Source organism: Eptesicus fuscus, chromosome 25, assembly GCF_027574615.1.
Source record: "Eptesicus fuscus isolate TK198812 chromosome 25, DD_ASM_mEF_20220401, whole genome shotgun sequence".
Lineage (NCBI taxonomy): Eukaryota > Metazoa > Chordata > Mammalia > Chiroptera > Vespertilionidae > Eptesicus > Eptesicus fuscus.
The window spans coordinates 4,144,228-4,205,175 of NC_072497.1; the positions used below are offsets into that span (position 1 = coordinate 4,144,228).

Sequence of the window (60,948 nt, forward strand, 5' to 3'; positions counted from 1 at the left end):
AAACAGCCTGGTACTGGCACAAGAACAGACATATAGATCAATGGAATAGAATAGAGAACCCAGATATCGACCCAAACCACTATGCTCAATTAATATTTGACAAAGGAGGCATGAACATACAATGGAGTCAAGACAGTCTCTTCAATAAATGATGTTGGGAAAATTGGACGGATACATGCAAAAAAATGAAACTAGACCACCAAGTTACGCCATTCACAAAAATAAACTCAAACTGGATAAAGGACTTAAACATAAGACAGGAAACCATAAAAATACTAGAGGAATCCACAGGCAGAGAAATCTCAGACATACGCCAAAGAAATTTCTTCACCGATACCGCTCCTAGGGCAATGGAAACTAAAGAGAAAATAAAACAAATGGGACTACATCAAAATAAAAAGCTTTCACTCAGCAAAAGAAACCATCAACAAAATAACAAGAAAGCCCACTGTATGGGAGAACATATTTGCAAATGTTATCACTGATAAAGGTTTAATCTCCAACATCTACAGGGAACTTATACAACTTAATAAAAGGAAGATAAATGATCCAATAAAATAAAAAAAATGGGCAACGCGCCTAAATAGAATATTTTCAAAAGAAGACAGAGGAAGGCCCAGAGACATATGAAAACATGCTCAAAGTCACTAATCACTTGAGAGATGCAAATCAAAACGACAGTGCGGTACCATCTCACACCTGTCAGAATGGCTATCATCAACAAATCAACAAACAACAAGTGCTGGCGAGGATGCGGAGAAAAAGGAACCCTCGTGCACTGCTGGTGGGAATGCAGACTGGTGCAGCCACTGTGGAGAACAGTATGGAGTTTCCTCAAAAAACTGAAAATGGAACTCCCATTTGACCCAGTAATCCCACTTCTAGGAATATATCCCAAGAAACTAGAAACACCAGTCAGAACGGATATATGCACCCCTATGTTCATAGCAGCACAATTCACCATAGCTAAGATTTCGAAACAGTCTAAATGCTCATCAGCAGATGACTGGATTAGAAAACTATGGTCCATCTATACAATGGAATACTACACTGCTATAATAAAGAAGGAATTCTTACCATTTGCAGCAGCATGGATGGACCTGGAGAGCATTATGTTAAGAGAAATAAGCCAGGCAATGAAAGAAAAATACCACATGATCTCAATCATTTATGGAAAATAAAGAACATTATAAACTGATGAACAAAAAGATAGATACAGAGGCAGTAAAGCACCGAACAGACTGTCAAATTACAGCGGGAAGGCTGGGGAGTGTTGAGGAGGGGGGGAAAGAGATCAACCAAAGGACTTGTATGCATGCATAGAAGCACAACCAATGGACACAGACACTGGGGCGGTCGGATGAGGGCATGCGACGGGGTAGGGGAGGCCGGGGGAAGGTCAATGGGGGAAAAAAAAGGACATATATGTACTACTACATGTAATAATTTAAACAAACAAAAAAAAATTTCAATTAAACTTTGAATTCTGTAAACCTAGACTATAAAGCCATTCAAATTGTACAAATAACTTAGAAGAATTTGTGTTTAAAAAAAGGCGCACCATTCATTTCTTAATATAAGTGAGCTAATGTTTAGAAACACATTGTGGTTGTAATTGCAGTTAAAAGTTTTTAAAGGACAGTGAATTTCAAATTTACTAAAGGAGAAGAACAGTATATCTTATATCCTACTGGTAGGTAGATATCTTCCTCATAAAGGTTCCAATAGTATTACAAGTTCCTTGGAATAAATTTGTATATGTGATGCTTTGGATATGAGATGACTTCAACAATAAACAAATATATCAGATGAAGTTTTCAATGAAAAAAAAGAAAGAAAATGAAATGCTGCACCTGTGAGCTCCCAGTGACCACCCGTCTACAGAGGGGACACCTTGCTGACCGGACACCACTTTTCCCTTTGTCAGAAGGGCGTTGATAAGACAAAACCCCTCCACATTTATTCATTATGCTAGTCCTGGATAAGACAATTTTCTGTTATCCAACTCCAGTCAAACAATAGGGGAGTTGTTTTTTTTTTTTTGTTCACCGCTCACTTTAATGCACAGGGTTACCATGCATACTCCATAGGATATCACTCATTTTCAAAAAAAGTCTAGAGCAGCCAGGCTGGGGTGGCTCAGCAGCTGAGCATCGACCTATGAACCAGAAGGTCAGGGGTCGATTTCCGGTCAGGGCACATGTCCAGGTTACAGGCTTGATCCCCAGTGGGGGACATGCTGGAGGCAGCCGATCCATGATTCTCTGTCATCATTGATGTTCCTCTCTCTCCCTATCCCTTCCTTTCTGAAATCAATTAATATATAAAAGAATGGACAATGGAAGGGGTGGGGGAGACGGAGAGGCAGAGAGCCAGAGGGAGGGGTTCCCACTGGCTGTGACCCCGCCTTCCTGGGTGGGTGCCGGAGGCTCTTACCGTATCCGCAGCTTCCTCTGCAGCAGCTGCAGGATGTCGGCCGACTGCTGGTGATAGTCGAGAGCCGCCTGGACAAACTGGGCCAACTGGCCGAGTTGCTCTACCTGCAGGGAAGGAGATGTTAGTCCCTGGAGGCTGGAGCCCGTGGGGGCCGGAGGCGGGACATGAGCCCAGGGACCAGGCCTTGCAGGGAATTTTAATGTCACAGGAGCTGGTGAGCATCACGCGGGTCCAGTGTACAGGGCTAGCGATGCCGGCCGCACACGTGCACATGGAGTTCTGATTGTAAATGTGCTTTAACTCAATCAAATGCCGACTACCCCCCGGAGAGGATAGTCTCAGGAGATTTACTTTTATGCTATAAAGCTCACCGATCTGAGAGCATCGGCCTGCGGACCAAAGGGTCTCAGGTTCAATTCCGGTCAAGGGCACGTGCTTTGGTTGCAGGCTCCTCCCCGGCCAGGGCCCTGGTCCGCGCGCCTGCAGGAGGCAACTGATCGACATTTCTCTCACATGGATGTTTCCCTCTGTCTCTCCCTCTCTCTTCCACTCTCTCTAAAAATCATTGGGAAAACATCCTCGGGTGAGGATTAACCAACAATAAATAAATAAATAAAATAATGTTTCTTTAAAAAAATAACAATAACCGAAACCGGTTTGGCTCAGTGGATGGAGCGTCGGCCTGTGGACTGAAGGGTCCCGGGTTCGATTCCGGTCAAGGGCATGTACCTTGGTTGCGGGCACATCTCCAGTGGGAGGTGTGCAGGAGGCAGCTGATCGATGTTTCTCTCTCTCATCGATGTTTCTAACTCTCTATCCCTCTCTCTTCCTCTCTGTAAAAAATCAATAAAATATATTTTAAAAAAAATAAAAAAATAACAATAAAGTTCATCGTCCATGTGGAAACAGAGATCCAGCTTTTCCTATGACAAGGGAACCTGACACTGAGCGGATGAGAGGTTCCCTCACTGAAGTGTCTCTTGGGGTCCTTTCTGGTCAAGTCCAGTCAGGAGACTAAGTACATCCTGCTCTTCTCAGACAGGAGGGACCCAGGGCAGCGCCCCCTGTAGGTTCTTGCCGCTATGACAGCCTTCCCTGAGACAAAAGGCTGAAAGGAATAAACTATAAAGATGGTGGCATCTCTCTTTCCCACCATCCAGACGTTTGTGAAAGCTGTGACCAAACATCAGTGGACGTAAAACAATCACATCAGACATGCATCCCGGGACGCTGTGCACACTCATAGTAGGTGCTCAATGCAACCAGGGGAGAGGTGGTTACTAAGCTGAGTCTCTTGTCATGTGGAGGCCCCCAGCTGTGTCCGGGCCACGAGCAGCCAGCTGTGTGTGGTGGCCTCTGCTTCCCAAACCACACTTAGAATGAAATACCTGGTTGTGGCCGGTGTGGCTCAGTGGTTGAGCGCTGACCTAGGAACCAGGAGGTGACGGTTCTACTCCAGTCAGGGCACATGCCCGGGTTGCAGGATCAATCCCCAGTAGGGGGCGTGCAGGAGGCAGGTGATCCATGCTTCTCTCTCATCATTGATATTTCTCTCCCTCCCTCTCCCTCTAAGTGGCTGACTGTACATGCGTCCGACTGACTGGCCAGTACGTATGACGTGCACTGGCAATTTAAAAATAAACGTTGACTCACACATGCACAATACATATAAAGCTCTCGCTGGCACCAATCGCACACGTGTTTTAATTTTATACTACTAGAGGCACGATGCACAAAGATTTGTGCAAGAGTAGTCCTTCCTTCCCCCGGCTGCCGGCACCGCCTTTGGCTCTGGCTGGAGCTGCCTTTCTGCCTTCCCACCCTGCCCAGAGGCCTAGAGCGGCTGGGGCAGTGCCGAACACCCCCTGCCACTGCGCCTGAGTATGCAAATTAACCCACCATCTTTGTTGGGTTAATTTGCATAGTCACTCCTGATTGGTTGGTGGGCGTCACGAAGGTACGGTCCATTTGTATCTTACCTTTATTAGTGTAGATATTATATATACTATTTTGACATGTAATTTTTTGCAGTAATGTAAGTACTGCATGAATCTTTCTTCTAATTAATTTCCTTTCAATGTGCACGAACCCATGCACCAGGCCACCAGTATATAAATTTTAAAAAATTCTGATTTCTGGAAACTTTTAAAACAACAAATGCTCCCAAAAGCTTCCCCACAAACATACAATGTTTTCATTCCCAGGAGGGTCTCCTGCTTGGGGTCAATACTTACGTCATTTTCTAAAAACCTAAACATGCTTCTCTCTGCCACGACCTTGGACTCCTCAAACTTTTCCATTGCTTGTGTGATCTCGTTGTCGGGGATCTTTCCAACGCGCTTCCTTTTATAATCGTAGTCCAGGCGGCGGCCCTCCAGCCTCTTCAAGTGGTGCTGAGGGAGAGGAGACAGACCTGGAGCTGCTACCTCGGCACGTGGCCCAGGGCGGCCTGCCGTGCCTCTACAAGGAAGGTCATTACTTTTTCTCGGTCTACATTTTAGGGGTAGGGACCCAGTTACTTTACTTTTTGGTGGGCACCTCAGCATCTAGGAGAGGCTTCTTTTATCAAGGAATATTTATGAAATGAACAAACAAATGGATGTATGGGTGGATGATAGCATAAACAGATGAATGGATGGATGGAGGGACATAGCATAAATGGATGAATGGATGGATGGATGGATGGATGGATGGGTAGACGATAGCATAAATGAATGGATAGATGGATGGAGGACAGCATAGATGGATGGATGGATGGGTGGATGGGTGGGTGGATGGATGGGTGGATGGACAGATGGATGGATGGATGGATGGATGGATGGATGGACAGATGATAGCATAAATGAATGGATGGATAGATGGATGGATGAATGGATGAGTAGATGCAAGGATGGATAGATGATGACATGGATGGATGGATGGATGGATGGATGGATGAATGACAGATGATTGTCAATATGGACCATAAGGACACAGTATTGTCACTCGGATTCCATTTTCAAAGATCTTTACAGGAACTCTCACCAGCTCTGTTAATGTCCGTAATTTCCAACCAAATTAACAATACCAAAAATAGGGATGGATGTCTTCCGGCACTACTGTCGAATCCTTATTAAGAAGTAGATGATAAAAATACAAATCTCTAGTATCTTCTAGAGCAAACATGTCAAACATGTCCTGCAGGCCGCATGTGGCCCACAATGAATATTTTTGTGGCCCAGCCAATACAAAAGTTAAGTAAGAAATGTTTTAATAAAAATTTTGCAACTTAATTTTTACAATATCCTGTTATAGATAATTCTTTTTTTCTTAAATATATTTTATTGATTTTTTACAAAGAGGAAGGGAGAAGGATAGAGAGAAACATCGATTAGCTGCCTCCTGCACACCCCCCACTGGGGATGTGCCCGCAACCAAGGTACATGCCCTTGACCAGAATTGAACCTGGGACCCTTGAGTCCGCAGGCCGACGCTCTATCCACTGAGCCAAACTGGTTTCAGCTATAGATAATTCTTAACAATGAACTACAATGCTCACTAATGACTGATGACTATAACCGTGTTGCATTCATTTCTCTTACGCGCCTTACACGCTGGCGCAATATTTCTCTCCACTGCTCCCAATCACTCGGAAATCCAGTTTCTGGGGACACGCGGGGGACCCAGGCACCTACGGGGAGAGGCTGGACTCTCGGCCATCGGGTCGGAAAGTGAGAGTGACATTTTTGCAGAGGTGCGCCCAGCAATCATTGTTTACTGCGCTGGAGCGCGGGGCGCAGGGACTTGGAAAGGTGGAAAGGCAGAGATGGCTGACGCCAGCCATCGCCGTTGGCCACGCCCCAGCCTAGTGACGCCCTGAGACCCCACCCCGCCCTGAGGCCCCGCCCCGCACATTCTACAAACCCTCCCAGGCTCCACACAGCGGCTTTTGCATATAAATGGCCTGTTCTGTGACAGCTTAACCAAATAAATTGCAGCTCCAGTCAGACTGCTCCAAATCCGCCCAAGCAAAGGAGAAGAAAACTAGCCCTTGCTGTAGCTCCTGCTGGGGGACACACAGTACACAAGGGTACACCCAGAGTGTCCACCTCAAGTAACTGGGAGGCTGACCCGTTGAACCAATAGGACACCTAGTACACAAAGCTACCCTACCAATTCAGGGAAGCAGTGAAAATGAGGAAGCAAGGAAACAGATCACAAACCAAAGAAATGGAGGAGAACAAGCGACTGGACATAGAGTTCAAAACCACGGTTATAAGGTTTTTCAAGAATTTCATGGAAAAGGCCGATAAATTCAATGAGACCCTTGAGGATATGAAAAAGGACCAACTAGAAATTAAACATACACTGACTGAGATAAAAAATATTATACAGAGACCCAAAAGCAGACTAGAGGATTGCAAGAATCGACTCAAAGATTTGGAATACAAAGAGGCCAAGGACACTCCTCCAGAGAAGCATGAAGAGAAGAGAATTCAGAAAGTTGAAGATAGTGTAAGAAGCCTCTGGGACAACTTCAAGCGTACCAACATCAGAATTATGGGGGTGCCAGAAGAAGAGAGAGAGCAAGATGCTGAAAACTTATTTGAAGAAATAATGAACGAAAACTTCCCCCACCTGAGGAAAGAAATAGACTTACAAGTCCAGGAAGCACACAGAACCCCAAACAAAAGGAATCCAAAGAGGACCACACCAAGACACATCATAATTAAAATGCCAAGAGCAAAAGACAAAGAGAGAATCTTACAAGCAGCAAGAGAAAAACAGTTAGTTACCTACAAGGGAGCTCCCATACGATTATCAGCTAATTTCTCAACAGAAACCATGCAGGCCAGACGGGAGTGGCAAGAAATATTCAAAGTGATGAATAGCAGGAACCTACAACCAAGACTACTCTACCCAGCAAAGTTATCATTCAGAATTGAAGGGCAGATAAAGAGCTTCACAGATAAGAAAAAGCTAAAGGAGTTCATCACCACCAAACCAGCATTATATGAAATGCTGAAAGGTATTCTTTAAAAAGAGGAAAAAGAAGAAGAAAGATAAAAATTATGAACAACAAATACATATCTATCAACAAGTGAATCTAAAAGTCAAGTGAATTAAAAATCTGAGGAACAGAATAAACTGGTGAACTTAATAGAATCAGAGGCATAGAATGGGAGTGGATTGATAATTCTCAGGGGGAAAGGGGTGTCTGTGTGGGGAGTATGGGAAGAGACTGGACAAAAATCATACACCTATGGATAAGGACAGTGGGGGGGAGAGGGGGGAGATAAGGGCAGAGGGGGTGGGAACTGGGTGGCGGGGAGATATGTGGGGAAAAAGGAGAAACAATTGTAATCTGAACAATAAAGATTCATTAAAAAAAATATATATATATATATTTCTCTCCACTAACACCAGCAGCGAATATTTTAGCAGCCGATGGCCACATCCTTAGTCTTGGACTGACTTGTTTGGTGTGTACAACAGAAAATATCTCGCTTTCAGACAAGAAAAATGGGTTTATTTGTATTATACTTACTCATTTGTGCAGTTATCCAGTGTCTGGTAAGTCAATGTTCAAGAAAAAATACTAACTTTTATTAAAATGGTCTATTATTTTATGTTAACGATGACTCATTTATTTCAGCCCTTTGCATTCAGCATGTCTCTATCGAAATAAACCCGCGTTTCTATGAAAACTGAAGCTTTTTTGTTTTTGCGGCCACATACACTTAAACCTTGTTTATTTGGCTCATGTTAGCTTTTGAGTTTGACCTGCTTGTTCTGGAGTACTTATACATCTTCCATAGGTTCCCCAACAATCACAGAATGAGCTGAGTAAACGCTACCATGAAAGAAACACACACACCCTCTTGTGTGTGAGCTCCATGTGGCCATTTTTAAAAATTTTCCAGCCCTGACCGGTTTGGCTCAGTGGATAGAGCGTCGGACTGTGGACTGAAGGGTCCCAGGTTCGATTCCAGTCAAGGGCATGTACCTTGGTTGCGGGTACATCCCCAGTAGGGGGTGTGCAAGAGGCAACTGATCGATGTTTCTCTCTCATCGATGTTTCTAACTCTCTATCCCTCTCCCTTCCTCTCTGTAATAAATAAATAAATAAATAAAATATAAAAATTTTCCAAATATATAATAAAGACCTGGAAATTAATGACCATTTGTGCCATGTATCAAAATTAGCAACGAGGCCCAGCCGGTGTGGCTCAGTGGTTGAGCATCGACCCAGGAAACAGGTCACAGTTTAAGACTCCCGGTCAGGGCATATGCCTGGGTTGTGGGCTCGATACTCATTAGTGGGTGTGCAGGAGGCAGTGGATCAATGATTCTCTCTCATCATTGATGTTTCTCTCTCTGTCTTAAATAAATATAAATATATATATACATATATTTTAAAAAGATGCAATGAGTATATGTTTTGATTTTCATTGTTGAAAACCCACTCCACAGTTTAAGAATCATTTCCTGTGAACAACGGCTGTGGAAATCAGTACCTTTAGCTTGGTTTCTTTCTGGCTTCAATAAGCCACAGGAGAGCCCTAGCCTGTGTGGCTCAGTGGATAGAGCGTCAGCCTTCAGACCTAAGGGTCTTGCATTCCATTCTGGTTGCAGGCTCCTCCCCAGCAGGGGCGCTGGGCAGGGTGTGAGCAGGAGGCACCAGCCGATGTGTTTTTCTCACATCAATGTTTCCCTCTGTCTCTCCCTCTCTCTTCTACTTTCTTTAAAAACCAATGGAACAGCCTTAGCTGGTTTGGCTCAGTGCCTACAGCTTTGTCCTGTGGACTGAAGGGTTCCAGGTTCAAATCCGGCCAAGGGCACATGTGGGGGGCATGCAGGAAGCAGCCACTTAATGATTCTCTCTCATCACTGATTTTTCTATCTCTCCCTCTCCCTTCCACTCTGAAATCAATAAAAATAAAAATATTTTGCCCTGACTGGTTTGGCTCAGTGGATAAAGCATCGGCCTTTGGCCTGAAAGGTGCCAGGTTCAATTACGGTCAAGAGCATGTACCTTGGTTGCGGGCACATCCCCCGTGGGAGGTGTGCAGGAGGCATCTGATTGAAATTTCTCTCTCATCGATGTTTCTAACTCTCTATCCCTCTCTCTTCCCCTCTCTGTAAAATATCAATAAAAAAGCCCTGACCGGGTTTGGCTCAGTGGATAGAGCATCGGCCTGTGGACTGAAAGGTCCCAGGTTCGATTCCGGTCAAGGGCATGTACCTTGGTTGCGGGCACATCCCCAGTAGGAGGTGTGCAGGAGGCAGCTGATCGATGTTTCTCTCTCATCGATGTTTCTAACTCTCTATCCCTTTCCCTTCCTCTCTGTAAAAAAATCAATAAAATATATATTTAAAAATCAGTAAAAATATATTTTAATAAAATAAAAATATTTTTTAAAATTAAAATAAAAAATAAAAAAGTCAATGGAACAAATATCCTTGAATGAGGATTAAAATAAATAAACACGTTTACCATTAAAACACACACACACACACGCACACACACACACGCACACACACTCACACACACATACACACTCACACACACACACACGCTCACACACACACATTCACACACACACTCACACACATACACACACACACTCACACTCACATACACACACACACTCACATACACACTCACACACACACACACACATACACACACACACACTCACACACATACACACACACATACTCACACACACACACATATACACACACACACACTCACACACACATACTCTCTCTCACACACACACACACACACACACACACACACACAGCTACAGGATAAAGGGCTCACGGCTCCTGGGGCTCCCGCCCAGGGGGCAGGTGAACATCACTGCGTGGTTACCTGTTTCTCCGCCCACACTAAGATGATGCTTTTGCTGGGACCCTACAGACACGTCCCCATGGTTTTAACTACAAACACCACTTTAAGTAGCAACGCCGGGGTTTACAGCCGAGAAAACTTACCGAAATCTGCTTTAAATCTTCGTCGTGTACTAACTGGAGTGGCTCGATAAAGGTTTCCTTGACGTTAATATCAAAGGATTCTTTCACCTCCGCCATCAGCTTCATGGCCTTGCCCATATCGATCAGCGCGCCGCCTGGGACAGAAACACAAATAAAAAGCGTTCCTTCACGGAGTGCCCAGAGGTGGGTGGCACTATTCACTGCTTGCCCAAGATTTGTGGGGGGATGGTTTACTTAACAAGGTCTTTTCTGAGGGACTTACTCAGAAAAGAATAAAAATAAAAACTTCCTTTTTTAAAAAAAATATATTTTTATAGATTTCAGAGAGGAAGGGAGAGGGAGAGAGAAACAGCAATGATGAGAATCATGGATAGGCTGCCTCCTGCACGGCCCCCACACAACCCAGGCAGGTGCCCTGACCGGGAATTGAACCGTGACCTCCTGGTTCATAGGTCAAATCTCAACCTGAGTATAAGAATTATAATAATTAAAATCCCTCTTTTTTGGAAATATTGTTTATTGCATGTAATATTATTATATTTAAGAGTTTTTCTTGAATAATTGGTGCTTGTTGCGTGTAACATTATTATGTTTAAAATAGTTTTTCTTGAGATATTAATGTTTACTGCATGAAACATTATTATATTTTAAAGAGTTTTTTCTTGAAAAAAATGGAAAAAGAAAAAGAAACTCAACAACTGAGCCAGCCAGCTTGGCTAAAAATAAAAACCCTACATTTCTTCTCTACTTCCTTTCCTCCTTTTCTTCATCAAACTCACCTGGCAGCCTACAGGCTGAGGCACTTCCCATTCTGGCCACTAGATGAAGATAAAACTCTATTTTTTTTTTTTGTAAAAAAACAAAACAAAACAAGCCCTAACTGGTTTGTACATCTCCCGTGTAGCTCAGTGGGTAGAACGTTGGCCTGCGGACCAGAGCCCCAGGTTCGATTGGGTCCAGGGCACGTACCTAGTTACATGCTACTCGGGCGGGCCCTGGCCCTGATTGGGGCTCATGAAGGAGGCAACCCATCAACTGCTTCTCTCACATCGATGTTTCTCTTCTCTCCCTCTGTCTTCACTCTCCCTGAAAATCAACGGAAAAAATATCCTCAGGTGAGGATTAGCAAAAACAAACAAACAAACAAAAAAAACATCTCCCGGCCGGCCTGCGTACCAGGAGGTCATGGTTCAATGCCCAGTCAGGGCACATGCCTGGGATCCCCAGTAGGGGGCGTGCCAGAAGCAACCGATCCATGATTACCTTTCATCATTGATGTTTCTCTCTCTCCCCGACTCCTTTCCTCTCTGAAATCAATCCTAAAAGAAAAGTGAAGAGAAAAGGAAGGCTTCATGTATAAACTACGGGCGACACGGGCCGCCCGCCCTCCAGGCCCTGCGCACTCACCGAAGATGGAGTCCTCGCCCAGCTCGTGGCCGTACTTGAGCATGCAGTCGCCCAGCAGGCCCTCCGGCTGCGGGCACTCCGGGGCGTTCCCCCGATTGTGGATCTTCGACACCGGGACCAGCATGCCCTGCTTCACTCTGTGTGCTTCAAGACAGGTCATTGGTAATTCCTTCAAGGGACAGGCACAGGGTATGCAACAAACGCAGCCGCAAAACTGAGGGCACCCTCGGCGACATGGCAGAGACCCGAGGTGCCAAAGGGCCGCGGTGACCTATTTAGTCTTTGCCGTGATTGGCATATTTGTCATCCAGATGGGTGCAGAGTGGTTGGTTGCCGAGTCACGTGAGAAACGGAAATTGTGCACACATTACAACCAGGCTGTATCAGGACCTCTCTCTCTCTCTTGCTCTTCCTCTCTCTCTCAAAAGTAATTTATCTCTAGCCTGTATGGCTCAGTGGATAGGGCATCAGCCTGCGGACTGAAGGGTCCCGAGTTAAATAACTGGTCAGGGCACATGCCCGGTTGCGGGCAGATCCCCAGTGTGGGGCGTGCAGGAGGCCGCTGTCCATGATTCTCTCTCATCATTGATGTTTCTGGCTCTCTCTCTCCCTCTCCCTTCCTCTCTGAAATCAATAAAAATAGATTTTAAAAAGTAAGCAAGCCATAGCCAGTCTGGCTCAGTGGATACAGTGTTGGCCTGCAGACTGAAGGGTCCTGGGTTCGATTCCGGTCAAGGGCACGTACCTTGGCTGCAGGTTCCCCGGCCCTGGTCGGGGCACGTGCAGGAGGCAACAGATCAATGTGTCTCACATCAATGCTTCTCTCTCTCCCCTTCTCCCTCTCCCTTCCTCTCTGAAATAAATAAAATATATATTTTGAAAACAAACCCCCAAACCACATTTCATGATTGGGACCCCAATGGGGTTGTTTCTAGATCACATCAAGGGAGGGCCCAGCCGCTGTGGGTGGTCAGCGTGGGTCACCGTGAGTGGGGAACAGGACAGTTCCAGACATCGTCCCACGTTACCTGGATTGGGCTGAATGTATTCCGTGGCTTTCAAAAGGATTTCTGAAACAGCTTTATTGGTGAGATCTACTTTCTAAAAAAAAAGCACATAAAATGTTGGTGAGTGACAAGTGATGAATTCACAGGGAAGGACACGGAGGACCTGTGGGGCCCCAGGGATGCTCCACACAGGAGACCAGGGACAACGTCACAATCATTTCTCTTAACAGTCTCGACGTGCCCTGGCCGGGTGGCTCAGTGGGTTGGAGCGTCATCCTGGACACCGAAAGGTCAGAGGTTCAATCCCTGGCTAGGGTGCATAAGGAAGGCAGGGAGATGTTTCTCTCATGTTGATGTTTCTCTCTTACTCTCCCTCTTCCTTTCTCTCTAAAATCAATAAAACATATCCTTGGGTGAGGATTAAAAGAAACACATTTTAAAAAGATATATATAGAGAGAGAGGCCTGGTGTAGGACGTTTGTGTACAGAGGGGGGTGGGGCCTCAGTCCAGCCTGCACCCTTTCACAGGCGGGGAGCCCTCGGGGGATAGCTGACTGGGGGCTCAGGCCCCCTAAGCTGGCAGTCAGACATCCTACGTGCTGCCAAGGAGGTGGGAGCGGCCGCTGCACTCGCCAGCTGTGAGCCCGGCTTCCGGCTGAGTGGCACTCTCCTGTGGGAGCGCCCTGAACACCAGGGGGCAGCTCCTGCACTGAGCGTCTGCCCCCTGGCTGTCAGTGCATGTCATAGCGACCAGTCGTTCTGCCATTTGGTCAATTTGCATATTACCCTTTCATAATATAGGATCTTTTTTATTGATTTCAGAGAGGAAGAAGAGGGAGAGAGAGATAGAAACATCACTGATGAGAGAGAATCATGGATCGGCTGTCTCCAGCACACCCCACACTGGGGATCGAGCCCATAAGCTGGGCATGTGCCCTGACCAGGAATCAAACCATGACCTGGTTCATAGGTTGATACTCAACCACTGAGCCACCAGTCGGGGTGAAACACATTTAAAAAAAAAAAAAAAAGGAGTACCATCGTACTTCCCCAATGCTGTCACATGCATGAACATTCCCCACAACTGTCACAACAGAAATGCCAGGTGAGCAGCGCCCTGGCTGTCACCCTGTGTCATAGTCGGGAAAGGCGAACCCGCCCCCCCAGGCCCTCAGGCCGGTTGCAGGGCAGCGCCAGGATCTGGGGATGCGTCACACAGCTGTCGTGCCCAGGAGACACAGCCAGGGCTTCCACGTGGGGCCTCAATATGTATCCATATGAGGATCTCGGCCCAGAAATACACTCTGACCCTCCAGGAGCATAACCACATGCTGGGGCTTTTTAATTGCTTGCCAAGACTGCCCATCTTGCCCAGCCGGTGTGCCTCAGGGACTGAGCGTCAGCTTATGAATCAGGAGGTCACAGTTTGATTCCTGGTCAAATTCGAGCCCATGACCCAGGTCAGGGCACATGCCTGGGTCATGGGCTCGATCCCCAGTGAGGGGCGTGCAGGAGGCAGCCAATCCATGATTCTCTTTCATCATTGATGTTTCTATCTCCCTCTCCCTTCCTCTCTGAAGTCAATAAAAATGCATATCTTATATAATAAAAGCCTAATATGCAAATCGACCAAAAGGTGAAACAACTGGCAGAATGACCGGTCGCTATGATGTGCACTGACCACTAGGGAGCAGATGCTCAATGAAGGAGCTGCTCCAAGCCCACAGACCCCCAAGCCAGCCAAGGCGGGTGCCAGTGGAGGGCCCCCCACCCCCTGCAATCACCCCACAGATTAGCCCCATTCGCCAGCCAGGCCTAGGGACCCTAACCATGCACAAATTTTGTGCACAGGGCCTCTAGTATATAGTGAGCATTCTGAATTTTGTCCACTAGAGGGAACCAGTGAGCCATATCCAGGCTCCTTCATAATCAAGGGTCCTCATTTGGGCTTAGACCTGGGAAAAATGCCTTTCGGGTCCCAGGATCCACTCCTGTGTGTGAGCATCCTAGACTCTACTCTCTTCACAGTTATCAGTATGTCTCATCTCACAACTACAGTCAAATTGGTTTCCTTTTTAAAAATGTTTCCCCCAGATTTTTCTCTTTTTAAAAGAATTTGTTATTACTGAAATCATTACATATGTCACTTTTTATCCCCTTGCTCCCCTCCAGCCCACTGCTGCCCCCCGACCCAGGCCCTCACCACCCCGATGTCTGTGTCCCGGGGCCATGCAGAGATGCATGCAAGGTCCTTGTCTGATTACCTGCCACCACCCACCCTCCCCGCCTTCTCTCCGAGGTTCCACACTCTGTTCCATGCTTCCATGTCCGCATCCACTCTGATCATCAGTTTGGTATTTTGTTACTTAGACTCCACATAGGAGTGAGATCATGTGATGACACTCACATTCTTCACACAATTGACATTAAAATGCTCTTACCTTTTCCAGGTCAAGAAAGTGGTCATCTAGTTTCGTGCCTTCAATGCCATTTATTTTTTCACTAATTAGCTGCAGAAATAAAGACAAGTAAGTATAACATACAAGGATTTGTGATCACAGTATCTTGACGCAAATTCTCTCTCTCTCACAGATACACACACACACACACACACACACACACACACACACAAAACACTCTCAGATTCAGCCTGTTTTTCTTTTGGTTTGTTCATTGTTTTTTAAATGTATTTTTATTGGCTTCAGACAGGAAAGGAGAGGGAGAGAGAGAAACATAAATGATGAGGGAGAACCATGGATCAGCTGCCTCCTGCACGCCCCACACTGGGGATAAAGCCCCCAACATGGGCATGTGCCCTGACCAGGAATTGAATCCAGACCTCCTGGCTCAACAGTCCACACCCAACCACTGAGCCACGCCAGCCAGGACTGTTGGATTTTTTTTTTTTTAACTCAGTCCTTTATGAACAATACTGGAAGGAGTAACCATATCTGAGGACATAGGAAGGTACACAATGTCACTCACTCAACAGATGTTTATTATGCTCCTACTGTAGGTGAGAGCACACGGAAGGGGCTCCAATAGAAACAAAACCAAGATTGCCCGTCTGGTGTGGCTCAGTGGTTAAGCGCCGACCTAGGAACCAGGAGGTCACGGTTCGATTCCCGGTCAAGGGCACATGACCAGATTACCGGCTCAATCCCCAGTGCGGGGCGTGCAGGAGGCAGCTGATCCATGATTCTCTCTCATCATTGATGTTTCTCTTTCTCTCCCTTCCTCTCTGAAATCAATAAAAGTACATATATATAAAAAAGCACACCAACAAAATAAAACAAAAACCAACCAAAAATAAAACAAATAAGAGGGACCCTTGTCATCCCCGAAGCCAGGGTCCCATCATAAGAGTCGCTATGAATTATGGTAGCAACCATACTTGGGTAAAAATTGCTGCTTAATATTTTAACCTTGCTGTTTTGGGTTCTGTACTCATTTAAAAGTTATTGTGATTTTCTGAACTTATGTATGCTATCCCAATACTCTATTGATGGCGGTGTGAATATCCCATTGATTGTGATCTCACTGGTCATCGAAGCACATTCCTGGGACCCAAGACAGTTCAATGATCCTAAATTGCCTCAGTAGCTACAGAGAGTGCATTCCTGTTGACTCAGTGATCCCAGAATCTGGACAGCACAATTCTTCTAAAATTGTCCAGGTGGTCCCAGATAATGTGTTTCTGTTGATTCAGTGATTCGTAGATACTTTAGATAACTAACTTGCTCAGTTTCACTTCTGTAAAATCGTGAAACAGGTTCCTCATTCCAGACCCAAAGATGTAATCGATACTTCTGTGATATTCTGCCAATATAAGCCAGGCGTGGCAAGCTGTTCGGGGCTGCGAGGTCTGGAGCTTCAGCCCCTCGTATGCCGCCGGCCTTTAATAAATGACTCCATAATTCGACTTCTTTTGAGGCGTCCTTTGTAAGATGGGGGTTATACCACAACAGCTATAAAGGCATTCAAGTCAAGTACAAGGAGGGGCAATGAAAACAACAGAGGAGATCAGTCCTGGATTCATACTATTGCAAACATCCCCAGCAAGGGGCATTTCTGTGGACTCCCAGGGGGGATTCTGGGAACCTGCGGCAGGGATGGGGGTGGGGATCTCCCCGGGCCTGGCTCCCAGGAGGCGGGGCATCTGAGCCGGCTGGTTCAGGAAGCAGAGCATTTAAAGGGCAGCCTGGAGGGCAAGGCCTCCCAGCAGGAGGCAGGAGGAAAAACAAGTCTGTGAGGCAGAGTTTCTGGATCTTGGCAGTGGGATACTTAGACCAGAACATTCTTTTATTTTTTATTGATTTCAGAGAGGAAGGGAGAGGGAGAGAGACAGAAACATCAGTGATGAGAGAGAATCAGGGATCAGATGCCTCCTGCATACCCTACACTGGGGATCCGGGAATGTGTCCTGGCCAGGAATGGAACCCCGGACCCTTCAGTCTGCGGGCCGTCACTCCAGCCACTGAGCCAGACCAGCGAGGGCTGATACTTTTATTTATTTATTTTTTATATTTTATTGATTTTTCATAGAGAGGAAGGGAGAGGGATAGAGAGCTAGAAACATCGATGAGAGAGAGACATCGACCAGCTGCCTCCTGCACACCCCCCACTGGGGATGTGCCCGCAACCAAGGTACATGCCCTTGACCGGAATCGAACCTGGGACCTTCCAGTCCGCAGACCGACGCTCTACCCACTGAGCCAAACCGGCTTCGGCTGCACTGATACTTTTAAAACTCCATTGAGGCTGGAAAGGCCAAAAGGTCTGTAGCCCCTGCCTTGGCCTCACAGCCTGTGTCCCAGGTGAGGAGATGCGCCTGCTCTGCGCAGTCCAAGGGGTCCATCGCTAGGCGCACGCGCGGGGAGTCCCGGGCCCGAAGGGGGCAGGATGCAGGGCCCCCGACCCCCACAAGCCCGCGGGGACCCCGCACTCACTCCCTGCGTGGGAAGGGGGGAGAGGCCCCAGCGGGGTCTCCGGTCGCTCCCCGTCTCCGCCCCCAGACCCTCACTCCGCCCCCGCGCACTCGTAGGCGGGCAGACCTGGAGCCCCGGAGGTCCCGGAGCCTCGGGGACCCCGCCCCCCACTTTCCCGCGCCCCCACCTGGCTGGCTTTGAGTAACTGCTTCTTCAGCCTCCCCACCGACAACGCGGCCTGGCGCCCCCGGAGCTGCGTGGTCTCTGCGCTGGGCCGGGCCTCCAGGAGGCGCCGCCCCGGGGGAACCAGGGCCGGTCCCCCCGCGCTGGGCTCCGCCGCCCCCGCCTCCAGGGCCGCGGGCACCGCTGAGGTCTTGGCCGCGGTCACGCCGGCACCCGCGCACGCGCGCGCGCGGGCGGTTGGTAACACCGCGTTCCCAAGCCCCACCCCCCGCGCTGCCCATTGGCCAAGTCCCGGCGTATGCAAATGAGGCCGCTGGCTCCGCCCCCGCCACATTGTTGCGTGGAAACACGGAGGAAGCCCAACGGCGGGGAAGACCCGCCTAGGAAGCTGGGTCCCGGGGCAAGGTCAGAGGTGCGGGGCGCGGGGGTCACGCAGCGCTTCGGGGTCGCGCACAAGCTGAGATGCGCCCCGCTTTGTGATGGCCGTGGGCGGGGAGACAGGCACCCCTTATCCGCGCTTCTGGGACCTAACCTGGTTTCACTCACAGGCAACAGTGCCCCCCTCTGGCGCCATTGGGTAAGGGACGCTCCAAGAGGCGCCTATGGGGGGAGCAAACAGACCCAGGGACCCGCCTTGGAGGAAGAGGCCCAGGGCTGCTGGGCGGTTCCTTCTGTCCCCATGCCGTGGTCTGGGCGCCATCTGCCTGGCGTCCGGGCTACTAGTCAGCGTCTGATCAATATCGCGCTCGTCTTCAAATAAGCTCCACAAACCCGTACACCTGATCGATTCTGCATTTGCAGGAATTTGTGGAAAGAAAATGGTCTGTTGAGAGCCTGGCAACCACCAGGCTCTCTGGGCTCAGGCTGCCCAGTGCCCTTGCCCAGCCCGGAGGCCAGGTGCCCTCCAGATGCCTGTGTGATCTCAGGGCTCAGTCCTCAGTGCTCACTCCTGCCAGTTCCCTTGTCATTTACAGGACTTCCCCTTCCTGTCCACAATGCTGTCCTCTGTCTTCTAGTCTGTTCTTCCTCTGAGCAATGTTAGGGAAAGTTAGTCCCCTACCTCAGAAAATGTCCCTCTTTTTTCACAACCATCTATGGTCCCAGCATTCTGAGAATGAAAGTAAAACTCCTCACACAAAACCACACCTCATCTCTTTGTTGCCTTTAGACCCAAACAGGCCCGGGTTTCCGAATCCTCCCAGCTCAGTGTCACCATCACGTCCTCACAAGGTGGCACTGCAGCCTCCCACCCTCTTCCCCATCACCCACGTGTCACCCACCAGGGACTCACCATTCCGGACGCTGGGGCCTGGGCGGCAGGACCTGAGCGGCGCCGGCCCCCAGGCCGGAGGGTTCAGGGGGGTCGGGCTGCGGGAACGCTGTGAGCAGAGAGGCGTCCGGGAGGCACGGGGACCCCGATCTCGGTCTGTTGGGGCTGCAGGGGCCTCAGACACACCCTCCACCGCAGGCAGCGGCCTCCCAGGCCTCCTCCTCCTCAGTCCAGTGCCCTGAAGCCTGTGACTCTGTGAACAAAGACTTAAGACGTTAAAATGACCACCGAGAGGAGGAAGGCGGAAGTCCAAATACCCTTTAGCTCCGCCCACATGAGTGCAGTGCCTTCTGGGTAATGTAGTTTTCTCAAGCGCCCAGGGGAATACTAGCATCCCAGCCAATGACTTAGGTCAATGGTCAGCAAACTGCGGCTCGAGAGCCACTTGCGGCTCTTTGACCCCTTGAGTTTTTAGCAAAGACCAGCTTAGGAGTACCCTAATTAAGTCAATAACAATGTACTTACCTATATAGTTTAAGTTTAAAAAATTTGGCTCTCTTTCCGAAACCGGTTTGGCTCAGTGGATGGAGCATCGGCATGTACCTTGGTTGCGGGCACATCCCCAGTGGAGGTGTGCAGGAGGCAGCTGATCGAGGTTTCTCTCTCATCGATGTTTCTAGCTCTCTGCCCCTCTCCCTTCCTCTCTGTAAAATATCAATAAAAATATATATATATATATATTTTTTTTTTTAATTGGCTCTCAAAAGAAATTTCAATCGTCGCTCTGTTGATATTTGGCTCTGTTGACTAATGAGTTTGCCCACCACTGATAGGTGAATAAAGGTGTTGTGGCCCAGCAAGTGAGCCTGGGGTGGTACTAGATTGGACAGAGACCTGACTAACTGGAGCAGAGTAACAGATCTCTGAGGGGAGGAAGGTGAGGAGGAATGCAAGAGATCCACCAAAGAATATATACAGAGGGGGGAAATGGGAGACATCGATAATACTATCAACAATAAAAAATATATGTATTTTCATAAATTTTAAAATAATGTAGCCCAGAGGTTGAGCCTCGACCTATGAACCGGGAGTTCATGGTTCTTGTTATTTTATTCTTATTTTATTTTTTTAAATCATTTATTGTTTAAAATAAAGAGGTGAGGCCAGGGTCTCCAACAAACTTTATTTTTTCTGCCAAGGACTTCAGCCACAGAAAACAGCTATGGAGGCCTTGAGAATGCCTGTAAGCAAACATCACACAAGCCACAGACCTATGATCATTTTTGGAAAATGTTCAGGACACGTTTCCTCCAATTTTCTGCAGGCTTTCCCACTCACTGTGAATACAGTGTTTCTGTCATAATGGTGGATCCATTTAGACCTCAGAGTCTTACAACAAATGACACCAGTCTCTGAGATTGCATTCTTAATGGCACAAGGCTCCTTTGCAGTCCGTGGGGAGGAGTTCCGCTGATACATGTGTAACACATACTATGAACAGAACGTAATTCCTATTGTGAACAGAAGAACAGCAAAATCCGCCACTTTTGGGTGGCCAATGACATCACCAATAACCCAGGTCCGGGGATGTAAATTAAAACTGCAAAGTCACGCTGCCTTTCTTTCAAGGCCTTGGACAGCAGTGCACAAACAAGCAGGTTGTGGACAGAGAGTGATTTTCTGCCATCACGCTCTCCCTTCTGAAACACTGAAGGCTTGACGTCCCCACATTATCTGTTCACATTTACATGCCGACAGATCACAACGGTGCTTTCCAATCATGGCATGCAGTAAATAGAACCAACACAATGAAAGGTACAACAACAACAACAAAAAACACCTTTACTGCCGAAACCGGTGTGGCTCAGTGGACAGAGCGTCGGCCTGCGGACTGAGGGGTCCCGGGTTCGATTCCGGTCAAGGGCATGTACCTTGGTTGCGGGCACATCCCCGGTGGGGGGTGTGCAGGAGGCAGCTGGTCGATGTTTCTCTCTCATCGATGTTTCTATCTCTCTATCCCTCTCCCTTCCTCTCTGTAAAAAAATCAGTAAAATATATTTTTTAAAAAAACACCTTTACTGAAATATCATAAATGAGAGCCAGTGGGGTTCAGATTGGTGAACTAGAACATAAGCCAATCATCACAGCATAATGTGAGAACCACCTTAAGAGGGACTACTTCTTTGCTGTACATGGGTTATTCTGGACAAACCCGGAGTCAGGCCCATTCCCTAGTCAGAGAGGAAGGAATGGAGATCCTGCCAAGTGTTCAGAGTATTTATTTATGTATTTACTTATTTACACATCTGTGGCTTTATTTAAATTTCACCAGTTGTTCCTTTATAAAAAAAAAAGAATTTTATTATTTATTTTACAGAGGGAGAGGGAGAGATAGGAACATCAATAATGAGAGGCAATCATTGATCAGCTGCCTCCTGCATGCACCCCACTGGGGATCAAGCCTACAAACCTAGCATGCGCCCTTGACTGGAATCAAACCCAGGAAAGCTTCTGTCTGCAGGCCAACACTCTATCCACTGCGCCAAGTTTCCCAAGGTGTGTTCAGAGTGTTGAGAATTTCTTCAAGCACAAGAGAGCATGCAGGGTTCGTGACTGATTCACACTGTTCATGTGAGCCAGGTGGTAGAGGAGAAATCACTTCAGCCATAAACTCTCACCGTGGTATCAATCACATAGTGGACCTGGGCAGGAGAGCAAGTGTAGGTAGCTCCTTAAGGCCTCACTTGTACCTGAAACTTATGAGGAATCTAGCAGAGTGTATGTACTGATAAAAAAGGGATCATATTAAGACAAAAGTGTATCATAGATTCTCCGTTAGTGTTGTTAGAAAAAGGAAACATTCCCTACACATTTAAGGCCTATTTCCACTGTGAAGTCTTAGGTGTCTTCTAAGGCTATACATTGTTTTGGGTAAAAGACTTCCCACAATCTGTACACTCATAAGGCTTTTACCCAGTGTGAACTTGCTGGTGTTTATTGACCTCAGACTTAGTTCTGAAGGGCTTCCCACATTCACTACACTGATATGGCTTTTCTCCAGTGTGAATTCTCTTGTGTTGAATGAGATTGGAACTCTGGGTGAAGGACTTCCCACAAGTTATACACTGATATGGCTTTTCTCCAGTGTGAATTCTCTGATGTTGAATGAGGGAAGAAATGTTATGGAAGGACTTTCCACAAACGGTACACTCATAGGGCTTTTCTCCAGTGTGAATTCTCTGATGTTGAACGAGATTAGAACTCTGGGTGAAGGACTTCCCACAAGTTGTACATTCATATGGCTTGTCTCCAGTGTGAGTTCTCTGATGTTGAATGAGGTCAAAAATCTTATGGAAGGACTTTCCACAAACGGTACACTCATAGGGCTTTTCTCCAGTGTGAATTTTCTGATGTTGAATGAGATTAGAACTCTGACTGAAGGACTTCCCACAAGTTGTACATTGATATGGCTTTTCTCCAGTGTGAATTCTGTGATGTTGAATGAGGGCAGAAATCTTAAGGAAGGACTTTCCACAACCTGTACACTCATATGGCTTTTCATCAGTGTGAATTCTCTGATGTTGAATGAGTTGAGTACTCTGACTGAAGGACTTTCCACAAGCTGTACACTCATATAGCTTTTCTCCAGTGTGAACTTGCTGGTGTCTAATGACATCAGAATTAAATCTGAAGGACTTCCCACATTCACTACACTTATAAGGCTTTTCTCCAGTATGAATTCTCTGATGTTGAATGAGTTTAGAATGCTGACTGAAGGACTTCCCACAATCTATACACTCATATGGCTTTTCTCCAGTGTGAACTCGCTGGTGTTCACTGACACTAGACTTACATCGGAAAGACTTCCCACAAACACTACACTTGTAAGGCTTTTCTCCAGTGTGAATGCTCTGATGTTGAATGAGTTTAAAACTCTCACTGAAGGACTTCCCACAATCTGTACACTCATACGGCTTTTCTCCAGTGTGAACTCGCTGGTGTTTATTGACCTCAGACTTACTTCTGAAGGACTTCCCACATTCACTACACTGATATGGCCTTTCTCCAGTGTGAATCCTCTGATGTCGAATCAGTTTAGAATTCTCACTGAAGGACTTCCCACAGCCTGTACACTCATAGGGCTTTTCACCAGTGTGAACTCTGTGGTGTTTATTGAAATGAGACTTATATCTGAAGGACTTCCCACATTCATAACACTTATAAGGCTTTTCCGCAGTGTGAGTTCTCTGATGTTGAATGACGGTGAAACTGTGACTGAAGGACTTCCCACTGTCTGCACACTCCTGTGGCTTTTCTTCACTGTGAACTCTCTGATGCTGAATGAGGTTAAAGATTCCTCTGAAAACGTTCCTACATTTGTCACAATCGTAAATCAGTTCTCCAGAACAGACACCCTGACATTCAACAACTTTCTGTGTCTGGCTGGCAGCTGTTTCACATTCAGCCCACTGGTGGTCACTTTTTCCACTGAGATATTCTTGTGAAACCTCACTGCCAATGTGTGGCTCCTCAGTGTTCTGAGAGGCCTGGGGCTGGAAAAGTTCTGAGGGAGCTTGGACGTATTCCATAACCTCCTTGTTGTTTGAAGGCACCTCTGATAAATAGAAGCTACACCTGGTAACAAATGAGGGCCTGTCCATAGCTTCTTCCCAGGAGGTCTCTCCACTGACCTCCTCCTGTTGCTGGTAAGGGTTTGCACCGAAACAGAAGTCTCTCACACATAAGTCACTGAAGAAGCGTTCGTGCTCAAAGTATTCCGCTTGTAACTCAGTCAGGTGCAAAATATCTTTTAACACTGAGAAACACCGCTTACAGAAATGCGACTTCTGGGTGGCTGGAGCTGTCTTAGAAGCCCAGACATGTGACTCTCCTTCTAGAGATACACTCTGATCAGAACAGGCCTCCTCCTCCTCCTCCTTTTTATGCCAACAACCTGAAAACAGAAAAAAGGTGAGGACGTGAGTAAGGACTGTGGTGACGGGGGGAAGTTCCATTACAAAAGTGTGTGCACCATGAGACCTGGGCTCCGTGCCATTTTCAGAAAAGAAGAGAGGTGAAGGAAGCATTAATAAGAGGCTTCTTTGAAGTTCTGGGCCTCTGCATATCATAAAGGAAGGAAGACCACACCAGGGATATGACACGAAGATGGCAAGCACCACATGGAAGAGACGTAAGACTCCCAGCCCTTCCTGAGGCTAACGGTGGTCAAGCAGGGCTGGCTGCAGGTGACATAGGCAAGCTCTGCAGCATTTTGCTTATGTCTTATTTCAAGAAAAATTCCATAAACGAGTAGCTGGTGTTTGAAACCTACTTAAGCATGTATGTGTAATTCGTAACACATGTGTAAGTCAGTGTTAAAGAATGCAGCAGAGGCAGCCATGCAGAGGAGCAGATGACGTAAAAATGCCATAAAGGTGGACATAGCCGAAAGCCAAGAAGTCACAGGAGAAATGACGTGTCAGAAAGAATAAAGTAGGTAAAAGATAAGGAATCAGTGTGGTGTGACCAGTGGCACCTCCATCTGAACACTGATGGAAAAGAGCTGGTTCCTGGTATGAACGAGGGTCTTATAAAGACCACAATCTGGCACAGATAGTCACCCAGGAATTTAGCTACAGGAAGGGCGTAGAAATGGAAGCCATGGTTGTGAGTATGGTCACCCTCCCAGGAAGAAACAGCAGGTGGGAGCAATTAAGCTGTCTGTAGGACCCCTTACTCCCAGAAACCTCCTGCACTTGCTGAGAAAAATGCTGTAAGAGAAGTGAGTGGAGTCTATTGCTCAGGGCTCTCCACAGTGCTCAGCACTGGCATGCAGAGCACATTTGAAGACAGCGAGGAATATTTGCAGAACCCGTGGGCTGGTTGTGAGAGAGAGAGAGAGAGAGAGTGCTATGCCTGGAGAATTAAGTAAGAGAGAACATCACCTCAGGACACTAGGAGAGATGGGAAGTTCTTACCTATGGATGCAACAAGTGCGAACACTTCCAGCATCACATCGCAGTACAGGCGTCTCTGAGCCTCATCAAGGAGCCCCCACTCCTCCTGGGAGAAGGCAATGGCCACGTCCTCAAAGTTCACATCCTGTCATAACGGGGAGAGTACAGCCCATGATCAGATTCTCTTCTAATATTCCACTTCTGTCATATTCTTTTTTTTAAAATATATTTTATTGATTTTTTACAGAGAGGAAGAGAGATGGATAGAGAGTTAGAAACATCGATGAGAGAGAAACATCCATCAGCTGCCTCTTGCACACCTCCTACTGGGGATGTGCCCGCAACCAAGGTACATGCCCTTGACCGGAATCGAACCTGGGACCCTTCAGTCCGCAGGCTGATGCTCTATCCACTGAGCCAAACCGGTTTCGGCTCTGTCATATTCTTAACTCACCACATCCATCTGCTCCCTCGACTCCCTACATCATAGGAGATACCAGGCTTTGGTACCATAAAATGCAATCTATCCTGATATTCCTACTGATGCTGTGTCTTCCACAACAATAACAGAGTTGAGCAAATAGAAGATACCTGAGCTCGGGGCCTCAATGTGAGTCACACTGCCCCTTCTCATAACAGTGGGTGTCAGGAACTTCGGGCAATGAGAGCTGTGGCACATAAAGGGAGTGTGAGTGATTTGGCACTGGTCTTGTCGGGTAATATGCTTGTTTTCTCTCAGTTTTCCCTCCAAGACATCAAAAAACAGGGCATCACTCTTCACCCTTCGGACTCCAAACCCAGACTGTTGAGGCCATAACATTCCACTGCATCACTTTTCGTCACGTGATTCTTTGAACCACACTCCTCTCAAGCAGCTTCCTTCCAAGGGGAACAACCTCACTGGCAATACGAGAATGCTGGGACAAGGGACAGATTGTGTCCTAATTAGCTTCTTCTTTCAAAATTCTAATTTACCACCGCTATGATGTATTTCCCCCCTTATCGTCTCCCTTCCTCATGCCAGTGGAGGTTTTCAAGCACAGGTGACACTGATGTATGCCATCTCATTCCTACTGATCACTGGGCAGCCCTCAACAAAAAACGGCAGTTGAGATAGAGAGATAGAGAGAGAGAGATAGAGAGAGAGAGAGAGAGAGAGAGAGAATAATGTAAGCTCTTCATCTGGCATGTAGAACCACAACAACTTCCCTTTTCAGGAATTACCCTAAAATTCCCCATATCATACCATCCAGTCCCCACCAGAAATGGACTCACCCTTCTTTCATTCTTTTTTTTTTTTAATACATTTTATTGATTTTTTACAGAGAGGAAGAGAGAGGGATAGAGAGTTAGAAACATCGATGAGAGAGAAACATGGATCAGCTGCCTCCTGCACACCCCCCACTGGGGATGTGCCCGCAACCAAGGCACATGCCCTTGACCGGAATCGAACCTGGGGCCCTTGAGTCCGCAGGCCGATGCTCTATCCACTGAGCCAAACCGGTTTCGGCCCCTTCTTTCATTCTTATGTTAATGTCAAGGCTCTGCAGCCATAAACTCACACACATGTCCTCTCCAAAGTGCACAACATTTTTTTCCTACCACACCTGTCTCACACCTGCTGCACTCCAGTATCCTAAGCACCCATAGTCATCTCCTTGGCCTCACACTCATTACTGAGCAGGTATGACCCAGAGAATGCCTAGAAAACTCAACCTGGGTGATGTACTAACCATAATGTCCTAGTTCACAACCACAGAGGAAGTGTGTCCTGCTCTGAAGGTCTCCATCCCTGATTGTCTTTCCCCCTCCCACCTCACCTAACGTGAACCACATCAGATCTCAGATATTCAGAGGCCACCTTCACTGTTACTGCACTTGATGACTTCTCTTCACCAGTCTCAGCCTTTCGTCACTTCAATCCCATCACTTATGCCCTCTCTCTACCCCATGCCCAGTGAGCTCAGAGATGACCACTCATGCCCCGAAGCAATTCCACTAAACTGCCTGCAACAACCTAGCCACAGCGATGGTAATAAAAACACACACACACACACACACACAAAAAAACCTGGTAAGTGTTTAGAGAAGAACATAAGCACCAACCACAGCCTCATTTTGTTTAAAATACTCTTTGGCATCCAATTCCAAACACACACACACACACACACACACACACACACACACACACAAACGAGAAGGTGATCTACAACTCCTATGTGGCCTATGCATTTCCCACTACATTTAAGGAGGTCTTCCTATGGAACTGCTCATCAGAATTCTAGACGCTCTTGACCTGCTCTCTGAAATACCCTAACAGGCCAGAGAATAAAAAAGTTTTTATATCTCCTATGAACGTAACACTTCCTACTATGAATTTCTCCATCTGGGTTGATGGTGTTTCCATACATTCGGGTGCGAAATCCAAGCCTTAATTTTTCAATTGTGACTACTACCTCTCGGTCTCTCTCAACCCCAACATCAGAAAATGCAGATGGCCGCACCTCAATCACTGACCCAGAATGCAACTGCTACTTCCATCTCCACGGCCGCCATCATGAGCCAGTTACCATCACACGCACCCCATCTCTCACAGCTGCTTCCTTCTTCGTCTTTCTGCCTCCTCCCTGCGGGCATATTGTTCATCATGCCGCAGCCACCAGGAGTCTAAGGAGACCTGGTTCAGATCACCTGCCACCGCTGCTGCAAATCTGCCATACCCCCATCACCAGCAGAGCAGACTCCAAAGTGGTCACAAAGCTCCTCTAGATCTGATTTTTTCCCCATTTTTAATAATTCCCTCTTTTTATATATTTTATTTTTAAAGACTTTTTAAAAATATTTTATTGATTTTTTTTTTACCGAGAAGAAGGGAGAGGGATAGAGAGTTAGAAACATTGATGAGAGAGACATTGATCAGCTGCCTCCTGCACACTCCCCACTGGGGATGTGCCCGCAACCAAGGTACATGCCCTTGACCGGAATCGAACCTGGGACCCTTCAGTCCGCAGGTCGACACTCTATCCACTGAGCCAACCTGGTTAGGGCTCCCTCCCTCTTTTTAAAAAGAGGATACCTGCATGTCTCTAAACTAGTTTGGTCTTTATTCCATGTGTTTACACATTCTGGGAGGGTCTCCAACATTTACAGGGAACTCACACAGCTTAACAAAAGGAAGATAAACAACCCAATCAAACAATGGGCAAGGGACCTAAACAGAATCGAGAGACACATGAAAACACGCTCAAACTCACTAATTATCCGAGTGATGCAAATCAAAACGACAATGCGGTACCATCTCACACCTGTCAGAATGGCTATTATCAACAAACGACAAGTGCTGGCGAGGATGCGGAGAAAAAGGAACCCTCGTGCACTGCTGGTGGGAATGCAGACTGGTGCAGCCACTGTGAAGAACGGTATGGAGTTTCCTCAAAAAACTAAAAATGGAACTCCCATTTGACCCAGTGATCCCACTCCTGGGAATATATCCCAAGAAGCTAGAAGCACGAATCAGAAAGGACATATGCACCCCAATGTTCATAGCAGCACAATTCACCATAGCTAAGATCTGGAAACAGCCTAAGTGCCCGTCAGCAGATGACTGGATCAAAAAACTGTGGTACATCTACACAATGGAATACTACGCTGCCATAAAAAAAGGGAATTCCTACCATTTGCAACAACATGGATGGAACTGGAGAGCATTATGTTAAGTGAAATAAGCCAGTCAGAGAAAGATAAATAGCACATGATCTCACTCATCCATGGGAAATAAGGAACAACATAAACTGATGAACAAAAACAGACCCGGAGACAGGGAAGCATCGATCAGACTGTCAAACCTCAGAGGGAAGGTAGGGTAATTGTAGGGATAAGGGAGAGATCAATCAAAGGACTTGTATGCATGCATATAAGCCTAATCAGTGGTCACAAACAGGGTGGGAGGGGGCATGAGTGGGTGGGGTTTGGGAAGGTATTGGGGGGGATGAGGACAAATATGTAATACCTTAATCAATAAAGAAATTAAAAAGTACAAAAAAAAACACACACATGTATCTGTAGAAAAAAACAGCACAATAATGCCAGCAGTTTTATTTATAAAACCCCAAATGTGCCCAAATCGGTTTGGCTCTGTGGATAGAACGTCGGTCTGCGGACTGAAAGGTCCCAGGTTCGATTCCGGTCAAGGGCATGTACATTGGTTGCAGGGGGCAGCTGGTCGATGTTTCTCTCTCATTGATGTTTCTAGCTTTCTATCCCTCTCCCTTCCTCTCTGTAAAAAATCAATAAAATATATTAAAAATAAATAAATAAAACCCCAAATGTGAAAATAAACAAAACCATAGACAGATCAAAGGATAAGAGGATAATCCAAATAATACAATATTTTAGAAACAAAAAATTAACTATTTACATAAATGTCATTGGTGAATCTCAAAAATAACCGTGTAGCATGAAAAATGCCAGTGTTTCTTAAAGATTATACACCTTATAATGCCTACAAATAATGAGAAATAGGAACTCATCTATTTCGAAAGAGGTTATATCAATGCCAGCATGGAGGGCTTGGGAAGCAGAAAGAGTATAAAAGGGTAGGAGTGCCCTCGCTTGTTTGGCTCAGTGGATAATCATTGGCCTGTGGACTGAAGGGTCCCAGGTTCGATTCCAGTCAAGGGCACATGCCAGGGTTGCGGGCTCGATCCCCAGTGGGGGCGTGCAGGAGGAAACGAATCAATGATTCTCTCATCATTGATGTTTCTCTCTCTCTCTCCCTCTCCCTTCCTACCTGAAATCAATAAAAAATATATTAAAGTAAAAGGGCATTAGGTAAGGTCCGGGTGAGGCCGTGTGCCCCTGGATCCGGGTGAGGCTGGGTCCCGGGTCCGGGTGAGGCCGTGTGCACCTGGGTTCAGGTGAGGCCACGCGCCCCTGAGTCAGGGTGAAGCCGTGTCCCTGGGTCCAGCTGAGACCAAACCAGAGGGAGTCGGACCTGCATTACCACCATTTGTCCACCATCCAGAGCTGAGGGGTCAGTGCCGACATATACACATAAGGAACCGGTGGACATTGAAATTCGGTCTCAAAAGAACTGTTGGTCCAGAAAGAAACTCACTACAGACTGATTCATGTGCCTGTCAGCATAACTATTATTGCTCGTCTCACATTCAGTTCTTATATCTCTAGTGACACATGATCTCGCTCATCTAGGGGAAATGATGAACAACATAGACTGAGGAACAAGAACAGACCCAGAAACAAGGAGGCATCGATTGGACTATCGATGGGGGGTGGGGGGAGGGGGGAGAGATCAACCAAAGGAGTTGTGTGCATGCATATGAGCCTAACCAATGGTTAAGGACAACAGGGGGTTGGGGCATCCGTGGGGAGGGGTGTGGGATGGGAATGGGGGGATGAGGACAAATATGTGACACCTTAATCAATAAAGAAAAAAAAAAATGGAAAAAATAAAATAAAAAAATAAAAAATAAATAAAAGGGCATTAGGTAAATACAGGGTGTGGCAAATGTAGATTTAGAGTTGTTGGTGTTGAAAATAATTAATAAATGATAATACAAGTATAAACGCCACCATATCCAGTGTGGTTCAGTTAATTGAGCGTCATTCCATTCACTAAAATGTCACTGGTTCAATTTCAGGTCAGGGCACATACGTTCCTGGATCATACGTTATTGGATCCCCAGTAGTGGGCTTACAGGAGCTAGTAGATAGATGTTTCTATTCTCCTCCCTTGCTCTCTAAAAAATCAATAAAAATATCATTTAAAATATATAACATAGTTACTTAAGAACAGAGAATAAACTGTTGTTTGTTTTTTTAAATATATCTTATTGATTTTCCACTGAGAGGAAGGGAGAGGGATAGAGAGTTAGAAACATCCATGAGAGAGAAACATCCATCAGCTGCCTCCTGCACACCCCCCAGTGGGAATGTGCCCGCCACCAAGGCACGCGCCCCTGACTGGAATCGAACCTGGGACCCTTGAGTCCGCAGGCCGACGCTCTATCCACTGAGCCAAACCGGTTTCAGGCCGACGCTCTATCCACTGAGCCAAACCGGTTTCGGCAATATGCCCATACTCTCCATACTCACAACTATAAGCCTGCTTTTGCCTCACCGTGGATATGTGTAACAGAGAAGTTTATTTCACCTGTGAACATTTCAGAGCGTTATCCGTATGTTCAAACTCACCAAATAGTATATACACATTAGAAAAGTACATTTCAGTGTTTGCCAGTGATACATACGCCTAAGTAAAGCCTGGAAAAGCAGATCCAAATAAAAACCTAGGTATCCCTCTGTTGTTAGAAATTTAAGTTGAGCAGATAGAAGATTCCTGAGCTCTGGACTCCCCCCCCCCCCCCCCCACCCATGTACGCCACACCGCCTCTTATCAATGGAGTGGAGGGGTCAAAAGCATAGGTTACAGGGGGATGTTGGCCATAAAGAGAGTGTGAGTGACTTGATACCGTTCTTCTCAGGAAAGAGCCTGTAGACCCTCGGGTTGTTCCTCTAAGACACCAAACACGTGGCATCACACTTCACCCTCTTGACCCCATCCCCAAGCTGCGGCACATAGTTCTCGGAACAACACTTCTCTCACACAGCTTCCTTCCCAGAGGCACAACTTCAAACGTAATGCCAACATGCCGTGGCGTGGATAAATTATTTTCTAATCAGCCGAAACCGGTTTGGCTCAGTGGATAGAGCGTCGGCCTGCAGACTGTAAGGTCCCAGGTTCGATTCCGGTCAAGGGCATGTACCTTGGTTGCGGGCACATCCCCAGTGGGGGGTGTGCAGGAGGCAGCTGATCGATGTTTCTAACTATCTATCCCTCTCTCTCTTCCTCTCTGTAAAAAATCAATAAAATATTTAAAAAAAATTATTTCCTAATCACCTTCTTTTCCAAAATTATAGTTCACCAACTCCATAATCTATTTCTCTCTTACCCTTCTTCCTTACCTGTTGGGAGACCGGGTGTAAGCCCACGCATTGTCCCCTGACTTGTTTCAGTCTAGCTTGTTTTGATGGCACATTCCTATTGTCAGCACATGAGTAGAATAAGAGAAACCTTGTATAGCTTATCAAAAGTCTGTAAATATTTACCGAGAACTTGGTCTCCTGACTTCTCTTTGAGATTAAGAAGAACAGAGAGTACATTCCTCTTTGTTGACGTCCTATTCAGTATTTGTGTAGTCAATAAAGCTAGCTGCAGTAGCTCGACGGCTGGCAGAGGTGCAGCCGGTCGGTGACTACCTGCAGACTCCTCCCGATCCCACTGTCCTGTCTTTCTTTCTTTTCTCAATTCCCACCTCCCTACCTCAGCCCAGTTCAACCTGTCAGGCTGGCCCTGACACTTACCCGTGCCCGTGGAGATTTACAAGCCTGGGTAACACTGATGTATGCTATCTCATTCCCATCAACCAGTGTTTCCTCCCAACGACAAAAGTCAGGTGTTTAGTTAAATGGCACCTAAGCTCTAACCTAGAATGTAGCACCCAAACTCCTCTCTTTACAGGCAATTACCCTAAAATCCACCTTATTGTTACATCCAGGCAACACCAGAAATAGACTCTTCCTTCATTCACTCTTATGTCAATGTTAGGGTGCTGTGGCCATGAATTCACCTTCCCTCTCCGAGTGCACATCCCTCTTTCTACCACACCTCTCTCACACCTGCACTTCCACAGCCCCGGCCCCCATAGTCATCTGCTGGCTTTTATTTATTACTCAGCATGTGTGGCCCAGAGAATGGTTAACAAATTGAATCAGGATCAAGTACTGCCGAGAGTCTGATAATTCACGCTCATAGAGGCAGCCTTGAGTCCTGCTATGGAGGCCTCTCTCCATGATTTTTTTTTTTCCTTCAACCTCAACTATTAAGAACAACAATGAGATCTCAGATATCCACAGGCCACCTCCTGTGATGTTGCACTTGATGTCCCTTCACTACTCACAGCCAACGTCTCTCACTTAATCTTCACTCAAGTCCCAGCCCCTATGGCCCTCTGCACCACGCCCAGTGAGTCTCACAGATGCCCACTCAAGCCTCTTAGATAATCCACAAGACTGACTGCAACTCCCCACAGCCAGGCCACACCGAGGGTCACAACAAAATCCTGGTGAGAGTTTAGAAAAGTTGGTATGTACCAGCCCTAGTCTCACCTTGTTTTAATTAGTTCTTGGCCTCGGCCACTGAAAAACCATTATCTCTCTCCCCACACTCTACATAACAACTTCTGTCCCTAAGCTGTGTTGTGATAGCCACCTCCAACCAACAGTGGCCCCAGCAAGAAAGCCAGTCCTCAGGCTCACACTGTCCCTTCTGAGATATTATTACCATTACCAACCTGACCATGATCCCCTGTATTAAAGTGACATACAGTCCCGGGTGATGTGTCTCATTTGGTTGAGCATAGACCCATGCCCTGGTAAAGTCACATGCCTGGGTTGTGAGCTGGATCCACTGTGGGGGTTGTGCAGGAGGCAACCAACCCTTGTTTCTTGCTCATCCCTGTTTCTCCGTCTCTCTCTCTCTCTCTCTCTCTCTCTCACTTCATTTGTACATATAAAATCAATAAAAATATGTATGTACTTTAAAAAACATACCTGCAGGTTACTAATTCAGCTCACTGTTTACTCCAAGCCTTTGCACATTCTGGAACCTATGTCCTGGAAGAACTCTCACTCATTACACTGGTTGCCAAAAACAAGGTGTACAACATGAAGACATAGTCGTGGCCTTAGGATTCTGGGCTCAGTGTCTGTTCAAAGTGCCCAGGTCCAAGGGGGCTACAAGAGTGACTGACAGTCCCAGCGCATCACTATCTCAGAGGCCACAAGTGTGTGAGGCCCTGAAATAAGTCCCACAAACCCGTACACCTGATCGATTCTGCATTTGCAGGAATTTGTGGGGGGAAAAAATGATCTTTTGAGAGCCTGGCAACCACCAAGCTCTATGGACTCAGGCTGCTCAGTACCCCTTGCCCAGCCCGGAGGCCAGGTGCCCTCCAGATGCCTGTATGATCTCAGGGCTCAGTCCTCAGTGCTCACTCTTGCCAGTTACCTTATCATTTACAGGACTTCCCCTTCCTGTCCACAATGCTGTCCTCTGTCTTCTAGTCTGTTCTTCCTCTGAGCAATGTTAGGGATAGCCCCCTACCTCAGAAAATATCCCTCTTTTTTTCACAACCATGTATGGCCCCAGAGTTCTGAGAATGAAAGTAAAACTCCTCGTGCAAAATCCACACCTCATCTCTGTTTCCTTTACACCCACAACAGGCCCAGGTTTCCCAATCCTCCCTACTCAGTCACACCATGGCCTCCTTACAAGGTGGCACTGCAGCCTTCCACCCTCTTCCCCAAAAAACCACGTGTCACCAGGACGGACTCACCATTCTGGACGCTGGGACCTGGGCGGCAGGACCTGAGCGGCGCCGGTTCCCCAGGCCGGAGGGTTCAGGGGGGTCGGGCTGCGGGAACGCTGTGAGCAGAGAGGCCTCCGGGAGGCACGGGGACCCCGATCTCGGTCTGTTGGGGCTCCAGGAGCCTCAGACACACCCTGCACCGCAGGCAGCGGCCTCCCAGGCCTCCTCCTACTCACCACCAGCGCCCTGAAGCCTGTGGATCTCTGAACAAAGACCTAAGAAGTTAAAATGACCACCGCGAGGAGGAAGGCGGAAGTCCCGCCCTAACCGGATACACTGACACCAAAATGCCCTTTAGCTCCGCCCACAGGAGTGCAGTTCCTTCTGGGTAATGTAGTTTTCTCAACCGCCCAGGGGCGTACTAGCATTCCAATGTATGACTAGGTGAATGAAGGTGTGTGGCAGAGGGAGTGAAGCCTGGGGAGGAACTGGCTAACTGGAGCTGATTAACAGATCTCCAAGGGGAAGGCGGTGAGGAGGAATGCAAGAGATCCACCAAAGAATATATACAGAGGGGGGAAATGGGAGACATCAATAATACTATCAACAATAAAATATATATGTATTTTTGTAAATTTTAAAATAATGTATCCCAGCTGATGTAGCTCAGTGGTTGAGCCTCGACCTATGAACCAGGAGGTCATGTTTCTTTTCATTTTATTTTTTTTTATTTTTATTTTTTAAATATATTTTATTGATTTTTTACAGAGAGGAAGAGAGAGAGATAGAGAGTTAGAAACATCGATGAGAGAGAAACATCGATCAGCTGCCTCTTGCACACCCCCAACTGGGGATGTGCCCGCAACCAAGGTACATGCCCTTGACCGGAATCGAACCTGGGACCCTTGAGTCCGCAGGCCGACGCTCTATCCACTGAGCCAAACCGGTTTTGGCTTCATTTTATTTTTATTTTTAAATTATTTATTGTTTAAAGCATTACATATAGTATTACATGCAACTCCTTTTTCCCCCACTGAGATCTGCCCAGCCGCCCCAAGCCTCAGCACATGCCCTTGTCCCCCATAGTGTCTGTGCCCATTGGTTATACTTATATGAATGCATATAAGTCCTTTGGTCGATCCCTTAACCCCTCCCTTCCCTGACTTCCCTCTGAAGTTTGACAGTCTGTTCAATGCTTCTGTGTCTCTGAATTTATTTTTGTTCATCAATTTATGCTGTTCATTATATTCCACAAATGATAAGGTCATGTGATACTGGGTCTTTTCCTGATCAAGGCACATACATGGTTTGCAGGCTCAATTCCCAGTGTGGGGGTGGAGTCATGAATTTTTCCTGGACCCTAATGTTTTGTTGTGTGTTTGTTTTTTTTTTTTGTCATTCAGTGTAACTTTATTTACTGTTTATTGCACATGATTTGAGGTCTTTTATTTCTAACCACCAAAGATTCAAAGGACTATTTTTTCCAAGAAGTTTAACATTAATATTAGTGAATTCATGTATTCATGTGTTTTTATTGTAAACATCTGAATTATTCACATTGTCATAGATCCTGAACTCATAAGCGTGGACCATGCATAGACTGGCAGCAAGCCAGGAAGCCACTCTGCAAGCAAACAGATACTCTGCATGAGGAGAAAAGTCATAGCACAACATTTAATGTCCAACCTTGTCCGGAGCCAAGAGTTGATCAAAGGGTTAACTCTGACCTTACTTTAGCAAGTTATCTAAACAGAAACTCACAGAAACCAGGCCCACCTCCTCTCATCTGAGAACAAAGCATTCTTTCCTTAGTTGCCCTTTAACTGCCAAACTCTTTATCTATAGTCAGCCCCCTTTACAACCTTAGTTTATAGTCAGCCCCCTTCACAACCTTAGTCAATTATCTAAGTCCACATAACCCTTTCAGCCCCCATCTCCCCCAGACATCTCCCCTTCTAGAAACCACATATAAGGAGTGCTGTAAAAATAAAATTTAGAGGCTTGATCAGAAACCCCTTTGTCTTGCCTCCATTCTTTGCGTCCCTTGTCTGTTTCTCATTCTCTTAGGTGCACCGCCTCGGTACCCCCGTTAGAAGACCCCGCAGGTCAGGGAAACAACCTGAGTCACCTCAGAATGTTATATATATTGACTTCTTAATTCATATAGTATCGGGAACTCAACTGCTTGGTTGGTGACAGGGTTGACCTGGTTTTGGGAGGATTATTCCTGAAATAATTAAGGAAAGGGAGGCTCAATCTTTCTTCTTGGTTGCTTGCTCCTCCCCAGCACCTTCATCTTTCTTCTCGTCCTCAGCTTCTTGGGCATCTTCTCCTTCATATTCACCTCCTTCTTCCTCCTTTGCATCCTCAACTTCTTCCTTGGCACCTTCTTCCTCTTCCTCTCTTTCCTCTTCCTTCTCCTTCTCCTCCTCTTCAGCTTCTCCTTAAGAAGGGGGTTCATCCTTAGCTTCCTCAGCTTTTGCAGCCTCAGTGGTCTCCTCCACCTCGATCTGCTCCTCCTGGACGTGGCTGGTGTATTAAGAAGAGAAAGAGCGAGCAGACATCAAGTAGGAGCTAGTCTGTAAACCACCGTAGGCAGATCCACCAAAGACCTGAGAACTCTGGGAGTAGCTGCTGGCTATGCTTCCCATGCTGGTGAAACTGAGCCGGGTCTCCTCACCTTCCAAGAGTTTCCTGTGAGCTGCAATGTCAATGTCCAAAGCCATCTTCACATTGAGGATGGCTTTCTTTTAAATGTCATGCCATTTCACTCTTTGTCGTTCTCATTTTCTAATTTATTGATTGTGTCCTGCATGGCACTAATGTCGGCGTTCTGCTTATCCTCCAGCTCTCGCAGCTGCTTTCCCAGCGCTTCGTTCATGCCCCAGCTTGTTCAATCTCCAGGGTCTTGGCTTGAACAGGCAACAGTTCTTGAACACCTCGTCCTTGGTGGCGCACACCGCGTAGGTGTTCTTGGCAGCGCTGTCAGCATGGTGAAGTGGCTCTTGTACCATTCTTCGGCATTCTGCATGTCCTTGGCAGCCAGCTTCTCGTACTGGGCACGGATGTCCTTGAGCATGGCGGAGAGGTCGGACTTGCAGAACACGTCCATCTCCACGGAGATCTGAGCGTACTGGATCTGCGCCTGCAGCTCGGCGATCTCCTCTTTGTGAACCTTCTTCAGAAAGGTGATTCCGTCCATCAGGCTGTCGATGAGCTTTTTGAGCTCAGCGCCAGCAAGAGCCACCTCATCTGCACCTTTGCGCACCTCCATCAGCCAGCCCTTGGTGTCCTCATGATTCAGCACCTCTTCCTGGTAGTGCGCCTGCAGGTTGCTCCCAGTCCCTTCCGAGCCCCGGTGCCTCCTAACTGCCCACTGCCCTCTCCTCGCCAGGGACAGGGCGCGGTGGGCCGGGGCACAGGCATCCCATTTTCATTAAAATGTTCAACCTGGGCCAGCTCCACTGGTGTCCGCAGGTGGCTCAGAAGCAGGCAGTGATCCCAGAGACGCTGCCCGCCCGACCTGTCCGGTCCCCAATTGCAACCCAGAACCCGGGGGCAGCGTCTGGCACTTACTGCCCCAATTGTGGCCTGGACGCCGCAGGTCTAGACGCCGCAGATGGTGTCTGGCACTGCCTGCCCCACCTGCATATGCAAATTTACCCACCATCTTTGTTGGGTTAATTTGCATATAACTCCTGATTGGCTGGTGGGCACAGCGGAGGTATGGTCAATTAGCATATTTCTCTTTTACTAGAGTCCCGGTGCACGAAATTAGTGACCTGGGGGGGTTGTCCCTCAGCCAAACCTGCACCCTCTCCAATCTGGGACCCCTCAGGGGATGTCCAACTGCCTGTTTAGGCCCGATCTCTGTGGGATTGGGCCTAAACAGGCAGTCAGACATCCCTTTCACAGTCCAGGACTGCTGGCTCCCAACTGCTTGCCTGCCTGGCTGATTGCCACTAAATGCTTCTGCCTGCCAGCGTGATCGCCCACTAACCACTCCTCTGCCAGCCTGATCGATGCCTAACTGCTCCCCTGCCAGCCCGATCGTCCCCAACTGCCCTCCCCTGGCAATCCATTCACCCCCAAATGCCCTCCCCTGCATATTCCCTCTTTATTAGATAGGGTTTTTTCTTTAACATATTGGACAGCCCTAACTGGTTTGGCTAGTGGATGGAGCATCAGTCTGCAGACTCAAGGGTCCCAGGTTCGATTCCGGTCAAGGGCATGTACCTTGGTTGGGGGCACATACCCAGTGGGGAGTGTGTAGGAGGCAGCTGATCAATGTTTCTCTCTCATAGATGTTTCTAGCTCTCTATCCCTTTCCCTTCCTCTCTGTAAAAAAATCAATAAAATATACATATTTTAAAAAAAGAAACATTTAAGATTCCTCCATATCTGCCTGGCTGGTGTGACTCAGTGGTTGAGACCCCAGCCTGCCGCAGCTGGGAGTGGATGGCGCCGTGTGGGTGTGCACTGCGGCCGCTGGCAGGGGATCGCTCTGTGGGGGTGCAGCGCCCCTGCCAGGGCTGCCACCGCAGGGAGGGGATTTAATTTGTTTTTGTTTTGATAAAGGGTCAGGAGGGCCTCTGGGCAGCATTCCGCCAGGCCACTTACTCTGCAGGCTGTCAGCGGCAGCCCTCCCTGAGACTGGGGGACTCCAGCGGGGCTCAGAGGACTGGCTGCCGCCATCTTGTGGCTATGTGCGCCACCATTTTTCCCGGAGTGACTGTTAATTTGCATATTACTCTTTTATTAGATAGGATTAGTGTAGATAAGAGAATAAACTCTGTGATTTGCATATCCAAATCTGTAAGCCTACCTTTGCTCCAATCTACACATGGGTGAGATATATGATTATTTCACATCATCCTACCCAAAGCAATCTATAAAGTAAATGCACTTTCTACGAAAATAAAATGGCGTTTTTCAGAGAACTAGAATAAATAATCCAAACATTTATATGGAACCAAAAAAGACCCCCAAATAGCCACAACAATCTTGAAAAAGAACAGAGTTGGTGGTATCACGCTATACTATAAGGCTACATTAATGTAAACAGCATGGTACTGAAATAAAAACAGACACATTCGTCCATGGAACAGACTACAGAGCCCAGAAATAAACCCACACCTATACAGTCAATTAATAAGGAGAAAGGAAGCAAGAACATACAATGGAGTAAAGACAGTCTCTTCAATAAATGGTGTTGGAAAATTGAACATACATGCAAGAAAAGGAAATTAGACCAACTTCTTACACCATACATAATAAACTCAATGCATTAAAGACCATGTGAGACTCGAAACCATAAAACGTTTGAAAAATATAGGCAGTAAAAAAAGTGCTCATTACATTTGTCTCATAACTAACAAGTCTAATCGTGTCACTCCCCTTTAACTTCCTTCCTTGGCCCTTACTTCCCATTTTCTCCCCAGCCCAGCTTGCTGCATCCTTGGAGGACTTGTTTCTGACCCTGCTCGGTACCCACCCTCCCTGCCTTTGGGCCTTTGCACATGCAAAGATTGGTTTCCCTGCTTTCACTCTGCCCCACCCCAGACCCTGTCTGTTCTCCAGCCAAAAGCCATATTGATTTAGCACCATAAAGCAGATCATCTTACTCCCGCCTCAAAACCCAGTGGTTCCCCACTGCTACTGGACTATAACCCGAAGCCTGACCATGCCCTGAGCCCCGGGTTACCTAGCCTGGCCTTCCTCTTAGATCTCATCTGTGCTCCTCACTGAGCTGTGCTTTAGTCACCGGCAGTCTCTCCGCCCACTGAGTGAAGCCAGCCACTTCCCCCCATCCTGGCTTGCTGTGCCCCTGCCTCCTACGCCCCCCCAGCTATGTGCAGGGCTGGCTCCTTTTCATGCCACTCAATGTCACCGCACTGGACAAGCCTTCCCTAACCTCTTAGCTAACGCAGCTCCCACCCCACCCAGGCGCTGTTTTCTGGACAGCACTTACCCCCACCCGTTGGTCGTGTCTCACCCTGCAGGTCTGAGCTGGAAGGCAGGGACTGTGCGTGGATCTTCAGATGGCGAATTCCGGGGTCAGTAGATGCGTCGACTTGGCGAGTAAATGAATGTGCAGATCACATGACAGACACACATTTACACAGGCTCACACCGCTGCACTTTCAGTTACAGCTGCACAACGCTCCCCTCTTACCACCAAGGTAGCCCACTGGACCTCTTGTGCACTTACCTCCTGCACTGAGAGGCCTCACGGTATAAACACCGTCACCCCCACAACACGCATAAGTGTACACACACACACACACACACACACACACACACACACACGGTTTTCTGCAACATCTTACATTCCCACCAGCAATACAGACCCTGACTTCCTTTGTTAGGGTAAGCCTCACTGCACCATGCTGCGTTCTTTTTTTCTAGTCTGCCCTCCCCCTCCCTCCCTCCACCCCCCCTCCTCCGCCTGCCGCTCTGGATTTTGCCCACTTCTATAGCTTCTGCAAGAATCCACTAATTCCAGGTCACTACTGCACTGCTTTGAGGATCACTTCCGAAGTTATAGCAATGTCTCACCATTCTACTGGACACCTGTAACTAACAATTTTCAATGCAAATATAACTGAAACGTACAAATGATAAAAAAAACATTAAAACTAAACCTTTACTTTTATTTTAAAATAATAACCACACACACAAAAAAAAAAACAACAAAAAAAAACGAAAAAAAAAAAAAGAAAAAAAAAATAATAATAACCACACAGCTTCACCCTATCAAACCTAGTCCTGTTTATGACAAATACCAATGAAACTACAAGTTTCCTAACGTTAACTCATCCCTTTATACATCAAGACTTAGGCTTTTTTTCCTCTCACAATCCTTTTTTGATCAGCCCTGGCCAGGTAGCCCAGTTGGTTGCAGCATCATCCCAATACACCAATGTGGATGGTTCAATCCCCAGTGGGGGCACGTACAAGAATGCACAAATAGCCCTAGCTGGTTTGGCTCAGTGGATAGAGCATCGGCCTGCGGACTGAAGGGTCCCGGGTTCGATTCCAGTCAAGGGCACATGCCTGGTTGTGGGCTCCATCCCCAGTGTGGGGTGTGCAGAAGGCAGCCGATTAATGATTCTCTCATCATTGATGTTTCTATCCCTCTCTCCCTCTCCATTCCTCTCTGAAATCAATAAAAATATATATTAAAAAAAAAAAGAATGCACAAATAGGTGGAAGCACAAATTGATGTTTCTCTCTCTCAATCCCTTCCCCACCCTCTCTAAAATAAATACAGAAAACATTTTTTAAGTCCTTTTTATCAGATTAAGAGATATTCTTCATTTACACATGCACAAAACAGTATGTATTACAAAAAGAAATTTCCAAGTAGAAGTAGAAACTTCCGCTTTCCCCAGACCAAAGCAACTAAAACCTTATTTGGGAAATTTTGAAAACACAAGCTATTGTTTTTGTAATCTTGCAACACACATTTTTATTTATTGTTAAAAATACATATTTTACAGCAGGACAAGTATACACAGACTAAAACAGCAGGACTCCCACGTGCAACCCGAGCCGCACTGGAAGCCTCTTAGAACCATTTAGTGCTCTGACAGCGGGACTGCGCGGGGGGAGCAGGAATAAATAATAGTGCTTTTGGGAGAATCGTAGTGACCAATAGGATAGCTCAGGATGGGGCCCCACTGAGTAAGGTGCAGCGGGAACAATGCCCCAGGACTGACATGTGCAAAGTTCTAGATCCCCCAACAAAGTGTCTAAGGACCCACTAGGCCTGTGATGGGCTTCCATCCCTAAGCCAGGCTGTGGTAACGAGCCGGCGCAGGGTTTCAAGCACACCTAGCCTGGAGAGAAAGGAAAGCCGCCCTGTGTAACTGGGTCCAGTCTAGGCACAGGAAGCCACGGCTAGCTGACTGATTAGGGGTTCTTAGGGATGGATGTTGGTTGAATTGAGGATTCGGGACGTAGTATCAGATTTGGAGGCCTTTGAAAGTTCTCGCTGTGGAAAAATAAACACCGTTAGTGGCAATATTCCCTTTCATGCATACCCGCCCGCGTCAGCTTGGGTTAGGTGTCAGCGTAAGGCCGCTGAGGGCCGCTTCTCTGACACAGGTGCATTGCACAGGCTGTGTTAGGAACGAACGGTGAGGCACTCTGAGCACCATTCTATTAGTCACAGGTTAAGCATGTGACCCTTCCCTCAGCCAGTCCATCTGTTAAAACCCCACAGAAGAGAAATCCCTTTTGCGTCACAAAGTACTCTGAGTTGCTGAGCTGGGTTGGCAACAAGCTTTGGTGTCTGAGGCCTTTATAAAACAATGGGCCAGACCACATATCTACCAATCCCTGGGGCTGAGGGCCTTGTAACCTGGTGATTCGATCTCATGCTGGAGCACATGGTACAGGAGGAGGAGAGAAAGCACAGATGACCTTGACAAGGACAGGTGTTAGTAGCGGTTAGTCTGCTGGCTGCAGTGCGGCCCGATGAAGGCTGCCACCCACAGCAACCAAAACCACATGCACCTCCTCAGGCTTGACCGCAGGTAAGCAGGTACAGGTGCGCTCCAAGTGGGTGAAATGGGGCTCGACTGAGCAAGCCCAAAAGAGACACCTGGACAAGCAGTCCAGCATTCAGCCAGCCAGAGCCACAGCCATCATGTGATTTGAAAGAAGTGCCAGAATAGGAAGCTAACTTCAGGGCTCAAAGCGAGCTGTAGCCATGGACAACTGGGCCCTTCTCCATCTCCCAGCAGGAAGCGAGCTGGCACCCACGCCTGTAACTCGGCACCCCCAAGGGCAAGGCAGCCTCACCCTCTCAGCAGGAAGCTACTGAGGAGAGAGCACACCCGTTAAGTAAAGGGCACTGCAGGGAAGTGCTGGTAAATATGGAGGAGGATACAGGAGCTGAAGAGCATTCTGGGAAAATGACTCTTCCACAGCCTCACATATGCTTTGGGATAGAAATAGGCAAAGGCGAGGAAATGAGTGTTGGCCAGCCCCGAGTGGACAGACAGGGGCATCCAGCCCTGAGGGTTAGTAAGGCACATACTCCAGGGAGAATCATCACGTAGGCCAAGCACCTCATTCTAAGCAGCACACAGCTGGGGCTCCCCTCCCAGGCCACGGGGCCGCTATTCTTTCCAGCACGTGGGAGGCCTCTGATGTCACAATCGGGATGGTGAAAGCTTTCTGTTGTGAATAACACGATACAAAAACTGTGCCTGACTTTAGGGGGGCTGAGAATCCAATTCACGTCTGCACAAGTTTTCTTGTTAATCGGCAGGTTAGGGTGCAGGAACTGAAGCCGGTGGCTGGTCATGCCGTCTGCCTCGGGAACTCCCGCCTCCTTTGTGTAAAGGCCTGTGACTGCACAGCTGACGCTTACTGGTTAGTGTAGCCCCGTGCCCAGATCGGAATGAAGCCAGCAGATGACAGATCGGTTTGAGAAAGGGACATGGGACATGCAGGGGTTGCCATACAGACCTGAAGCCCAACAGTGGAGCTGTCAGAGAGGGACGGATCCTTCTAAGAACAGAGAATTAAGACAATTACCAAGAACTCCACCAAGAGAGCACCAGGGCAGTGATGCGAAGGGTCGCCTCCTGCAGCCAGGGAATGGTACTTCTTTAGCAGAAGGATCCAGGTGACATGTCTACTTGCCGCTGTCAACTTCCTACGTACCTCCCGGAACCAGCCCACCCCATGCCACGGTCAAGGCAGGAAAGGGATTCTCAGCCTCCAAAAAGCTGTCCCAGCTAAGGGCGCCTGGGCCCCCGTGGGAAGACACCCACTGCCCCAACTGTGTGCTCCCAGAGACTGGCAGATATTAGAAAAGGTCAATTACCGCAAACTCAGAATAGGTGCTGGCAACAGAGTTAATGCTGAAGTTGCGCTGGAGGGGGGCCGAGCTGGGGTACCCACCGCTCAGCAAGCTGCCATTGAGCTCCAGGTTCTCCTTGTCGGCTCCGTGCCGAGCAGCACGGGGGTTTTTCTTCCCTGAACAGGTAGAAGTGAGGATTGGCTGTAGGGAAAGGAGAGATCAGTTACTCTTATAATGGCCACACACACACACACACACACACACACACACACACACACTATACCATCTTAATATCACACATGTGTCGGTAATCCTATACAGTACTTCTGATGTAAAAAACAAACAATAAAAAACCCGTACTGATTCTCAGAACACCTATCTTGAGCATCATCTGTAAAACACATTACAGCACAGACTCCCCACCTGTCTCCTTAAGCGAGGGGACCTGATTGCCTAGTGACCCAGTGTCAGGGCTGCAACCCACGTGCAGGGCCCTTGCTCAGCAGCCACTGAAGACCTGGCTCTGAAATGAGCCTGTGGAGACCCCCAGGTCTCCCCAGCTTCCCAGCCCCATCCCAGGGCTCCCCCATGATACCAGTGGGGCTCAGCATGGCCACGCTCTTCTGTCTCTCATTCGGTTTTAGATGAACCAGCTTGCATCTGCCAACTGCAGCATCTCAATGATAACTGAGTCCAGGGGTCTTAGAAACTGGAACCAGTACGCGGGGCCCCGGGATAAACAGGCTGGGATGGTGCTGGGGACGGGCTGGTAGGCGGAACTTACTAACCTTGCTGCCAGAAGGTGGAAGTCGAGACACGGGGGAGCGGTAGACTGTTCCCCCAAAGGCAGGCCGAATGCTACTGTTGGCCGTGGCATTGGACATGATGGTAGTGTTCAGCTGAGGAAACAGAGAGATTACTCATTCAGGTAACACGCTCAGCAATCCACCCCCAGACTCAGAGAAATGAGTCTGGGCAGCAGACTAACAAAGATGCATTTCCATAAAGAGCTTTGAGGAAACTTGTGAAAAGTGTTCTAAGCCTATTTATGTCTAGTATATGGAACTCTAAAATGGTATAACCATCTGTTTCTAAAATTAGACAGACACCTATCATATGACCCAGCCCAGGAGAAACGAAAACACAGCTCCATACAAAGACTCAGACATAAATATTTATAGCAGCTTTATCTGCAATAGCAAACAACCAGAAACAAGCCAAAATATTCATGGATAGGCAGATGGATAAGCCAACCACGGTAAAGTCATACAGTGGATACTGTTCAACAATAGGAAGTATGACCTACTGATGCATGCGACACCATGATCAATCTCTCCAAATTATGCTAAATGAAAGAAATTATGCCAAGTGAAAAAAAGCCCTGTTATACGAGTCTCTATATATAAAATGCAAATTACTAAATAGTGACAGCAACAGAGCCCAGCTGAAGTGAGTCCTCCTTTCCACAGGAGCGAGGTGGACTGGCGGGGGGGAGAGGAGGGTGTTGTTGGTGGTGAGAGTGTGCTGAAAAGCAGCTCCTCCCCTGTAGCCAATCAGTCTGGGGGTAAATCCTTGCCAATAGAGATCAAGGCTCAACTACAACTGGAGGGTGCACATAGGCCACAGAGGCCAGCCGTACCTGGAGCGCCAGCTCAGGTGACTGGGGATGGCCCTACAGGACGCCTACTACATAAGGGCATTCCACCAAGACGGGAAGATGTAAATAAATGGCAACAAATACATATCAACAATTACTCTAAATGCTAATGGCATAAATGCTCCAATCAAAAGGACATTTGGTGGCTGAATGGATAATGAAATATGCTGTCTACAAGAGACTCACTTCAGATCAAAAGACACACAAACAGTCTGATAGTAAAGGGATGGAAAAAGGTATTTCATGAAAAAGCTGGTGTGGCAATACTTACAGCAGATAAAACAGACTTTAAAACAAAGGCTATAATAAGAGACAAAAAAGGACCCAGCAATTCTATTTCTGGGTATGTATCTGAAGGAACCCAAAACACTCCTAAGAAGACATACGCATACATATATTCCTTACAGCATTATTTACAATAGCCAAGAGACAGAAGCAACCTAAGTGTACATCAATAGATGAAAGGAAAAAGATGTGGTAGCCCTCAAGGGTTGCTCAGTGGTTAGAGCATAGGCCCGTGGACCCAAGGGTCCCAGGTTCGATTCCCGGTCAAGGGCATGTACCTCCATTGCAGGTTCGATTCCTAGCTCTGGTTAGTGTGCGTATGGAAGGCAACTAATCAATGTGTCTCTCACATCTATGTCTCTCTCTCCACCCTCTTCTCCCTCCCCTTCTACTCTCTAGAAGTCAATGGGAAAAATATCTCCGGGCAAGGATTAAAAAAAAAAAAAAAGTGGTATATACATATAATGCAATATGACTCAACCATAAAGAGAATGAAATCTTGCCACCTGCAACAACATGGATGGACCTAGAGAGTATTATGCTCAGTGAAATAAGTCAAAGAAAGACAAATACCATGTTAGTCACTTATATGAAAAACCTAAAGAACAAAATAAATAAACAAAACAAAGCACAGCACAGGGAACATAGTCAATATTGTAATAATTATGTATGGTGCCAGGTGGGTACTGGACTTATCGGGGTGATCACCTTTTAAGTTATTTAAATGTTTAGTCACGGAGTGGTACAGCATTATATTATTTCGGGGATACACCAACTGTAATTACAAAATAAAAAATAATAGAACCCTGGCTGAATAGTTCAGCTAATTAGAGTGTTGTCCCAACACACCAAGACTGCAGTTCGATCCCAGGTCAGGGCATATACAAGAATCAACCAATGAATGCCATTAGTAAGTGGAACACAAATCAATGTTTTTCTCTTCCTCCCCCTTCCTCTCTCTCTCTAAAGTCAATTAAAAAATTAATTGATATTTAAAATTAAAATAATAAATTAAAAAACAAGAAACATATGAGGGCAGCACTTTGACAGCAAGGATAGCCCACCTTGTACTCTTAGCAGAGAGATTCTCAAACTTTTAATTAAAATAAACCTTTCTGGAACTGAATATTAGTGTTATATGTTTTAAAAAGTTCACATTATTTTCATAATAATATTGAACAATAGGGAGCTAATTTCATAAAATGTTAAGAGGACACAAATAAGTAGTGAAGAATGACCATGTATTTAAAGAAAGTTTGATGCTATGAAGAAAAAACCACAAACAATATAAAATAAGCAAAAAGACAGAAATCAAAATTATATAATGTGAACTCTACTTTGTAAACATACATTATTTATTTTTTTAAAATATATTTTATTGATTTTCCACAGAGAGGAAGGGAGAGGGACAGAGAGCTAGAAACATCGATGAGAAAGAAACTTCGATCAGCTGCCTCCTGCACACCCCCTACTGGGGATGTGCCCGCAACCAAGGTACATGCCCTTGACCGGAATCGAACCTGGGACCCTTCAGTCCGCAGACCGACGCTCTATCCATTGAGCCAAACCGGTTTCGGCAACATACATTATTTTTAAAAGCTTTTTTAAGCCCCACCAAGGTGGCTCAGTGGTTGACCATTGACCTATGAATCAGCAGGACGCATGCTCGGGTTGTGGGAGTGATCCCCAATGTGGGGCGTGTAGGAGGCAGCAATCAATGATTCTCTCTCATCATTAATGTTCCTATCTCTCTCTCCCTCTCCTTTCCTCTCTGAAATCAATAAAAAAAATATATTTCAAAAGAACAAGAAAAACACCAAATAGTTTTAGTAGTCTTCTTGGAATTATGGTGCAGGTGCTTTTAAAATGGTTTTTACATATTATAAAGTACGAGTAGGAGAAGAGAAATAATGCTCCAATCTCAAATGGACTCAACTGAAAGTCTCCAGAACCCTTCCCCATCCCTGCAGGACAATCTCTGCAGGACACATGGCAAGAGACGGCTTGGCCCTGCCCTCCACACGCCCTCATCACTAGTGGGCCATGGAGCCTCCTTACCTTGCGCACTTTGCCCGGGGTGGTGGGAGTCATTCCTCGCCGCTTGTTGGGTGTCCTGGGAGTACTGCCATACAGCATCTCTGTCTCTGTCTGCTTCTTGTTCTTCAGTTGCTGTGTGACAGTCAGAAGCAACAGTGACACATCCGGGGAGAGAGCAGGTCTGGGCTGCTCACATGGCCACCCTTCCCTCTTCCCAAACTGGGCTCACGTACCCTTTCCTGCTTCGCTCGCTCTTTTTCTAATCGATGCATCTCCCACTGCTCAGTCACATAGTCCATGAATTTCTGCCCGTGGACCACAAATGCTGTTGAGTGTTTCTGTTCCCACAGTTCAATCTGGGCCTTCAATTCCTCTTCCAGCTGAGACCAGACACAAGCACGTGTTATTTTATTTTTTTACAGAGAGGAATGGAGAGGGAAAGAGTTAGAAACATCTATGAGTGCGAAACATTGACCAGCTGCCTCCTGCACACCTCCTACCAGGGATGTGCCTGCAACCCAGGTACATGCCCTAGACCGGAATCGAACCTGGGACCCTTTAGTCCGCAGGCCGACGCTCTATCCACTGAGCCAAACCGGTCAGGGCTAAGCACGTGTTATTTACTTCAAACCTTTGGTGTGAAGCCTGAAGGAAATCATTTCCTCCAAAAAATGATTACTCCTTTCCCAGAGCAACACTAGGCTGACTCCAGGGAGCTGGACCCACTTGGGGAAATGTCAGAGTAGCTGAAATCAAAGGCGAGGGATGGTTTGTTCCCAATACACAGGCCCAGCGTTGCCACTGGTTTTGGTGCTGAGAGTGAGAGAATGGCTTGCAGTGAGGGCAGCACCATCTGGGTCAGGCTTGGGACCTGCCTCCTGCGAGCCGTCAAAAGTGGGCAAGTTACTTAAGTTCTCAGTGCCCCGTTTCCTCATCTGCAAAAATGGAAAGCACTTTGAAATAATACCTGGCCCTTCATTCAGTAAATACTATTATTATTAAAAGAGAGAAGCTACTTAAGCCCACAGAACTTGCTCAAGATAAAGAGCTTGCTCTGTGTTATCGGCTGAACTGTGCCCCCTCCCCACCCTGTTCATATGTTGAAGTCTAACCTCCAGTATCTAGGAATGTGGTTTTATTTGACGTGTGAAGATAACCACCTACACGTCTTGGAAGAAACCAGCCCTGCCTAGGCCTTGACCTCAGACTTCCAGCCCCCAGACTTGTGAGAAAATACATGTCTTTGTTCAGGCCGCCCAGTCGGTGGTAGTGTTACAGCTGTGCTAGAAAACGAATACACCTTGACATACAGCTGCTTAGGCCAGTAAAGCCCAGTGTGACTTATCCTTGCCTAACCTTTGAAAGAGAAGACAGCTTGGGGCAAATGATTCAAAGCAAAGAATCCACAAAAAGTGAGGTATTTTGTAGTCGAGCACCAAAACTATTAACACTATTACCTTCGGGAGTGTTTTTTGGAGCCTGGCTCGTTGTTTTTCCTCCTTTAGAAGATTTCCTCCACGATTTGTGAATCGACTTGGATCAGATGCTTTTCTCTGTGAAAATACATTTTAATCAGAGTAAACCCTGGGACAGGCAATCAATCAGACCAATCACTTCTGCTAGGACTCCTTGCTGTCACATTCGGATGTACATTATTAACCCATTGTACGCCATAAGTGTCTGTAGACGCAAGCAGCAGACCTTTCCCACATGCCACAAACATCTATAAAAAAAAATGTATTGCTGAAACCGGTTTGGCTCAGTGGGTAGAGCGTCAGCCTGCGGACTCAAGGGTCCCAGGTTCGATTCCAGTCAAGGGCATGTACCTTGGTTGCGGGCACATCCCCAGTAGGGGGTGTGCAGGAGGCAGCTGATCGATGTTTCTCTCTCATCGATGTTTCTAACTCTCTATCCCTCTCTCTTCCTCTCTGTAAAAAATCAATAAAATATATTTTTTTAAAAAAAGTTTTCCCTAAGTGAAAGCCGTGATCAACTTTAAAATCATTTTTCATGAGAATTTTCAGCTGAAAATATTCAAGAACACCCGAATTAGGAGTAATATATTTATTTTTATAATATTCATTGCAAAAATGACTTTTGAAATTAAAATTCAAAATACCGTGGCTTGTGGGATGGTTCCCATTTTGGATGCGTGGCAGTTAACGGGTTAAGGAGTCTGTGAGGTTTGCATTCCCACTGCCTCTCAGCAGTGAGGAACGGAGGGTCCTAAGGCAGGGGAGCTGGGTGTGAGCACTTCCACTTGGTGCAGGAAAACCAGTGCTTCCTCTGTCAGCTAAAAGACAGGCTGCGATATTACCGCACCACGCCACTGGCTCCCTTCCTTGGTTCAGATGTCAAAAGATTGCGTCACCTACAGGAAATAAGCTATGTGGAGGGACAAGGGAAAGGTCCACACTCAGAGTCTGGTGGGCACCCCTACTGTCCACTCTCTTTCTGCCCATTGAGACAATGCAGCTTAAATATGGAAGGTTAAGGGTCACAGATAATCTGGTTTTCATTGAATTGACCCTCACAAAATGGACAAAAAAATATATAGTATGTTAGGCTTCTTTTTTTTCTGTTTTTTATTTTATATATATTTTATTGATTTTTTACAGAAAGGAAGGGAGAAGGATAGAGAGTTAGAAACATCGATGAGAGAGAAACAATCGATCAGCTGCCTCCTGCACACCCCCTACTAGGGATGTGCCCGCAACCAAGATACATGCCCTTGACCAGGATAGAACCTGGGACACTTTAGTCCGCAGGCACACGCTCTATCCACTGAGCCAAACCCGTTAGGGCCTGGGTTTTTTTTGTTTGTTTGTGCTTTGTTTTTTAATTTTATCATGCATACAGTATACCAGAACAGTAATATAAGCATATAATTTAGAAATAGAAGTTAGACGTGTACACTCAAAGTTAGGGGCAGGACATCAGAAAAGTACAGAAACAACCCTGACAATTTGCTAAGCTTGTGAAGACATTCCATTCCCCTCCCAGCCTGCTTGGTCGGTGATGGCCTACAAACAATTCCTAAAAGGGATGGGAGTTAGTTTCTTATTTTTTCTTAAATACCTGCATGTCAATAAGGGTTACTTATTTGGCTCTTTACTGACAGTTATTCCTCCTCCTTCTGTCAGGGGTCACTGAGGACGGGGAAACCTGTCCTTAACCAGCTGTAAGGTCTCACACAGTTCTCCCCAGGTCTGAGTCCTCGTTTCCCACCTGTAAACGTGAGCTTGAACTCAGGCTTCCCTGAAGGACCCATGAGGCTCTAACAGGGCCAGCATGAACCTGGGAGCAAGGCTGTTTGATTTTTGTGTCCACTATGCCTCCTCCTAGTCCCTACCCCGAGCTCTGAAATGCTCTGAGGGAACCTGCCTGCGCTATGTCGATCAGAAAAAATGGAATTCAGCATGCAAATATGCACTAACACCCAGGCAATTTTCGAAGAAAACAGCAAAAGTTGGAAGAGAAAATATTGCCTGCCTGGCCCATTATCTATTCTTCTCTCCCTCCTCAGTAACAGAACCGAATTCCTCTGTGGCAGCAAGACCGCCAGCCTCACCAGCGTGGCACCTGAGCAGAAATGCTGGGACGAGAGCTGCGAGAGCCCTTAGAGGGGCTGTCGGGACAGTGCCTTCTGTGTGCCTTCCTCCTCATGGTGCCTGAGGGCTGTGGTGGGAGCTCGAGGGCCAACCTGAACCTGAGGATAAGGCCCATGAGCTGGAGAAGTCTGGGACCCCACTGACTGTGGAACTGCCACAGCTGCCCTGCACTGGCCCCCTCTGGACTTCCTTTATGCCAGAAACTTCTACCTTCATGAAGCCATTTGTTCAGGGCTTTTCTCTTATATGTTCCTGTACATGAGCCTCACAAATACAGATGGGTCAGTAGTAAGCTAGAGACTTAGTGATGAAGACACTGGTATTAGAAACTCAGTAAAGAGAAAAGGAGACTGACTCTATAAAGGACATGCTTTCTTTCTTTTTTTTTAATCCTCACCCAAGGATATGTTTCATTTTTAGAGACAGGGGGAAGGAGGGGGAGAGGCAGAGAGAAACCATCGATAGATGTCTCTCTCACATCAACTGGTTGCCTCCCCGATGCTCCCTGACCAGGACCAGGGATTGAGCCTGCAACGGATTGAGAGGTAAGTGCCCTTGACCAGAACTGAACTCGGGACCCTTTAGTCCGCAGGCCGACGCTCTATCCACTGAGCCAAACCAGCCAGGGCAAGGACATGCTCTCTTAATACTTCAATGTCTTCTGAGGAAAACTGAGGAAAGTGAGGGCAGTACCTCAAACTCTAAGAAAAGCTTCCAGCTTTCTTCCCACTTCTGCACGCCTTCAAAGAGTTCTTTGTGAACCTCGAAGTAGTTTCTTAACCGCACAACCTCAGCATCATGGACCTGGAGCAGACTTTCTGTGTAGTCCTCTGCAAGACAGAAACCCAGGAGTTTTAAAAAATTCCTCTAGTGTTTCGCATCTTACTTTCTAACCCCTCATTCCCTAAACTGGAAATAGATTATTCTTCATTATAGTAAAAACGCTACATGAATAAGTATACATTGTGGATAATAAAAATCTGGTTTGTCACCCTCCACCTGGAGGGACTACGGAGTAAGGACTAAAATGACAGAGATTCGCAAACCTCTGTGTCATCTCTCACCTTCTCTTAGCTTTCTTTCATATCCTTTGTTGCCACCCTGCTCAGGAGTGGGTTGGGTCACAGAAAATGTCCCCAATGTGGAATTTAGTAGATAACCTCATCTTTATACTCAATTCAGGTCAGACTAGAATTCTGTGGGGCTCTGGGGTCAGACGCTGCGGCCTTAAATATGAGCTCTGCCCTTTACCTGCTGTGCCTCGGGTTCAAGTTGCTCAACATTTATGCACCTTTGTGTCCTCATCTCTTGACATGAGATTGAGATATTATTGTTAAGAGTTTGCCATTGCACCTGGCATAGAGTGAGCACACGCTGATAAACTTGAGCTTCACAACTACAGGGTACAGTGATAAGCTGCTCCAGAAATTAAGACATCCCTTATTTTCCAGTAGCATCTGCAAATGCTCACTGATACAGGAATGGCAACTTATGGTGAAAGGCTTGAAAAGGCAGTTTTATCTATTCAGCAGAGGAAGTACTTTCTGGTGAACATGCGCACTTCGTTACAAGTGCAGGCCACACTAAGGCCAGCACTCCTGTACTAACCATCATAGTAAGCAGCAAAGGCTTGTCTCTGCTCCTGGCTGTAGAAACACTGGTCCCAGTACTTAGCCAGCTCCACTCGTATCGCTTCAATCACTTTCTTCATGTTTTGAATTTTCAGTTCCTCCAAGCGATCCACTTCTAATTGCAGCTGAAACACAGATGTCTGGTAAAGGTGCTTGTTCTACTTTTACATTCACAGAGCTTTGGAAAATTTTTCCATTTTTATTTATTTATTTTTGTTAATCTTCACCCAAGGATATATATTTTTTTAAATATATTTTATTGAATTTTTACAGAGAGGGAAAGAGAGGGATAGAGAGTTAGAAACATCGATGAGAGAGAAACATCGATCAGCTGCCTCTTGCACACCCCCTACCACAACCAAGGTACATGCCCTTGACGGGAATCGAACCTGGGACCCTTGAGTCCACAGGCCGATGCTCTATCCACTGAGCCAAACCGGTTTCGGCCCAAGGATATTTTTTAAAAATATATTTTTATTGATTTCAGAGAGGAAGGGAGAGGGAGCGAGAGACAGAAACATCAATGATGAGAGAGAATTATTGACTGGCTGCCTCCTGCATGCTCCCTACTGGGGATTGAGCCCAAAACCTTGGCATGTGCCCTTGACCGGAATTGAACCTGGGGACCCTCCAGTCTGCAGGTTGACACTCTATCCACCGAGCCAAACAGGCTAGGTTCAAGGATATTTTCCTTTTTTTGGGGGGCGGGGGGGGCAGGGGAGGATAGTGAAATGAAGAGGGAAAGACAAGAAACATCAATGTGAGAGAAACACATCGATTGGGTTGCCTCTGCACGAGCCCCGATGAGGGCCTGGGCCGGGGAGGAGCCTGCAACCAAGGTACATGCCCTTGACCAGAATCAAAACGGGACCCTTTGGTTCGCAGACCGATGCTCTATCCACTGAGCCAAACTGGCTAGGGCAAAAATTTCCCCTTTTTAAATAAAATTATAGCACAAAATCACAGAGGTTAGTGAACACTGTAACAATGCTATCACAGGAGCCAGAAACCTAAGAAAGGCACAGGAAAGATAAAAGGTAAGTGGGTTACTGCCACCTTTTTCTGATGCTTGCTTTAAAACAGACCTGCTCGCCCTGGCCGGTGGGTTTAGTGGTTAGAGCGTTAGCCTGTGCACCGAAGGGTCTCAGATTGGATTCCTGGTCAAAAGCAGGTACCTGGGTTGCTGCTTTGATCCCCAGTCTGTCAGGGTGCAGGTGGAAGGCAACTAATTCATGTATCTCTATCACATCAATGTTTCTCTTCCTCCCTTCTACTCTCTCTAAAAATCAATGGAGAAAATATCCTCGGGTGAGGATTCACAACAAAAAAAGACTTGTTCGAGGCAGAAGTTGGTACAGACATGAGATCAGACATAAAAATGCCTGTAGAGACTACGGATCCAGCACCCTATGGGTTTCCTACCGCTTTCTTAACTTTGGCCTTCGACCCAGTCATAACCATGGCCACAACAGCTTCTCTCTCTTCGTGTGGTATTTGCAGTCTGTCCCAGAGCTCCCGGATCTGAGCACGCAGCCCCTCACACACTTCTTCGTTTTGTGATTTCCGCACTTCCAGCTGTGGCAAGGAAAGACAGTGGTTATGGCAAAGGCAGCGGCAGAGGTTAGCCCTCTGGCTTCCCACAAAGTGTCTGGACCCGATGCAGAGTAAGTACTGTTATAAGACTGTGAAGAGGTGTGTTTTCATGACTTCTGAATACAAACTTTAAGTCTGTCATTTACAGCAGGATCTCACACCCTAAGAATTAGGATTCAAATTTTGAAATAAAAAGTTTTTCCAGTGGAGAGGGGTAATAGGGGGAAAAAAGAGGGACATCTGTAATAATCTCAACAATAAAGATTAAAAAAATTTTTTTTCAATTAAACACTAATTCAATGACTATTATTTCATCCATCATTTCAATTTCATGTTCTTAGAGCAACATATAAATTAAGTTTTTTGTTTAAAAAAATCATGGTTGTATATCATATACTATCTTCATCCTCCCTCCCTCATTCTCTTAACCTACACTGGGTCCTAAAAAACACTGCAGGGAAAAACCTGTCCCTTTTTTTCAAATCACTGGATACTATGGAGATGAGATCCCAGGCCATATTTCGAATAGACATTACCTGCTGTAGCAACTTCTGTAGTGCTGCAATATTCTCCAAAGACAAACAAAAGGCATCTTCATCTTCACACACCACATCTCTTTCGAAGCTGGTATCCGGGGTGTGATCTAATTCTTCCATACAGAGTATGATCTGTCTTTTTATGTTGACAAACTCCTCACGCCGAGATGCCTGTAAAATCAAATGATCAGAAGAAACCCACAGGAAAGTCAGACTGACTTTTAGGAAGTATGGAGGCAGGGAGTATACCTTTGTTTCCCTCAAAGTCGCCAAATGCTTTCTGAACTGGTTCAGCTCTTCCAGGCTGGGAACGGAGTCGCTGTCAATGTCGTACTGTGGCATGCAAAGCACTTCACACAGTTCTTGATCTTGTTCCGTAAGTAGTTTCAGTTCACGTTTCCGCTCCTTTTTCTGTTTGCGCATCAGCTCCACCTGAGTGCGCAAGTCTTTTTCTAGTTGCAAGATGGTCGGCTCTCCTTCCTCCTGTAGAAGAGGATACACGATTGTTACAAGTTCCAAGTGGATTTCCTCAAAGGAAGAGTAGGACAACTTACAAATAAATCAGTTCGTGGCACAGGGTCATCTCTGCCTAACTTTTCCTGAGAGTTAAAAATAAAAAAGTTGTAGTATATGCCTCACAAACTGATAGCAAGAGGGAGTGTTTTAGACTAAAGCACTGCAATACTCATTAGCTGATTCGCCTCGGGCAAGCTGTCCCTCCAGGGAGCACGCCCACGCCTCTCCCTCAGGCGGCATCTCCGAAACTCTAAGAGTCCCCAGGAGACTCACAATCAGGGGAGCAATGCGCAGCGTCTTGGCCCGGGCCAACCCCTTGAACCTGTCTCCAAGGCCGCCTTTTCTCTGACTTCCCAAAACAGCTCCTATACTCTCCTATTTCTTCTATCCTAAGTCCTTCCTTGTTTTGCTATCCTCAGATTTAATAAACAAACTCTCAAAAAACATAAATTAGCTGCTTCACCTCTCAACAGGGCAGCTCTTTATGTAAGTAAAAATGACTGCTGGGCCCCTAGCTGGTTTGGCTCAGTGGCTAGAGCTTCGGCCTGGGAACCGAAAGGTCCCAGTTCAAAAAAGAAAAGAAAGAAAGAAAAAGAAAGGTCCCAGGTTCGATTCTGATCAAGGGCACATGACCAGGTTGTGGGCTTGATCCCAGTGGGGGACGTGCAGGACGCAGCCGATCCATGATTCTCTCTCATCATGGATGTTTCTATCTCTCTCTCCCTCTTCCTTCCTCTCTGAAATCAATAAAAAATAAAAAATGACTGTGGAACTGGTTGGCTCGGCAGCACATTTCCCCCACTTCTCGTGTCCAGGACCACCCTGACACAGACACCCTCCACTCAGCCCCAAGGCAAAGCTCCTGCCTCAATCTCAGACCCAAACAGGAGCCCAGACCCTGTGTACCTGAAATGGCTCAACATGCAACTCGTTGCACAAGACAGCCAACTCTTTTTGACAGTTGCCTATGCTTTTAATGAGCCTTGCCTTCAGACTTTCTTCTTCAGCAATCATCATGTCCAGGAGGTCCTACCAGAGAGAAGACAGACCCATAAAATTTGGAACTAAGGGGGGAAAAAAAACCCAAACAACAAGTAACACCAAAACACCAATCATTTCAAAATTTTAATACCCATGTCCTCCTGCAAAGACACCAGCACTAAACTCACCTTGATATGCTTATGTACAACCTGAGTTCTTTGTAACCGCTGGTCCTCAGGAATCCCAATCAATTCCCATATTTCCCGAAGGTGACTCAGGGCTTTCTGGAGACATAATATGGAATCCTCCGCAATCACCTCACTGGAAAGCAAGAGATATCAGCTGCATGAGCCATTACCTCTGACACACTAAGAGAAGAATTTACAGCCCTGGCTGGTTTGCTCAGTGGTTAGAGCATTGCACCACAGACCAAAGAGCCTCGGGTTCAATTCCCCTTTATTCCCAGGGTACGGTATATACCTCGGTTGAAGGCTGGATCCCTGGCCCTGGTCAGGGTGTGTGAACGTGAGGCAACCAAGTGATGTTTCTCTTTCACATCAATGTTTTTCTCCCTCTCCCCTCCTCTCCATTCTCTCTCTCGGGGGGAGGGCGGGGAGGGGGGACTGTCCTGCACTAAAGATTGAGGTGTAGAGCAAGCATGTTAAACTCGCAGCCCATGGGTTGCATGTCTCATTTGGCCCATGTTAGCCTTTGAGTTTGACATGCTTAGGATCTACCTAATACATAGTCACAAACCCAGTCACAAACCCCAAACAGAAAGCCAAAATGGAGACAAAGAAACAACCCCCAAATGAAAGAACTAGAGAATTCTCCAGAAGAAGAGATAAATGAAGCAGAGATAAGAAATTTATCTGAATCAAGAGTTCAGAATAATGATAGTAAAAATGCTCAACAGCATGAAAAAAGATATACTGGTAGTAACTATGGAAAAAGAACAGTCTGAGATAAAGAATGACATAACACAAATAAAGAACACATTGGAAGGAATACACAGCAGATTAGGGGAAGCTGAGGATCGAATTAGTGAATTAGAAGACAATGCTGAAAATATTACTCAGTCAGAGAACCAAAAAGAAAAAAACAGGACAGCTTAAGGGAGCTGTGGGACAATGTGAAACATAACAATATTAGAATAGCAGGCGTGCCAGAAGAGGCAGAAAGGGAGAAAGGCATAGAGAAGGTGTTTGAAGAAATAATGGCAGAAAACTTGCCTAACCTGGTAAAGGAAAAAGTCACATTAGCGAAGGAGGCATGGAGAACCCTAAACAAGAACCCAAACAGGCCCACGCCCAGACACATCGTAATTCAAATCCGAAAATTAATGACAGAGAGAGAATCTTAAAGGCTGCAAGAGAAAAGAAAACTGTTACCGACAAAGGGCTTCCCATAAGGCTGACACCCGATTTCTCATCGGAAACTCTACAGGCCAGAAGGGAATGGCATGAATTACTCAACATAATGGAAAGCAGGGATCTGAGACCAAGATTACTATATCCAGCAAGGCTATCATTCAAAATAGACGGTCGGCGCCTAACCGGTGTGGCTCAGTGGATAGAGCATCGGCCTGCAGACTGAAGGGTCCCAGGTTCGATTCCGGTCAGGGGCATGTACCTTGGTTGCGGGCACATCCCCAGTGGGGTGTGTGCAGGAGGCGGCTGATCAATGTTTCTAACTCTCTATCCCTCTCCCTTCCTCTCTGTAAAAAAATCAATAAAATATATATTTAAAAAAAAATAGACGGTCAAATAAAGAATTTCCCAGACAAAAAAAAAGGTTCAAGGAGTACATCACCACCAAGCCAGCATTACAAGAAATGCTAAAGGGATTGCTGTCATGAGAAGAAACGGAGAGAGAAACCTAACCATACAGAATTAAAACGGCAGTAAGTAAGGACCTCTCAATAATAAACCTAAGTGTAAATGGATTACATGCTCCAATCAAAAGGTGTAGGGTAGCCAAAGCCGGTTTGGCTCAGTGGACAGAGCGTCGGCCTGCGGACTGAAATGTCCCGGGTTCCATTCCGGTCAAGGGCATGTACCTTGGTTGCGGGCACATCCCCAGTGGGGTGTGCAGGAGGCAGCTGATCGATGTTTCTCTCTCATCGATGTTTCTAACTCTCTCTCCCTCTCCCTTCCTCTCTGTAAAAAATCAATAAAATATATATATATATATATATATATATATATATATGTGTATGTATGTGTGTGTGTGTGTGTGTAGGGTAGCTGAGTAGATACAAAAACATGGCACAACTATATGCTGTCTACAAGAGACCCACCTCAAAACAAAAGACACACACACAGGATATGAGAGTGAAGGGATAGGAAAATATTTATTTCCATGCAAATGGAAAAGAAAAAAGAAGCTGGAGTAGCAATCCTCATCATTGATGTCTCTCTCTCTCTCTCTCCCTCTCATATTTTTTTTTAATGGATTTCAGAGAGAGAGGGAGAGGGAGAGAGAGAGAGAGATAGAAACATCGATGAAGAGGGACAATCATGGACCGGCTGCCTCCTGCACGCCCCGCCCTGGGGATGGAGCCCGCCACCCGGGCCTGTGCCCTGACCGGGAATCGAACCCGGGACCGGTCAGTCAGTCCCCAGGCCGACGCTCTGTCGGCCGAGCCACACCGGCGAGGGCGGGTAACTTTTATCTTAAAGGCGAACAGCCCCATTCCCCTGTCCCAGGTCACGGGCCAGTCAATGACAGCGTGACGCCGCGGGTCCCGACTCCCAGTCGGCCCTCCTTCCCCGGCACCGAGTCGCTAAAACGACTGGGAAAGAACCCCACACGGAGTTCCTTCACTCGCATGGACGCCGAACTCTCCATTCAAGGGTCTGGGGGGGCCTCCGCCCCGCCGGGGCCGCTCCCCGTGCGTCGCCCGCCGCCGCCGCCGGCCCTGCCCGGCCGCGCCCCGGCCTCACTCGAGCTTGGGCCGAGGTGACACCCTCCGGAAGCCCCACCGGCCCCGCACCCGGGACGGGCGTCCCCCCCCCCCCCCCGCGTCCCCAACTCCCCCACCGCCCGCACCTTCTCCTCATGATGGAAGTCTCCCAGTCACCGGACGGCCAGGTCCACCACCTACTCCACACGGAACCGAGCGACGCGAACAGCACCCGGCACCGGCTCGCACAGGATCTGCCACTTCGCGAGCCGTTAGGCACCCGCGGGATTTCAAACCAAGCGCCGTGGCGGAACAGGCCTGCGATTGGTGCCCCGTCCTGTCGCTCCTCGCGAAACCCCGCCCCCCGCCCCCAGCGGAGTGTCGCGAGAGCTCAGACTCGGCTGCAGGGTCGCGGAGCTGGGTTCGCCTCCTGCGCGTTGGGCCACGCCCGAGGGCGGACCGCTTCCCTCGCTCGGCCACTGGGGGCGCTCTGGAGGAGCCCGCCCTGCCGCTACCCTGAGGCGGTTTTGTTTTTAAATTTTTTTGTTTAATCCTCACCACGGGATATTTTTTTAAATTGATTTTTAAAGGGGACAAATGCAATACTTTCAACAACAAATATTTAATTAAAAATAAATTGATTTTGCCCTGGCTGGTTTGGCTCAGTGGATAGAGCGTCAGCCTGCGTACTGATGGGTCCCGGGTTCGATTCCAGCCAGGGGCGCATGCCTGAGTTGCAGGCTCCGTCCCCAGTGGGGGATGTGCAGGAGGCAGCCGGTCAGGGATTCTCTCTCATCATTGATGTTTCTGTCTCTCCTT

General features: G+C 47.0%; 2 protein-coding genes across 4 annotated transcripts in view; both read right to left on the reverse strand.

The window, feature by feature from the left end:
• Window positions 1-18,278, reverse strand: part of LOC129148329 (endophilin-A3-like) — a 24,697-nt gene extending 6,419 nt beyond the window's left edge. Inside the window, exons 1-7 of the mRNA XM_054713180.1 lie at window positions 17,949-18,278; window positions 15,275-15,343; window positions 12,855-12,927; window positions 11,827-11,970; window positions 10,420-10,553; window positions 4,671-4,829; window positions 2,437-2,540 (exon numbers count right to left, since the gene is read on the reverse strand). Coding sequence (XP_054569155.1) covers window positions 2,437-2,540; window positions 4,671-4,829; window positions 10,420-10,553; window positions 11,827-11,970; window positions 12,855-12,927; window positions 15,275-15,343; window positions 17,949-18,278 — 1,013 coding nt within the window. The remainder of the gene's footprint in view (window positions 1-2,436; window positions 2,541-4,670; window positions 4,830-10,419; window positions 10,554-11,826; window positions 11,971-12,854; window positions 12,928-15,274; window positions 15,344-17,948) is intronic.
• A 23,733-nt stretch (window positions 18,279-42,011) lies between these two features.
• PRC1 (protein regulator of cytokinesis 1) lies at window positions 42,012-60,359 on the reverse strand. 3 transcript variants are annotated; one of them, XM_054713275.1, is made up of 15 exons: window positions 60,276-60,359; window positions 57,413-57,545; window positions 57,150-57,272; window positions 55,977-56,210; window positions 55,728-55,898; window positions 55,021-55,173; window positions 53,576-53,723; window positions 52,661-52,797; window positions 49,814-49,909; window positions 48,590-48,736; window positions 48,378-48,488; window positions 45,166-45,276; window positions 44,402-44,578; window positions 44,041-44,082; window positions 42,012-42,556 (listed from the first exon to the last, which is right to left on the reverse strand). In XM_054713275.1, the coding sequence occupies exons 1-15, from the start codon at window positions 60,284-60,286 to the stop codon at window positions 42,485-42,487; spliced, it is 1,866 nt and encodes a 621-aa protein (XP_054569250.1). In that variant the 5' UTR covers window positions 60,287-60,359; the 3' UTR covers window positions 42,012-42,484. The 3 variants fall into 3 exon arrangements, with proteins under 3 accessions (XP_054569250.1, XP_054569253.1, XP_054569251.1); XM_054713278.1 differs by lacking the exon at window positions 44,041-44,082 and having other exon boundaries at window positions 44,479-44,578; XM_054713276.1 differs by lacking the exon at window positions 44,041-44,082.
• Window positions 60,360-60,948: the final 589 nt, after the last annotated feature.

Excerpts from the sequence above, each read along its gene's own strand:
- PRC1 (XM_054713275.1), bottom strand. Across the intron at positions 55,174-55,727 it reads TACAGAAGTTGCTACAGCAG|CTGGAAGTGCGGAAATCACA; the intron begins GTAATGTCTATT and ends TCCTTGCCACAG. Across the intron at positions 45,277-48,377 it reads CCCCGGGCAAAGTGCGCAAG|CTGAACACTACCATCATGTC; the intron begins GTAAGGAGGCTC and ends CTGTTTCCTCAG.